Source organism: Primulina eburnea, chromosome 10 (genome assembly GCF_022965805.1).
Source record: "Primulina eburnea isolate SZY01 chromosome 10, ASM2296580v1, whole genome shotgun sequence".
Taxonomy (NCBI): domain Eukaryota; kingdom Viridiplantae; phylum Streptophyta; class Magnoliopsida; order Lamiales; family Gesneriaceae; genus Primulina; species Primulina eburnea.
Window position 1 is genome coordinate 15,530,517 of NC_133110.1, and position 72,089 is coordinate 15,602,605.

Sequence of the window (72,089 nt, forward strand, 5' to 3'; positions counted from 1 at the left end):
TCATGCGAATCACTCAATTAACACTTCAATACAAGTCTCACTAGCATGCACCCCCGTGTCCATTCATCACTAACCATCATTTGAACTTTATTAAATTCTTAAATGCAGACAAGGGTGTCGAAAAGAAGGAAAGTAAGCTCAAGTGGCTAAAAGTTGGGAGTACACCGATCATTTTCATTGTGCACTTGTCAAGACTTTTCGTCTGACTTTCCTCGTCTCCTTACATCTCCAACTTTTAGCCTAGGAATAGATTTTCATTCCTTTTATTTCGGCTCCCCCCTCACCTTACATCTCCTTTTTCTTTTTCGCTCAAAGTTCTTTTTGCAAGAAACTTTTTTATTTCAACATGTTGATGCACAATTTTCACACATGTACTCCCTAGGCTAAGAATACATGACTTTGGATTATAGCTGGTTAGGAGTAAGATATTTGAATTTAGTGCATTGAAAAGGAGGTATATGTAAAGTTCAAGGCAAATCAAATTCTCTATTCAAGGTCTCAATCAGTGACTTATTTCCACGGGTTTACATGCCAAATCAACTCATACATGATGTCTTTCAAGTTAACACACAAGACCATTAAATGTCACCATTCTTCCTACAAAATTTAGTCCCCACACATATGTGCTCAAAAAGTTCAAAATTTGTACCAAAATTCATGTTTTAACAATCAAGAGTATCATTCATGAAGTGACCCACGCAATATTTTTGTATATTATCAGTTCAACATCATCATTGGCGCATAAATTATGTCTTCTCACCATAAACGACACTAGACAACATAAATGCAACGAATAACTAAGCAACCATAACAATCTACCCCCCCTCATACTAGAGTTGTGCAATGCCCTCATTGCACAAAACGAAACAGACATTAAAAATAAAACAACTCATGAATGGAAATGCAAACATAGACATGCAAACACAAATATGCAAACCCAAATGCAGACTAAATAAACATGAAAGGTAATAAACATGCAAGACGGAAACAATGATAAGAAAGAAAAACAGAAAAGCGGTAAAGGGAAAAAAATTGCGAAGCAGGGGAAACAGTAAACTCCCCTGATCAAGGCTCATCCTCGTCATGTTCCGGCGGTTGCACTCCGGCGGCACCCCCGTGCTGGTAATAATCATACTGGAACTGGAATGGGGGAGGAGGTAGCGGAGACGGCGGCACGGTCGATGGGTCAACGCCCCCTTGCACAAGCAGCGATCGCATCATGGAGTCAATGTGAGACAGATGGTCGGTGACATACGAGTTGAACTGCCCTTGATGCGTTTGGAAGGCGAGATTCTCGGCCATCATATCGGTGTGAGTTCGCCGGCGGGGTGGTGGTGGACGGCGGCGTGGAGCGGCGGCGCTAGAGACACCTAAATTTTCCTCCTTAGTGGGGAAGTCAATATGTCGCTTCGCATACTTTCGCTTATCGTCTTCGATGGTAATCGGCTTCATGGGTTGAATCCACTCCTCGTCGTCCCGGAATAGAACTCCCGCCCGGGCACACAACTCGGAGATAATTGTCGGGAAGAATAGGCCGACGTGACTGTTGCGAGCACACAACATGATTTGAGAGTAGATAAGTGTGCCCACATTCACGTCGTAGCCGTGAGTTAACGCAAAAAGGAGAACCGCTCGTTCCTTTTGGACCTCGCTCTTATGCGAGACCGGCATCATCCGTCGGGCTACAAATAAGTACCACATGGCAGCGTCAACGGTCAAGAATTTCTCGTCGAAACAGCTCGGCGGTCCGCCCACTGGTTTCCACATCGCACCCGCACCCGGATGGCATAGTGCGGTGATAATCAAGTCATAGTTCGGGTCAGCAGCTAAAGCCTCAAAACGAGAGTTGTCGACCTCCGTCGTTTCCAACAGTGCATTGATAGTTGCCGAGTCACACGGGACGTGTACACCTCGAACAAACACCGTCCCATTTCTCCCCTCCACAGCATTCGCGTAAAATTCACGCACCACCGAAACTACCGCCGCCTTAGGATGATTGGAAAAAGTTTCCCATCGGCGCCGTTCCAATTCTATCCGAGGTCCTAGGTGCCTATCGGCAGTTTCTTTTCTAAATCTCCTCTCTACTATCGGATTTCTATTCATCTTGGCATGCTCATACCTGGCCCGAGCTTCTTCACTAACAAAGCGATGCCTATCAAAAGTCGAAGAAGAGGAAGAAGTGGAAGTACCTCTTTGTTTCTTCTTTGGAGCCATAGTAGTGGATGAGAGAGATTTTGGGGAAATCGGAGAAGATGACGCTTGAATTCCGAAGGATGAGCTTGCCCACGATGCTTGAGTCTTGATGGTAGGAGAGATTGCCTGCAAGAAGATGAGAGGAGAGTGAGAGGGGGTTAGGGATTGAGAGGAGTAATTTGGGAAATTTCGTGCAGAATGGGAAGGGGAAAGGGGAATTCGCGCTTATTAAAGCGGTCGCGCTCGAGCGGTAAAAAGTTACCGCTCGAGCGCCAACCGTCTGGAATCCAAAGTGAGTTGCGCGCTCGAGCGGTACAAAAATACCGCCCGAGCGCCAACTTTCTGTCCCGAATCACACAATTTTTTTTTTTTTTTTGAATAAAAACATGAAATAACACTAAAGTCAAATTGAATGCAAGATGAAGGGAAAGAAAAAATAGTTCTCAATTTATAGTCGAGAGCTTGACTGTCGGTCCGTCTCAGTTCGGATGATCTCGGAACCGTGTGATTCCAAGTTGTGGCTCAACTGTGCCACCCATGTAGTGCTTGAGGCGCTGGGCATTGACCGTGAATGTCCCGTCCTTCCCATCTTTCAATTCGACAGCTCCCGATGGATGAACTTTCGAGATCACGAATGGACCGGACCATCGCGACTTCAATTTACCGGGAAACAAGCGCAACCGGGAGTTGTAGAGCAGAACACTTTCACCCTCCTTAAACTCTCTCTCGATGATTCTCTTGTCATGCGCCTTTTTGGTTTTTTCCTTGTAAGACAGTGCAAGATCGTAAGCCAAATTCCGGAACTCCTCCAATTGGTCCAACTGAAGCAAACGTTGTTCACCTGCATCAGTAAAATTAAAGTTTAGCGCTTTTGTGGCCCAGTATGCTCGATTCTCTAACTCAACAGGTAGATGACATGCTTTACCAAACAAAAGCCTATACGGTGTAGTGCCTATAGGTGTTTTGAAAGCAATCCTATACGCCCAAAGAGCATCATCTAATCTCACCGACCAATCTTTCCTACTGACACCTACTACTTTCTCCAAAATTCGCTTAATCTCACGATTCGACACTTCCACTTGACCACTCGTCTGTGGGTGATAAGGGGTAGAGATTTTATGTGTGACACCATATTTGCTCAAAAGTTTTTCAAAGAGTTTGTTGCAAAAATGAGTACCACCATCACTAATGATTGCTCGTGGTGTTCCAAAGCGGTTAAAAATGTTTTTCTTCAAAAATTTTAGAACCACTTGAGCATCATTAGTGGCGTATGCTTCCGCCTCTACCCACTTAGACACATAATCCACCGCCACCAAAATGTATTTTTTCGTGAAAGAACTGGGAAACGGTCCCATGAAATCTATCCCCCATACATCAAAAACCTCACACTCAATGATATTATTTAAAGGCATTTCGTGACGGTTAGAGATGTTACCTGACCGTTGGCATTTATCACAATGTAGCACATAAGAACGAGCATCTTTAAAGAGGGTTGGCCAATAAAAGCCACATTCGAGTACCTTAGATGCCGTCCTCGTTGGTCCAAAGTGACCACCTACCTCACGATCATGGCAATGGTTGAGAATCTTATAAAACTCTTCCTCCGCAACACACCGTCTTATCATGGAATCTGCACAAATCTTAAACAAGAACGGTTCCTCCCAAAAATAGTATTTCACGTCAGAAAAGAATTTCTTTCGTTGGTGAAAAGATAGGTTTGGTGGAGGTGTGCCTGTGACAAGATAGTTAGCGAAATTTGCATACCATGGACAATTTCTCACCTCAAATAGTTGCTCATCCGGGAACCAATCATTGATAGCATGCTCAACAGAATCATTACAAATACACTCTAATCTAGACAAATGATCTGCTACCACATTCTCAACACCCTTCTTGTCCTTGATCTCTAAATCAAACTCTTGCAACAATAATATCCACCGAAGTAAGCGTGGCTTTGCATCTTTTTTAGCAAGTAAATATTTGAGGGCCGAATGATCAGTGAAAACAATTATTTTGGACAAAACAAGGTATGAATGAAATTTTTCAAGTGCAAACACTACGGCTAGTAATTCCTTCTTAGTTGTTGCGTAATTTAATTGAGCCTCATCTAAGGTCTTACTTGCATAGTAGATTGTATGAAATACCTTGTTTTGTCGCTGGCCAAGCACGGCCCCCACTGCAGTGTCGCTGGCGTTGCACATTATCTCGAAAGGTAGATCCCAATCCGGTGCCACCAAGACAGGAGCCGTCACCAAGCGCTCCTTCAGATTCTCATATGCCTGTAAACAGTCAGAAGTGAAATCAAATGGCACATCTTTCATAAGTAAAGAAGAGAGAGGTTTTGCAATTTTTGAAAAATCTTTTATGAAACGCCGATAAAAACCGGCGTGGCCTAGAAAACTTCTAACTCCCTTTATGGACGCCGGAGGTGGTAACTTCTTGATGACTTCCACTTTCGCCTTGTCCACCTCTATCCCGTGCTCCGAAATCTTGTGCCCTAGGACAATGCCCTCTTGTACCATGAAATGGCACTTTTCCCAATTGAGCACCAAGTTGGTTTCCTCGCATCTCATCAACACCACCTGCAAGTTCTGCAAACAGTCATCAAAAGACGGTCCGAAAATAGAGAAATCATCCATAAATATTTCAAGAAAAGTTTCTATCATATCATGGAATATAGCGGTCATGCAACGTTGAAAGGTGGCGGGTGCATTACACAAACCAAAGGGCATTCTTCTAAAAGCAAAAGTGCCATAAGGACAAGTGAAAGTGGTTTTCTCTTGGTCCTCGGGCGCAATCATGATTTGGTTATACCCAGAATACCCATCTAGAAAACAATAAAACTCATGACCCGCTAACCTCTCAAGCATTTGATCAATAAAAGGGAGGGGAAAGTGGTCTTTTCGGGTGGCATCATTCAATTTCCTATAGTCAATGCATACACACCATCCCGTGACAGTCCTGGTGGGTATTAGTTCATTCTTATCATTTGTAATCACAGTAATACCACCCTTCTTTGGCACACATTGAACAGGACTTACCCATGCACTATCAGATATAGGATAGATAATACCTGCATCGAGAAGCTTAATCGTCTCAGCTTTCACTACCTCTTGCATCTTAGGATTCAATCTTCGCTGAGGTTGCACAAGAGGTGAGTACTTGTCTTCCATCAATATCTTGTGCATGCAGACTGAGGGATTGATCCCTTTGATATCCGCCACCTTCCATGCAAATGCGCCCTTGTGCGCTTTTAGAACCTCCACTAGTTTGGCTTCCATCACATCTGTCAAAGCGGCAGAAATAATGACAGGTAATGTGGTATTCTCACCTAAGTAAACGTACTTGAGGTGTGGAGGCAACGACTTTAGCTCAAGTGTGGGTGGCTCCTCGATGCTTGACCTTTGAGGGGTCAAATCTCTTCGTTCTCCTAGATCCTCCAGTCGCATCCTCATCGGCTTTTTCCATGGATGGTTGGCATTCAAGTGTGCCACGATTTCAGCTTTCTCTTCATCCAATTCCTCTTTTCCCATTTCAGTGGTGATAGTGGCCTCCACCGGGTCCCTAAAAGTATCCTGCACATAATGAGACACAAGAGAGTCCAAAGCATCAATTCTAAAACAACTATCAGAATGCAGTGTGTGCTTAAGTGCATGAAAAACATCGAAAGTAATCTCATCCTCGCCCACTCTCAGTTTCAACTTCCCATCTTGCACATCAATCAGTGCCTTGCCAGTTGCAAGGAACGGTCTACCCAAAATCAGAGGCATCTCCGCATCCTCCTCCATATCAAGCACCACGAAGTCCGCAGGGAAAATGAATTTGTCCACTTTCACTAGCACATCCTCAATCACTCCGCGGGGGTACTTGACAGACCTGTCAGCCAGTTGTAAAGACATCCTCGTCGGCTTAGGCTCTCCTAATCCGAGTTTCCTGAAAACAGATAAGGGCATCAGATTAATACTTGCACCAAGATCACACAACGCTTTACGAAAAACAACATCACCAATCATGCAAGGGATAGAAAAACTCCCTGGGTCTTTTAGTTTCGGTGGGATTTTGTTTTGCACCAAAGCAGAGCAACTCTCAGTCAAGTTCACTGTCATGTGATCCTCCAATTTTCGCTTGTTAGCTAAGATGTCCTTTAAGAATTTGGCATAACTAGGCATTTGCATTAAAGCATCGGCAAAGGGAATATTGATATGCAATTTTTTAAACACCTCAAGAAATTTACCGAATTGTGCATCTAGTTTTGCCTTTTTCAATGCTGCTGGGAAAGGCGGGGGGATAACAATCTTAGGATGTGCCGTGGGTGCTGGTGTAGAGTTAGATGACTTACCTTTTGACGCCTCAGCATGCTCATCCGATACTTGACTTTTCTCTTTCTCTCTAGGCTCCAAAATCTTTCCACTCTTCAACTCAATGGCCTTCACTTGCTCTTTTGGATTAGTTTCGGTGTTGCTTGGCAAGGTGCCCGGCTCTCGATTTGCTATCATCTTGGCCAATTGCCCAATCTGAGTTTCGAGCCCCTTAATCGACGCATCTTGATTTTGAAGTCTAGTTTCAGTGGATGAAATAAACTTAGACATCATTTGCTCCAAGTTGGACTTTTCTTCTCTAGGAGGATCGGATCTGTACATTGGTTGTTTGCCATATTGTTGTCCTCCTTGCGGTCTAGTTTGACTGTTTTGACCGTCCCATGAGAAGTTAAGATGTTGCCTCCACCCAGGATTGTATGTGTTCGAATAAGGGTCATGCCTTGGGCGGTTTTGGACTCCCACTTGATGTACCGGTGCTCCTTCGGGCACATAGAATAGATTGTCATCTTGACAGTCTTTCACATAGTGCTCACCCCCACATTTCTCACAGAATACCTCTTGCAAACGCATAGCCGTGCCACCCATGTTCAAGCCATCCAGTTTCCTGTTTAACACATCAAGTTGTGCAGTAATAGCAGATAAATCAGTTACCTGGTGAATCCCTGCACTTCTCCGCTGATTGTTCCTGTCAGATTGAGGGTGATAACTGCTAGCAGCCATCTCCTCCAGTAGCTCATACCCTTCCTCAGCAGTTTTTCTCAATAGATTTCCACAAGCAGCAGCATCTATCATAGTACGATTAGGAGTAAGCAAGCCATAATAGAAGGTTTGAACGACTAACCCAAGTGGCAACTCGTGATGTGGGCATCTTCGTAATAGGTCTTTGAAACGCTCCCATGCCTCATATAGTGACTCTTGATCGAACTGAGCAAATTTTGTGATGTCTGCCCGCAGCTTCATGGTCTTCGATGGAGGAAAGTATTTGATGAGAAACGCCTTCGCCATGTCCTCCCATGTAGCTATCGAACCTACAGGTAAACAATTCAACCAAGCTTTAGCTTTATCACGCAAAGAGAAAGGAAATAAACGCAGTCTAACAGCATCATCAGAAACTCCATTAAATTTAAAAGTATCGCAAATCTCAAGAAAATCCGCGATGTGTGTGTTTGGATCGTCCACAGCAGTTCCTCCAAATTGGACGGTGTTCTGAATCATCTGGATAATGGCTGGTTTTATTTCGAATTGGTTTGCCCGCACAATCGGCCTCACAATGCTGGGGCGTGCACCATCCAAAGAAGGCTGGGCATACTCTAACATGGGTATGCGGCGTGGCATCTCAATTCGTCTCTCGTTTTGGCGCTCCGCCTCCTGCTCTGGCTCGTGCCTCTCCATCAGTTCCTTAAGTCTTTGCTGTTGTCTTCGCCTGCGGAAAGTCCTTTCAATTTCAGGGTCACACTCAGGCTCCAAGTCAAGTGACTTTGGCATGCACCGGAAGAGATATCTGAATTAAAATATAGAGTGTTAGTTCGGTAAAAATAAAATACACTAAAGAAAATAACTAAAAATATAATTGTAGATTAACAGTCCCCGGCAACGGCGCCAAAAACTTGATCGAGCAAAACTTGCACAGTAAAATCCCCAATGAAAATATGATTTTGTATGCTCAAAATAAATCGCAAGTGCACGATGTCAAGTAATAGTATAGTGTATATGAATACGAGTATCGTTCCACTGGAGACTGTATTTAACAATTATTATTTTAGTTATTAAAACTTTAGCGACGAAATTTGATTGTTTGTTTATAACTACTAAAATGCAAGAAAATTAAATAAACAAGTTCAGCGATTAAATGATAAAATATGAATGCTAAACCAATGGATTAAATTTCAAATGATAAAAGAATTTGTTGGGACTTCTGGTTCACCTACCCTTTATTAATTAATTAATTCGTTCGATTGTGTTCTACGCTTCCGACAGGATTTCCTATTCAATTGAACACACTCTCTCGAGCTATGCCAAACTAATTCACTCAAAGAAGTAATTAAATGTCTTTAATCATTTATCAAGAATGAACCACATTTCGATTGATGAAATCCCCTAGTTTTCGACCCTAAGGACTATGACTATCGGCACGTATCCAATTTCATATGTCTATGCAAATTGTAGATCCGCAGATTATACTACTCGATCCTATCACTAGTTATTCTCTCGAACTCACTCGTGATATAAAATTGTCGTAAGAGTTAGCTACGCTCAAACGACACAATAAAAATCGTAATACAATCAAGAGCAACGCACAACTCAAAATATAAATTAATCAACTAAAAGTTTGGGGTAGGATCCCCTTCAATCCCAACAAATATGAAAGTTAGCTACTAGAATTCATAATTAAAATAAGCAAAACAATGTTTAAACAAAGAAAAATAAACTAGAAATACTAGGCGTGACGAAATCTGCGAAGAACGATGCCCGGAAACTGTCGAATCTTCAATCCAAGTGCAAAAGCTCTCCCCCAAAAATCCTTTTTTGCTCTCCAAATCTGTCTGCTTAATCTTCAAAAGTCGACCAACCCCTTTCCATAGCAACCCCCATCCAAAATAAGGTAGGAAATCGCGTCCAAAATTTTCCAAAAATAGGCGGCGCTCGGGCGGTAGAAAAGTACCGCTCGAGCGCCACACTCTCTATCTTGGCCCTTTGTCTTCTTCACGCCCGGGCGGTATAAAAGTACCGCTCGGGCGCCAACTTTCTGTAACGATGGCTTCCGAAGACACCTTCTCGCGCTCGGGCGGTGATTTGTTCTGTCTTGTTTCCTCGGCTGGTCTTCTGTGGCGCCCGGGCGGTAAATTTCTACCGCTCGGGCGCCAAGTATTCTGTCCAACTTCTTGGATTCCACATTTTTCTCCGCTTTCCGACCATTTTTCCTGCAGATTCACCACACACGAGTGAGACATGATAAAATGCCAATGATTACTCTAAAATGAACAAAATGTAGATGAAATGCATGCATGCACAATGCAAACACAACTAAAACTAATGCAATAAACACGTAAAAACACCACCTATCATGGGTCCACAACGTAGACTTGGAATTTATATGGGATATGACTCACCTTCTATCATTAGATATTTGGAGCCATTAACAGGCGACTTGTTTACCGCAAGATTTGCAGACTGTCATTTTGATGAAAGTGATTTTCCAACACTGGGAAGAGCAAAATTGTATCCAGAAGAACAACGAAAAATTTGTTGGAATGAGAAAACATTATATCACATTATGATCCCCGAAACAATCAATGTGATCAAGAAGTTGGAAGGATCATTCACTTGCAAAGAATTGCTAATGAATTGCCCGATGCTTTTGTTAATACAAAAAATGTATCAAAGTCACACATACAAGTGGAGAATACTCCAGTGAAGATCGATGTCCCTACAGGACCATCTAATACTTCACCCCCAAATGAATCTAAAATACGCCAGAAACGTGGTCGACCGATTGGTTCGAAGGATACAGTACCTAGGAAAAGAAAGGTGTCACGCCCCGAGTCCGAAGCATCGGTGACATCCGGCATTGTTTAACAATTAAATTGAAAACAATAAAGCCTCGTATCAAATCAAACCAGTCTTTTTTCATAAATGAAATATTGTCTTACAATGACAAAGGAATAAAATACATCAGAGTTTCTAATAGCGGAAACGAAAGAAAAGTAAAATGTTGAATTCTGATCTTGATCTCTGATTCACCAACCCCAGAAGGCATCTTGCTCTTCCTCATTCAGTTGTTCCTCGTTCTTATCTGAAATTTGTAAGGGGTGAGTGTTTTGGGAAAACACTCAGCAAGTGGGGGTCGATCGATTCCAAAGATACATATAGAACTTAGTTTTCTTAAAACATTCTCTTTCAAAGCTTAATATTCTTAACTTGACACAACGGAAACGAATCGAATAAGAGACAGAACTTATCAAATGATTCAGAACATAAACAGAAGCTATACAGATCATTTCTATTCGGAACAGAACAATCAGAACAGACAGAACATAACACTGTTACTCATCTCATATTCATGGTCAAATTGTCCCCAATATGTTAGTCCTCTAAGGGGTGAGGCCAGAACATGGTTTTATACCCACCAATGGGGGCCAGACAGAACATGGTTTTATACCCACCAATGGGGGCCAGACAGAATTACAATTCTCGTCCCATTTCAAATTGACTCGTAACAGTGAAAACAGAATTCAGAAGTCATAGACAGAACTTTATAGATATTCAGATTTCAAAGTTGTTCATACTGACACAGCGGAACCAAGAAATTCGAAGTACAAAAAGAATAATCGATCGAAATTTTAAAGTTTATCCACACTGATTTTTGAAAATGACACACTAGCATGCATGTCACATTATTTCATATCAAGTTTAAAAATAGAATTGAAGTACATATTCAAAAGCCCACTTACTTGTAGATTTTTGAGTGAAGCTTCCTTCTCAAAATTTCGGCAGCACTTCGGCGTGTCTTTGGCGAATGTAGTCTTCGATCGGGCAGCACTGTGACGCAGAATTGCAACTTCTGATTGCACGAACAGGATTTCCTTCGCTTCTCTTTATTTCGGCCGTGACTTATGTGGGATGGGGGAGGACCGAAAATTTTTGAAGAGTGGATGGGGAAGTGGCCGAATATTTTTGGCTTGGTGATTGCAAGGTTTTGCATGGCATGGTGTCTTCTATTTATAGGCCAAAGAATGACCCTTCATCTAGCATAGTGGCCGATCCCTTGGAGATCAAGAAAGGCACTAATTGCTTTGATAATCCCCATGAGTCACCTTGATAATCTCAATGGTTATTTCTTACACCATGAATTTGTCCTTCCCTTAGCTCAAGCCCTTAGCTCCCTTTTTGGTTTACTCAAAAGCCATCTCTTGCATCTTTAATTTGTCCAAAGCTTTTAGCTCTCATTTTAGCTCCCTTTATAGTCTTGTTAGGACAAGCTTGGTTGAGCTTCCTCGAGCTGGAAGTTTGCGTCCTTGAGCTGGGGTTTTACTCCTCCCGCGAAAACTCTTCAATGGATACGGTTACTTGTAGATTGGCCTCTTGTTGAGCTAATCCCCAAGCTTAGAATCTACTTTCTCAAGCTAAGTTTGATGAGATTTAAATTATTATTCAAGTAGTTTAATTGAATCAAAAATTACTGAATCATTTTTATATCACTTACTTGATTTACTTCGGTCGAAATTTTCGGGTTCTCACATCCCTCCCGTCTTATTGAAAGTTTCGTCCTCGAAACTTGCATTAACTTGTTCATTCAAATAGTTGAGGGTATTGTGACCGCATCTTTTCTTCGAGTTCCCAAGTTGCCTCTCTTTCAGTATGGTTTGACCACTGTATCTTGACATAGGGGATGGTCCGGTGTCTCAACACTTGGTCTTTAGTGTCCACTATTCGGATAGGGACTTCTTCATATTTGAGTTCTTCGTTCAGATTACCTTCGATCATTAGAGGCGTAACTTTAAGTACATGGTTCGGGTCCGGGACATATTTTCGTAGTTGTGAGATGTGGAAAACGTTATGTATTCTGGACATCTCAGGCGGTAACGCCAATTGATAAGCCAATGTTCCCACTTTATCCAGTATTTCGAACGGTCCCACATATCTTGGGTTCAACTTGCCGGATTTGCTGAACCGAACCACTCCTTTCATGGGAGAAACTTTGACGTACGCTTTTCCTCCGATTTCTAGTTCCAAAGGCCTTCTTTTCAAATCAGCCCAACTCTTTTGTCTATCCTGAGCTGCCTTGAGTCTCTCTTTGATTATGGCTACTTTATCGACAGTTATTTGAATGAGCTCTGGCCCGGTGATAGCTTTTTCTCCGACTTCATCCCAGTATAAGGGCGATCTACATTTTCGACCATACAGTGCCTCGTACGGAGCCATTTCGATGCTACTGTGGTAACTATTATTGTAGGCAAACTCTATCAACGGTAACTGCTCACTCCAATTTCCATGAAAATCCAATGCACATGCCCTCAACATGTCTTCAAGGGTCTGAATTGTCCTCTCAGTTTGACCGTCGGTCTGAGGATGATAGGCCGTGCTGAGCGTAACTTTGGTTCCCATGGCCTTTTGAAAACTTTTCCAAAATCTTGAAACGAATCTTGGATCTCTATCAGACAATATACTTGCCGGTACCCCATGCAGTCTTACTATATTATCCATATACAGGGTAGCTAACTTATCCAAGTTATAATTCATCCGTACTGGCAAGAAATGGGCAGACTTGGTTAACCTGTCAATGATCACCCAGATTCCGTCATGACCCTGCCTTGATTTTGGTAACCCGACTACAAAGTCCATGGAGATATTATCCCACTTCCACTCGGGTATTTCTAATGGCTGCAGAAGCCCTCCAGGTCGCTGATGTTCCGCCTTGACTTGTTGACAGACTAAACACTTTGCAACAAAGACCGCTACGTCTTTCTTCATTCCATTCCACCAGTAGTTATTTTTCAAATCTCCGTACATCTTGGTGCTTCCTGGATGTACTGAAAATCTTGATTTATGTGCCTCGGCCATCACCTCTTCTCGAATTCCATCGATGTTTGGCACGTACAATCGCCCTTTCATCCAAAGAATACCATCTTTATCAATTTGAAATTCTGGAATCTTTCCTTCCTGAATTTGTTCCTTTATCTTGAAAATATTGGTGTCTTGCTTTTGTTTTAGTTTGATGGTCTCTTGGAGACTTGGTTGCACTGATAATGACGATAAACTCACTTTTCCGGGGTTCTTCCGACTCAATGCATCTGCCACTTTATTTGCTTTTCCCGGATGATAACTGATTACCAAATCGTAATCTTTGAGAAGTTCCATCCACCTTCTTTGCCTCATGTTTAATTCCTTCTGAGTGAAAATGTACTTAAGGCTCTGGTGATCAGTAAAAACTTCGCATTTTACTCCATAGAGATAGTGCCTCCAGATTTTAAGCGCGAATACGACTGCGGCTAGTTCCAAATCATGAGTGGGGTAATTCTGTTCGTAGGGTTTCAATTGTCGTGAGGCATACGCAATTACCTGACCCTCTTGCATAAGCACACACCCTAACCCTCCCTTTGAAGCATCACTGTATATGGTAAAATTCTTACCATCCTCGGGAAGAATTAGTACTGGTGTGGATGAGAGTTTTGTCTTCAGGGTTTCAAAACTCTTTTCACAAGCTTCATTCCAATTGAATTTCGAATTTTTCTGAGTAAGTTTAGTGAGTGGGATGGCTATTGACGAAAATCCTTCTACAAATTTTCTATAATAGCCTGCTAATCCCAGAAAACTCCTTATCTCTGTCACTGTTTTAGGTTGAGGCCAATCTTTAATTGCCTCTACTTTCTTAGGGTCTACTGACACCCCTTGTTCTGAGATTATATGACCTAGGAACGCCACACTTTTCAGCCAGAATTCACACTTCTTGAATTTGGCATAGAGTTCTTTCTCTCGTAATGTTTGCAAAGTAAGACGCAGATGCTCACTATGTTCCTCCTCACTTGGTGAGTACACCAAGATGTCATCTATGAACACTACCACGAACTTATCGAGATACGGTTTGAATACTCGGTTCATAAGATCCATGAATGCTGCAGGAGCATTGGTTAGACCAAACGGCATTACCGTGAATTCGTAGTGCCCATACCTTGTCCTAAAAGCAGTCTTAGGGATATCTTCTGCTTTGACTTTTAACTGATGGTAACCTGATCTGAGATCAAGTTTTGAGAAAACTTTAGCTCCTTTTAGCTGATCGAAAAGATCATCTATTCTCGGGAGTGGGTACTTATTCTTTACGGTGATCTTGTTTAGCTCCCGGTAGTCGATACATAGTCTCATGCTTCCGTCCTTTTTCTTTACAAAAAGCACTGGGGCTCCCCAAGGAGATGCACTAGGACGAATCTGCTTCTTGTCCAGCAATTCTTGGAGTTGCTCCTTTAATTCCTTCAATTCAGCTGGAGCCATGCGGTATGGTGCCTTAGAGATTGGTGCAGCACCAGGGACCAAGTTGATTTCAAATTCTACTTCTCTATCGGGTATCTCTCCTGGTAAGTCTTCGGGAAAAACGTCTGGAAATTCTTGAACAATTGGAATATCTTCCAACTTTGGAACTTCTTCCTCTTTGGCTTCAGTAATTACTGCCAGATAAATTTCTTCGCCTCCCTTCATGGCCTTCCAGGCTTGCGAGGCAGATAGCAGAGATTTTCTTTCTTTGGATTTCCCTTGATATACGACCTCCCTCTTTGCTGGAGTTTGAAGTCTAATTTCTTTCTTCTGACAGTCTACTATGGCATGGTTTTTAGCTAACCAGTCCATTCCAAGAATGATGTCAAACTCCACCATATTGAGTTGAATCAATTCTACTTCAAAAATTTGTTTGCCGATACAAATTTTACAGTTTCGATGTACTTTGTGAGTTTCGATTATTTTACTAGCCGGTGTTGCTACTCTTAACGGTTCACTAAGAATATCATGCTCAAGTTTAAGCTTCTTAGCATATCTTCTAGACACAAACGAATGGGTGGCACCACAATCAAACAAAGCATACGCAGGCATTTTATTGAGTAAGATGGTACCTGCCACAACTTCGTTGCTATTATCGGCTTCCTCCTTGGGTTATGGCATAAACCCGATGCATTTGTCTTGTTTTCATGTTGTTTGTTGGGCCCTGACCCTTTGTCCTTGTTGTCTGGACAGTCTTTAATTCTATGGCCCACCTTCCCGCACTTGAAACAAGCGCCTGTCTTCCGATAACATTCTCCAACATGTTTTTGTCGACATGTATCACACCATTTTCCTACGGTGTTACCAGTCCTGGCAGAATTTCCCTTGAATGATCCTTCTGAATAATTTGGTTTCTTGAACTTGAGATTATTCTGTGTGGGTTGATTGTTCATCGGTCTCTTGTTCTTGTTCTCTTCTTCACGTCGCTTGATATCGGTTTCTGCACTCATTGCTGCGCCCATCAAGTCTGCAAAGCTGCTTGGTTTGTACACTGCCAGTGCCGACTGAATTCGACTGTTGAGCCCCTTCTTGAAGCGGTGCATTTTTAACGTCTCATCTGACATAATTGTCGGAACGTAAGTTCCCAAATCGTTGAATTTTGACGTGTACTCCATTACCGTCATATCTGGTGACTGTCTGAAATTCTCAAACTCATTCAACTTTTGTAGACGAAACTCGGCCGGATAGTATTGTTTCAGGAATTCCCTCTTGAAAATTGGCCATGTGATATCTTCTACCTCTGCTAAAGGTAGCGACACAGTTTCCCACCATTTCCTAGCTCGTTCCTCCAAAAATGGGGTTACAACTTCTACTTTTAACTCTTCCGGTATTTCTAGCAAATGTAGTTGTGTCTCCACGTTCTTGAGCCAGTTGTGACTGACTTCAGGGTCTGGGTTCCCATCAAAAGTTGGGACTCGATTCCTCCTCAAAGATTCGTAGTGATACTTGATTCCACGAGGTTGAGGTTCTTGAGGTGGTTGGATGGCATTGGCCAGTGGATTCACAAATCCTTGTAATGTTGCAGCGACGATAGTTGCTATTGCCATCATATCCTCTTGACTAAGGTTCACTCGGGGTGGTGGCGGTGGTGGTGGATTATCGTTTTGGTTGGCGTCTCGAGCGTTACGGTTGTTTCGGGGTGGTCTGCCTGCCATCTCCTATAAACACGTATTTTCTTTATTAATTTGTTTGCCACACAATTTAATCAAAGAAATAATTTCATTAATATTGAAAAGGATTTGCATACAATCAACTAAATCAAATATTCCTCGATACAATCAAAATTTATTCTAAAGTTCTTTTCTCCCTATTCATCTACTATTTCACCGTCTCCTACTGCCTCGTTAATTTCTTCTTCTTCCATTGGGTTTTCTTCCATTTGCTCCATAAGTTCTTCCATGTTGACCATCTCATTTTGTAGATGCTCGATGTAATTCTGCAGTTGCGTGTTGTGGTGATCAAGGTTGTTCACTTGGTCTTGCAGTTCTTGGATTGTTGATTGGCTTACTTTCTCATCGATTTCTTGTTCTCCAATCTTTTCCTCAAGACGATGTTGAATACTGAGAAGGCCATCACTTCGGATTTGGAGCGTAAGAATCCTATCTTGCGCCTTCTTCAGTTCTTGTTTGGTGATCTCATGCTGTCGTTCCGACTCTAGATGATAAGCAGCGTATCGTCTGACATCATCGCGTAATTTCTTTTCCTCAACTCTGGCTTCCCGAAGGTCTTCCCCTATACATATATTATTTCCATCCAATTGGTAGTTATCTTTCTCGAGCTTATCATTTTTTTCTTTTAGTGACTTAATTTCTGACTCCTTTTCTCGAAGTTGACTCTGAAGTTCATTTATAACGTTTTGGAGGTCCATGTTGTTCCTATAAAGATAAAAAAACATTTTATAGATAAGATACTTATCAAATTTTCTTAATCATGCAATAATATAAGTTGATAGCAAGTTTCAAAATAAATTGGTACACATAATATTTTTCTCGGTTACAATTTATTCAGATACTTTAATATAATGCTAATCTAGTCGAATAACTCTCCGCTGTCGCTGTCGCTGTCGTCCACAATTACTTCCATAGGTGCCACTTCCTCCTCTGCCATGTTTTCTATCACAAGATGTAAATAGTTGTTCTGATCCTGCAGTCCGTCCATAGTGGCGTGGATCCTTGAGATGTAGCGCTCTTGCTTTGCAATAAACTGGTCCTGACGCTGACGAGCCTGAGCAGCGTGATCCTTCTCTATCTCTATCCTCTCGAGTAGATCCATGTTGAGTGCCACCAAGCGCGCAAAACGAGTTGCATTAGTCGGTGTCTGCATCATTTGGCTCTCCGCCACGTCCAAGTGATGTGTGAGTCGCTGCACGTCCGACTCCAGCATAATCCTGTTCTCAGTAAGCTCTTGCTTTTCCAATTTCTCCTTGGCGAGTTGCACCTTCAACGTTGCAATTTCCCTTTTTTGATTGTCTATGGTGAGCTTACGCAAGCGTAGGGCAGCCTGGGCACGAGTACGGGGAGCATCCATTTCCTAGAATAAATGGAGGTAAAATATCAGATTCTCATCAAAGATAGAAAGGCACAAATACTAAAGTTTTCGTGGAAATTTGGACGCTGAATATTTTCGGAACAATTGAAGGGATAGATTTTTGGAAATTGTTCGAAAATTTTAGGGAACAGATGAAGGGATTGGGATGCACTAGGCTTTTGCCAAAATTTGACTTTGTCAAATTTTGTCTGTCAAAATCCCAGCGGGATTATGAACCTGGTAGCTCTGATACCACTTAAATGTCACGCCCCGAGTCCGAAGCATCGGTGACATCCGGCATTGTTTAACAATTAAATTGAAAACAATAAAGCCTCGTATCAAATCAAACCAGTCTTTTTCATAAATGAAATATTGTCTTACAATGACAAAGGAATAAAATACATCAGAGTTTCTAATAGCGGAAACGAAAGAAAAGTAAAATGTTGAATTCTGATCTTGATCTCTGATTCACCAACCCCAGAAGGCATCTTGCTCTTCCTCATTCAGTTGTTCCTCGTTCTTATCTGAAATTTGTAAGGGGTGAGTGTTTTGGGAAAACACTCAGCAAGTGGGGGTCGATCGATTCCAAAGATACATATAGAACTTAGTTTTCTTAAAACATTCTCTTTCAAAGCTTAATATTCTTAACTTGACACAACGGAAACGAATCGAATAAGAGACAGAACTTATCAAATGATTCAGAACATAAACAGAAGCTATACAGATCATTTCTATTCGGAACAGAACAATCAGAACAGACAGAACATAACACTGTTACTCATCTCATATTCATGGTCAAATTGTCCCCAATATGTTAGTCCTCTAAGGGGTGAGGCCAGAACATGGTTTTATACCCACCAATGGGGGCCAGACAGAACATGGTTTTATACCCACCAATGGGGGCCAGACAGAATTACAATTCTCGTCCCATTTCAAATTGACTCGTAACAGTGAAAACAGAATTCAGAAGTCATAGACAGAACTTTATAGATATTCAGATTTCAAAGTTGTTCATACTGACACAGCGGAACCAAGAAATTCGAAGTACAAAAAGAATAATCGATCGAAATTTTAAAGTTTATCCACACTGATTTTTGAAAATGACACACTAGCATGCATGTCACATTATTTCATATCAAGTTTAAAAATAGAATTGAAGTACATATTCAAAAGCCCACTTACTTGTAGATTTTTGAGTGAAGCTTCCTTCTCAAAATTTCGGCAGCACTTCGGCGTGTCTTTGGCGAATGTAGTCTTCGATCGGGCAGCACTGTGACGCAGAATTGCAACTTCTGATTGCACGAACAGGATTTCCTTCGCTTCTCTTTATTTCGGCCGTGACTTATGTGGGATGGGGGAGGACCGAAAATTTTTGAAGAGTGGATGGGGAAGTGGCCGAATATTTTTGGCTTGGTGATTGCAAGGTTTTGCATGGCATGGTGTCTTCTATTTATAGGCCAAAGAATGACCCTTCATCTAGCATAGTGGCCGATCCCTTGGAGATCAAGAAAGGCACTAATTGCTTTGATAATCCCCATGAGTCACCTTGATAATCTCAATGGTTATTTCTTACACCATGAATTTGTCCTTCCCTTAGCTCAAGCCCTTAGCTCCCTTTTTGGTTTACTCAAAAGCCATCTCTTGCATCTTTAATTTGTCCAAAGCTTTTAGCTCTCATTTTAGCTCCCTTTATAGTCTTGTTAGGACAAGCTTGGTTGAGCTTCCTCGAGCTGGAAGTTTGCGTCCTTGAGCTGGGGTTTTACTCCTCCCGCGAAAACTCTTCAATGGATACGGTTACTTGTAGATTGGCCTCTTGTTGAGCTAATCCCCAAGCTTAGAATCTACTTTCTCAAGCTAAGTTTGATGAGATTTAAATTATTATTCAAGTAGTTTAATTGAATCAAAAATTACTGAATCATTTTTATATCACTTACTTGATTTACTTCGGTCGAAATTTTCGGGTTCTCACAAAAGGTCTCCAGAAGAAGCAACCTTACATGATACTACAAGAAAAATAAATGAAATAGATGTGGATAACGTGATTCAGGGAGAACCAAAATCACATGAAAATACCGAGAATTCAACAAATTATTTGATATCTCGTAAAATATGGGATCGGAGAAAAACAAACATTGACAATGTTTTCACTCTTAATGTGGCCCTTGATATCACGCAAGGTGTTAATGACCCCGAATCATAGTCTGTTAAAGATTGTCAACAAAGAAATGACTGGCCGAAATGGAAGGAAGCTATACAAGCTGAATTAGATTCTCTAGAAAAACGTAAAGTGTTTGGACCGGTAGTTCAAACACCTAAAAATGTAGTCCCTGTAGGATACAAATGGGTGTTTGTACGAAAAAAGAATGAAAATGATGAAATTGTAAGATACAAAGCCAGACTTGTAGCTCAAGGTTTTTCTGAAAGACCTGGAATCGACTATGAGGAAACACTCACCTGTGATGGATGCCACCACTTTTCGATTTTTGATTAGCTTTGCTGTATCAGAAAATTTGGACATGCGACTAATGGATGTGGTCACCGCATATTTATATGGTTCACTTGACAACGACATATACATGAAAATCCCTGAAGGATTTAAACCACCAGAAGCAAGTGATACAACCCCCAAGACCATGTTCTCAATAAAATTTCAAAAATCATTATATGGATTAAAACAATCCGGACGCATGTGGTACAATCGTCTTAGCAAATCTCTACTACAAGAAGGTTATACAAATGATGTTATTTGCCCATGTGTTTTTACAAAAAGAACGGATGAGGGTTTTGCAATCGTGGCAGTACATGTCGATGATTTAAATCTTATAGGAACTCCCGAAGAGCTCACCAAAACTGCCAATTATTTAAAAAGTGAATTTGAGATGAAAGACTTGGGAAAGACAGTTCTGTCTTGGATTGCACATTGAACATTTATCCGAAGGAATGCTTGTTCATCAATCTTCATACACAGAAAAGTTATTAAAACGCTTTTACATGGACAAAGCACACTCATTAGCATCACCAATGGTCGTCCGATCACTCGACACTAATAAAGATCCTTTTCGTCCACTTGAACATAGAGAAAAAATCATTGGTCCTGAAGTACCATATCTTAGTGCAATTGGTGCATCGTCATATCTTGCAAATTGCACTCGACCAGATATAGCATTTTCTGTTAATCTCCTAGCAAGATATAGTTCTTCTCCAACCCGAAGACATTGGAATGGTGTGAAACACATATTTCGTTACCTTCGTGGTACAACTAATATGTGATTGTTTTATTCGAAAAAATCAAATTTATCTTTAATAGGATATGCAGATGCAGACTATCTTTTAGATCCACATCAAGCCAAATCCCAAACAGGTTGTGTGTTTACACGAGGGGGCACTACTATTTCATGGAAGTCGACGAAGCAAACTTTAACAGCGACATCATCTAATCACTCTGAGATCATTGTAATGCATGAAGCAAGTTGAGAATGTATGTGGTTGAGGTCCGTAACCCAACATATTCAAAGATCATGTGGATTACCAACAATGAAAGATAGCCCGACGACTATATTTGAAGATAATACTGCTTGCATCGCACAACTAAAAAGAGGATATATCAAAGGTTATCGAACGAAACATATTTCGCCAAAGTTTTTCTACACACACGAACTTCAGAAGAAAGGTGATATTGATGTACAACAAATTCGTTCTAGTGACAATGTAGCTGATTTGTTCACAAAAGCGTTACCAACATCAACATTCAAGAAATTGGTGTACAAGATAGGGATGCATCAATTAACAGATCTTCGGTGATTGAAATCAGAGGGAGTATTAGTTGTTGTACTCTTTTTCCTTCGTTCAGGTTTTTCCCACTGAGTTTTACTGACAAGGTTTTAACAAGGTAACATTGGATTCTCTATCAATTATCTCAGGGGAAGTGTTATATATATATATATATATATATATATATATATATATATATATATATATATATATATGATATTTAGGTGATTGATTTGATTGTAATGTTCTTTTTATAGACTAATCTCTTTACAATATAAATAGAGGTGTTTAATTGTAATAAAATGGACTTGTTTTTCTCACGTTCTCTCTACTAAATTTATAACATTATTTGATTTGTTTATGGTATTTTTCATTACAGAAATAGATGCATATATATTATTTGTATATGTAAAATGCAAAATTGTCCTCCCATCAACATTTTAATCTCCGGCTATGTCCACGAAGCTTGAATTTATGATCAAACAGCTTCCTTTGTAGGTCTGTAGTTGCCGCTGCAAGTGAAGAAGAAATTCACCGGCCAATGGCGGAAGTCTCCGAAGCTCCCTCCACGGAAACCATGCGAGAAACCAGACCTGGACTCAAACGCTTGACTCTCACTCTCACGGTTCTCTTCTCTTTCATATCAGGTAATATTGAAGCTCACATTTTTCGCTGCATTTTCAGATTTTTAATATTCGTTGCGTGTTTTTATCCCAATTGCAGGTCTCCCTTTTTTGCTGAGGTCGATTGAAATCTACAGGTCGCCGCTGCCGTTCCGTGAAATCGATCATCTGTCTGCCGCTATCGATTCCAATCCTCTGCTGTTCCCTTGTCAATTTGAAGCTGTTTTTGTCAATTTCGGGCGTGGTTCATCCACGGCTGACGAGTTATCTCTTTCAATTGAGTCTCACATGCGCAAACTTAGTGATAACGCTTTCCCATCGTGCGGTGCTTGTGATCTCAATTCGTCTATTTCTGTAACCCTAGACTACGGCTCCGAGTGTGTCCGTACCAGAAATAGTGCGCGTTGGAAGTGTGGGTCGCTTAATGAGCTCAAGATTTATGAGCATTTGGGAAAATACGATGAACAGTTGTTCGATGAGGATTTGCAGGTGTTGTTGGATGATAGTAGTGGGAGTAATACAATTGGAAAAGTTTACACCGTTATTGTTGTGAGGATGGAGGAAAGTTTCGAAGCCAGGATGGCAGTTGGGAAGTACAGGCATGCTTGGATTGCAGGGAGTGTTTTGGAAGAGGAAGCTGTGAAGGAGGTAGCCGAGATTTTTGTGAAAGTATTTGCAAATGGTGGAAAAGAGGAAGGGTCGATTAGCGGGGAGTTTATGCCCGTGGGGGCAGATGGGAAGATCGTGCTTTCTTTCAATTTTCTGAATGCTGATCCGAGCAATTGGATTTATGACTGGTAAAAGAGTCTTCTTAATGCGATCTTTGGTAATTGTATCATTCAGATGCTGTTAAAAAATTTAATTGTCTCACTACAATTTCTCATTTTATGATGAATCAATTTATGGATATTGTTCATTAAAATTATTTTTTGGTGCTATTCTGATTATATTTGTCAAATTGATTTTATAAATTCATCCCTGCTCTGTATGTTCAACCTTTCTTCCAAAGACATTTGCTATGTGATGATGACTTATCTGGGGGGAAATATAACAAATATAGCAGTATTCTAAATGGCGGTCGAGGCGGCCGCCTCGGCCCTCGACCGCACCGCCTATGCATGAGGCGGGTGTTTTAGGCGGCCCAAGCTATACGGCGTTGGGGAGGCGGGTCGAGGCGGCGAGCAGGCTAGGCAGTCAATCAAAATTTTTAATTTGTAGTCAACAATTTTAAAAACCAGTCAAAGTCAAATAATTTTAAATATTAAAACCCTAACACACCTCATTTTATTTCACACCACCACACACAATCCGCCCGCCACCGCCTACTGCCACCAGCAGTCAGAAAAAAAATTAAAAAATTTTAAACTTAGTTTTTTGGTAAAAATAATTATATTACTTTGTTATCATAATAGTATTTATATGATGATGAATCTTTATTAATTTCACATTATCTAGATGATATTATATTTTGTGCTTAAACATTATTTAATTACACATTTTATATAAAAATGATTATATTGCATGATTATCTATAAAAAAATTACTTAAAAAAATTCAACCGCCTAGGCGTCGCCTGGGCACCGCCAAGGCGGCTGAGGCGGTAGGCGGTCACCGACCGCCCCGCCACCGCCTCCCGCCATTTACAACCTTGAAATATAGACGCGACAGTGTCATGGGAAGGCTCCATTAGTCTAGTTTTTGTACCGTTCTTCTTAAAAATTATCTTGTTTGTTAGGGATTTCCAAGATGCTGATGTGAATCTCTTGTCTCCTATAATTGAGGAGTTGAAGCCTCTGGCAGATGTTAAAGTGGAAAGTCAGGTCATACTCATGCTTTTTCTCTTTTTTCTTTTTCTTTCCTCATTGTGTCATTTCATTAATCTTTCAAAGTAAGCTTATGGAATTCCGTCAAACTTACACGTGTTTATATTGATATTCTTGAACAATACTCTTTGACTTAATCTATCATTCTTGGCAAACTTGCAGGTCTTATACCACACTCCGAAGTCTTCCTTTTCCTATTGGAATGAACAGTTGGGCGGCTATATTTTCAGTGCGAAAGATCTCCCGTTCTTTGTATGTTCACTCAAAAATTTCTTATGTGAAGATCATCCTGGGAATAAACTTTGTAAATGATTAATAAATGAACGTTAACCAGTGTGTGAATTGGATTTTCTTTAAGTGCTATTGGTTTGTGTGCCATCATTTCTGTGTTGTGAGTCATTCTTTATAGTATTGGTACGTAGGTAAACTCAAACGAGTGGCATTTGGATACATCAGTTGCAGCTGGTGGGCGTTCAAAAATCCTGCAGTTTGTGGTGTATAATCTTTATTTCATTTTCTTTCCTCATATCTCGTGTTCTGTTTTTTGTAGAAACTATTTTCCTGTCTTTTATTATACTCTGCATTTTCATTTTTGAAGTAGTTCAAATGTTCAATCTTCTGGCTATTTTTTTTTTAAAAAAATCAGCAGCCAGAAAATGTGGCTTTTAGAACTTCAGATTATTTCTCTTTAACAAATAAAGCAATTTTCAATGTTGTGCGCTAGCACAAAACTGATTGTAAGAGAAGTACATAAAATGCTCGCTTGATAGTACTTGTTTAATTTTGTATCCTATCTCAATCTAGTGGGTTTACATTGTGAATTATTAGCGTGTGATCTTCTTTAGAGTCTATTGAATAATTGCTATTTGCTTTTGGTTCTTACACCAGATATGTACCATCTGCATCGGAGTGTCCACTTCTGTTGCAGCTACCAGATGGAGAAATTTCCATGACAAATGGCTTTATATCGCCTGTGAGTTGCACTTTTACTTAACAGTTTATTTTTTATGTTTTGCCTGTCACAGAATCTCAGCTCTTAAACTGTCAACTTGTAGATGTGGGGAGGTGTTTTAGTTTGGAACCCTCCAGGTTGTTTGAATGATACCAATATAGCACCTCATGGCAGACATAAAATATCACCTGAGGTCAGTAGCCTTTATTTGTGAGAACTCGTGAATAAAATGAAGTTGTTTATCATTGTATATGAAGTTGTTTATCATTGTTTGATTTTCCTTTTCATGTTACTGAAAAAAATACTTAATTTTGGATAAGCTAGAATTTATATTTATGCGGACTACATGGCTGTGTTTCATACCATATTTACTTCAATTTTTGATTCAAATGTCAAGATGACTATAAGGTCTGAAATATAACTTGTGTACTTTCTGAAAGCAGGAATTGAGGAAAATTTTTGAAGTGTTTGTTGGGCAGTTGCGGCAACTCTTTGGTTTAAAATCCAATGGTTTTTTTGGTGATACATCAGGGGCATTACAAATTTTAGCCAGTGAAAGAGGTTTTACGGAATGGTGAGAAAACAAGTCTGGTGATGGATAAAATGGCAGTAGAAGTTGTTTGATTTTATGCTTGATATGCTTTGTTTATCTTTTGGTGCTAAAATTACATAGAAATGAAGAATCAATATTCTTGATTCAGATACCAGAAAGGCGTTATCTTCAGCTTTATGGTGTCTGTCAAAAGACTGCCAACGAAAAATGGATAGTTTCTTTCCGATTGAGATTCCTCGTAATAAATTTATGCTTGATATGATAAAAATTAACAGTTGGATTTTTTTCTAGGTTTTGTTTAATGGGTGACAAAGTTCTAAATTTTAGTAAAAAATTGTTACTTTCATGTGTAGCTTTTAAAATTGTTAGATTCATTGGGAGTCTATCTAGAGGTGAAACTTAGAGCTTCTTCAATTAAGCTTTTGAAAAGACCTTTTGTGCTCAAAGATCGAATCAAATACTTGTTTGATTCCATGAGCTGTTAGAATGTATTGGGAAAAATTAAAACTTAATCAAGTTATATGGAGGCCGTGAATGAGAGTAACTTAGAGCTTCTTCAATTAAGCTTATGAGCTAGAACTTGTTTGCTCAAAGGTCTTATCAAATACTTATTAGAACCCATAGACGGCTGAAACATATTGGAAAGAATGAAAATCGCATCCACTGTGTGGTAGCAAAAACAGGCTGTTCAAATACAATTTAATTGTATTTTAAACAACAGCTATTGCAATTTTTTTACTGGAAAAAGAATTTTAGGATTACAATTACTCCCCATGGAGCTTCTGATTCCCGCTTCTTCATTTTAGAATATCGCCCCTATCTCTTCTTTGTTTTCCTCATGCTGATCTCTTAAGATACTTGTTTATATATATATATATTCTTCACCGAAACAGCATCGCATATCTTGTTATTCCCTTTTACAATCCTCTGTCTTAGCCAGCTAGCCAGCTTACATTGATTCACTAGTGGAACAAAAAAAGGGCTACTGGGGATAGGAAGGACTGGTGAAATTTCACTATCATGACATAGGTGCCACACTATTTTGTTGGTAAACTAGAACTGTCAATGATCTTAACTGTAGCTTTCTACCATCGAAGAGACATGGTTTGTTGCTTTTCATACTTTGTATCAAAAGCTCTTTACTAAACCAAGGGATTCTACATTTAAGCTCCTATAAGCTCCACCAAATGCCTAAAGCATTTAACTATTTATCCTTTTTGCTGCACATGCTTTTTGCGTCAATGTCTGTTGGATCTTTGGTTGTCTTGTGCTGTCTGTTTGGACACTGATGGCTTGCGTAAATTATGTGATTCAGGGAATTGGATGTGCTGTCACGGCAACACACTTGTTTTAATCTTCTTCAATGCAGCACAACTCTTGGCTCACTTTCTCGATTGGTTTGTCATCTGCTTTTAACTATCAATTTTTAATTTAAGCATTTTGGTGTAACCGGGTTAAATGTGCAGGTACAGTCACTCCCGAGAATGATCATTAAGGATGAAATAGGAAAACAGGTGAGCGTATCTTAGCTTGTTAATGAGATAGGGCTCATATTAATTCATCTCAAGATTCATTAGTTAAACAACTGGATTTTTGGTTCCCTTCTGATGCTGATTGATTAATCTAGTATTATTCCAGTTTATATTTTGGTCGTGGTTGTATAATAATTGGAATTCCTCATTTTACTTGAGCAGGTGAAGTTTTCTCTTAAAGCTGCAAAGTTGACATTAAGCAATGTGTCCCATGGAGCCTGTGATGCTTCAGCCGGTATGAATTTATAGTTGGTGATGCGATGAAGAAACATTTTTTTCCGTTCGTCACACTTAACATACTAATACATACATCCATTCTTTTGTCTGTCAGTATCCTCGAGACAAGCAAAATCCTTTGCAGAAGATGCATTCTATCACCCGTCTATGATGTCTGTGAGCTACTATTCGTTTGAGCACTGCTTTGCTGTCTATTCGGTTCGTTCCACGACATTTAACTGTTTTTAGAACTTCTATGGTGTCCATATCTTGTTTGATGATATTGCATGCTTTATTTAAGCATTCTAGATTTACCAGAGCAAAACTTTAAAATTGAGAAAATATGGGTTACCACGTGATATATAAAAATGCTGTCTTTCGGTTTTAGCACACTCGTGATACTTGAAAATTGGAGGCATTGCTGTGAGAATTAACCCTGACAAGAGCTTGTAAATGGAGAAGCAAAACAGTTAAAATAGTTAGCTACCACAAACAACATTGACATGTGTGATTATATTTTCAGAGATTCCATTACACTGCTTGTTGTCATTTACACAAAACAATCCTCCTATCATGGTCCTTTATCTGGCATCAAGTTAGGGAGCATTAGAAATAGAGGCCTTGTTTGGATTAGGTTTGGTGTTTGGACAAAGTATTTCAAAAATGTTTTGTGTGATTAAAATACATGTTATGTCTGATTTTGGGAGAGAGGTTTAGCTGTGCATGGCTAATTGTGTCAGAAATTGTTTGAAGTTGAAAATAAAATTATCTTAAACTTTAAAAATTGTGTTTTGTTTCTTAAATCTTAATACGATAACATATTATTTCTGGGGACTGACGAATGGTTCAATGGATAGTAACGATCAAATTGGAAGACTTGAAAATAAGGATAACTGTTTTAGGGGAAATGGAAGGAAAATGAGTTAATAATTTTGGTTCTATTTTCGCCTTTGGGAGATGGCCAAGGGATGTGAAAAATAATCCACTGCAGAAAAGTAAGCATGTTTATTCTCTTGTTTAGAATTTCCTGTTTTGGGTTAATTGATATATGAAGGGACCAAAAACAAAAACACGTTGTTTAAGATTTTGTTTTTATGGATATGCACTGTAGAAGATGATCTCAAAAGTGAGAACCTGTCATCTGATAATTAATCTGTTCCTCTTTTTGACAGCCCTTCTTCTTACCAGTTTCACTGCATGTAATTCTTGCGGTCCTCAGAGAATGGAAAAGATACAAGCAAGAAAGCGATAGATATAAAGCATGGAAAGCCAAATTGAATTAGTTTCTTATTGGACAAAAATGAAATTCATAGGAGGTTTGAAGGATGTAAGGTCCTGGATGCTGAGGGTTTCTTTTACATTCTCATCAAACTTCACGAGGAATTTCAGTGTATGTCGTACGTTGGCTATTTCTTTGTACGAAAATTTTGATCACCTGAAAACCATCTATTAAGCGGTGAAATATTCGAAGCGTTAAGGATGGTGGATGAATGATCTCAGAGATGTTCTCTAGTTTACTCATGCTAAGTAACCTCAGAAGAAGCGAACAAAAAAATTCGGGTAAAATGTGAAAATTTGATAGAACTGATTTGATTTGGTTGGTTTTGTTCGGAATTTTGTTTCATTGTTATGAAAAGGTTTCAGTTTACCAAGGAACACTCGATTAGAAAAAATATATTGAAAATGGATCAAACTGATTGATTTGCTTAAAAAGTTTAGTTTAATTGGTGTGTATTTTGTTTGCCATCTGATCCAAACCCTGTCCATTTTCGCTTGGAGGAGGGAGGGCATGGTGGGAACAATTTTCTCACCTTGAATGACTATTTTGGGGAAGATGTAAATTTCAACCCCACAATACAATAATTTCAAACACGCAACTACTAGTCAATTAAACCAAGAACGAACTTTTCAGATATAAAAAAGAATCAAACCCAAGCTTTTCAAGACACTTGTAACTAGATAAACAAATTGAGTTGAACATGCCAACGCATACTTGGTTTAGAAATACCACATAGTTGAAGTGGAAATTAGCATTATGCTTTGTGTTCTTACAAGATCAACGTGATTGTTGATGAATGATGACACATAAATCAGACAACAATGAAACAACACATCTCGGTATCACTTAAAACACAACCTCGTCGACAAAGAGATGCTCCTTGATCTTTACTTAAATGATACAATATCACTGAGAAACGAATCGAGATTAGTTTTAGACGTCCCACCATCCGCAATTGCCCCACGAGTTGTATCTCGAAGCGCTCTTGCCCTTCTTGCCATCTCCTTCCTCTCGACACTTTCCAAATCCATGAAACTCTTTACGAGCCTAGCAATTTCTCTGCTTCTCAGAAGATCTCCGGATCCTACACCTCTCTTGGCATCCAAACCGATCTTCCAATCTTCAACTATGTGCTTACGGATTGTGGTCTGATCCATTATTATCGGAAAAGCAATAATCGGCACACCAGCAAAAATACACTCCATCGTAGAATTCCATCCACAATGCGTCCAGAATCCTCCAACAGAAGAGTGGCATAAAACCTTCAATTGTTCACACCAAGGCACTACTCTCCCTAAATGGCCACATTTTTCTTTTAGCCTCTCGGATTCGCCACGAGCCACCCACAAGAACTTAATACCACTTTCGCGCAACCCATCGGCAATTTCATCCATTTGGACACTTGAAACAGAAAGAAAGCTTCCCAATGATACATATAACACTGAACTTGAAGGTTGAGAGTTTAACCAATTGATGTAGTTATCGTGCTCGTCTTGGTTTGTTGAGAAATATGTGGCTTTCTCAAGATTGAAGTAAGGTATTGCTGGGCCAAACGTGTATATTGGGAATGCAAATTCTTGTTTCAAAACATCTATGACATTAAGTTCAAGATCTGAGATAGAAGTGAACAAGAGATATTGGGCCCTGCGTACATTGGGAAAAACACGGAGCGCTAGATCAAGGAGGCGTTGATCTTTCATGTGGATGATGGACGGAATATCTGCCAACCGAATTGAAGCAATGCCAGGGATGTAGTCTACTTGTTCTTCCCCTCTTTCTGCCTCACATTCAGTTAAGAGCAAATAGTTATCACATATAGAACACAAGATGCATTAACTAAGAAATATGGTAGGACAACATAATTGTAGGAATGCATAGTCCTTCAAGATCTGTAAAAAGTGATTCTTTTTATTAAATTTACCCAATTCCATGCTTGAAGAAGCCGGTAAATAGTTCGGAGTTGTACATTTTTTGGAACTTCTACACTACAATTTTACCATCTCTACGTCTATGAATCGATGTCACACGATGGAATCATAGTACGTATTGACGCTCTCATCTTAAATTATCCGACGAAGCCCAATGTATACTATTCATATTTGATATTTGAGCTAGTATTCCAAACATTAGTCTAGCCAACTCGACATCTATTTGAAGCTCTAAGAAGAACTGTTCTGAGCTGTAACTCAGCTTGTTCAATCAGAGTTTTGAACTTAAAATCGAATTTTATAGAACTAATACTAGATTATTGTTCGGGTTGGTGGGCTTGTTTGTTTCGGATATAGTTCCAATGGACAACGTTAAATCTCACAAGCAGTTGCAGCCTCTTTGAATAATCTTGAATCTTTTTTAAGCTTCGGTTTAGTTCATTCATTTGAATTTAAGTTAATCATTCCATATACATAAATGATAACACATCATTTAATTATCCGATTATGTTTACTAAAACCTCGCAACTAAACAATAAAATCAAATTACGACAACACACTCACCAGATAACTCAAAGGGGTGATGACCTTTCTGAACGAGGAGGTTAAAATGGTAAAAGATGGAGAACACTGAAGCCGGCATCGGCCAAAGCGAAGCCACAGGGATATTCCTCCGATTCCCTACCTCCACTGCCCAGTTCAAGAAAGTATCCGCAATGATGATATTGACCGTCGCTCCAAGCCGGTCAAGCAGCAGTTCAAACGGCTCCCCCATCTTAGTCTGAGTAGCCCCCACGAAACTAGGCATGTCGGCAGCGCGGTGAAGCTCGGACGGCAGGACATTTGGGATAGTGGCAAATTGGATGTTATCCGGCTTCTCTTCGGAGCCGATGAAGCCGAGCCACTCCTCCGTGACGACCAAAGTGATTAGGAGATGGGGTTTTCGGTTCGTGAGCAGTTTGCAGAGGTTCATCATGGGATTTACATGACCTCGACCCGGGTAGGGGACAGCCACGACGTGGCACGGCGTGGTTGAGTAGGTACCTGCCGACGGAGCCATGAGGTGAGAACCGAAGTTTCTGCTTCATTGCGAGTCGCATATATATTGCTTTTGAGACATAAAACAAATGATGGCAACCTGTAGTCAAAGTCATAGGTTGGTGAAATCGGTGGTAGACCGAATCAATATAAATTGGTACATAAACTTAATTATTAGATATGATATATGATTTAACTAAAAAAACAATTTTATCTTTAAACTTAAATTTATTTTAAATCCAATTACTATTATTATTAAATTTAATTTGATACGTATTTTTATTTTAAAAACCGTTTTATTGATTAGATTTTTTATAATTATATTCTTAGAACATAAGTAATATATATTTGTTAATAGAGGTGAGAAAAATACAGAAATACCGTATCGAAAAAATATCGAACTTACTGAAAAATCGGTATACTGAAATTTTCGGGAAATTTTCGGTATCGGTATTGGTACAAAATATTTTTTTTTCGGTATTTCGGTATATATCGAAAAACCAAAAAAAAAATTTATTATTTTTTTTTTTTAAAATTTAAGTTCGGTATACCGAAAAAATTATCGGTATACCCGACAAAATTTTCGGTGTCGGTACGGTACTGGTATGAACTTTTTTCATACTGAAAATTCGGTATATCGAATGTGCGGTATACCGAATTTTCGGTATCGGTATGAAAAAATTCCATACATATATGACTTTATTTTTTTAATTAGGTGGTTGTTACTTCTTTACCCTTTTCACATAAATCCAATAAGAGATATATGACTTTATTTTTTTAATTAAGTTATTCTTACTTCTTTACCTTTTCACATAAATCCAATAAAGATTTCATTTTGACAAAAATCTAATAAGAAAGGAATGCTTATGTTTCAAAATTGAAAAAAATTACAAATGTCAACCGATATGTTTTGAAAAGAAACGGACTAAAATCACAAATGATGTTTTGTTCTTTTGTTTACGACATACCAAACAAAACGTATAAAATGAATTTTCATTTTCAAGTTTTCATTTTAAATTGAGAAATAAAGAAAAAAAATTGGATGCAATGAAGTATTTGGTTGGCTTATTTAATAATGAGATGCCAAAAATACTAAATGTTAGGATCGGTTAGGGGGATCATCGTTGAGCTACAATAGCCCGGTTCTTGAAATATTGAACACCGATGAATTAAATCGAGTTTGGTTAAAACCAAGCGGAAGATACTCGAAATAATCCTTCGTAGAAACCAATTAAATATTTTGTAAAGCATTTAAAATATATGCAAGTTGAATGAGTAAAAGTATTTCAGTTGAAGCATTTTATCAAACACTTGATATGCAATATTTTGGTATTTGAAGAACACATAAAATGCTTCAACAATGCATCTTTAAAACTATGGAAATGATAAGTAAATGCAATAAACAAATAGACACAAATTTGTTTATGGATGTTCGGAGATTAACAACTCCTACGTCACCCCTTCTTCCCCTTGGGAAGGATCCACTAGAAGACTTTGATTTATACAACACCTTGTACAAACCCATTCAGCTAGGACTTACACCACTGCCTAAACTGAACTCCTAGCACTCAAGATTGTAGGCAGCACCTCACAATCAGCATATTGTTTAATGTCTCATATGCAAAGACTACATACACAAGTTTTACGTCTTTGTGCAAGACTCACTCAACTAAACTTTGAAGTTCAACTCTCTTGTATAAGTGTGAGTGATTGTGTGTGAGGAATTTATCCTTTACAGTGTACATCTCAAATGTATCCTCACACAAGGGCTTATGCTCTCAACTAGCTAATGTATTCATGCTAAGTGCCAATGCTTTGAATCCTCTTCAAAATCTCTTGTTTGATCCTCAAGATGTTGTATTTATAGGCTCTAACACTGATATATACGTTAGACACAAGAATATGACCGTTTGAAAAGTTTCTGTACTGTTTCCGAGATTGCAACGGTCAAATTCAGCTTGCTGGGCATTTTTCCGACTGGTCAACTCTGGTCAATTGGTCAACTCCGGTCAACTCAACTGGTCATTCAGTCGGACTGGTTCAGTTGGTCTGGTTCAGTTGGACTGGTTCAACTGGTTTTCAGCTGGTTTAGTTTCAGCTGGTGTGCTGAAATCAGCCTAGCTGATTTCAGTTTGTGCAGAACCAGTAGCTTCATCGTCATTTATCAGCATCATAAGCTTCGATTCAGACTTTGAGTTATAAGAGTGATTTGTAGATCTTTGTCTTAGCTTTCCAATGCATACTGAATCGCTTCGTTTCGATAACCGAGCTGAGAGATATGACCAAAATACGGCAGCTGCTCAAACACAACTGATCGCTGATTTCGTGTGATCAGTTCAGTAATTGAGCGATCAGTTAGACCATGATAACATCCGATTTTGCCCAACTGACGTGAAATACAACTTGTTCCAAATTGCGTTTTCTGATCAATCTAGTTGGCGGATTGTCATTTGGATCATCCAGTTGAGAGATATTTTCTAAACACCGAAACTTGCCAGAAATTCAGTTTGTGCACAATTCAGTTTCAGCTTGCTTCTTGTGTTTGCAACTTCACACTTGAGTAAATATGTTAGAAACACAATAACAAGTTTTGTTAACATCAAAATCAAGATTGCGAACATGAAATGTAGGGACCCGGACGCTAATCATCTTCTTAATCATCGTTGGGATTTAATTATCAGTTCTGATAAACAGGGTCTAAAAATTTTTCTTTTTAAAATGTAAATGCGGAAGGTAATGGAATCTAAATAATATACATCTCAGTATAAAATACATTTCAGTATAAAAGTACAATACTGTACAATCTAAGTCTAAGGTTCGGTTACTAATTTCAAGTAATAAACCAAATCTACAGTAAGTCCGGAATCACCACGCTAACTCTTCTTCTCTCCTCATCCTCTTGACCCCGATCCAGCCCCACCTGTTGTCATGCACACATACAAAACAAGACAACAGCCGGATAACTCCGGTGAGAATAAATCCCAGTATAAAACATGGTAAACATGTATATCCACAATATAATTCATGAAACATGCGGTCATGAATGAAATCAAAACAATAGAGTTCATAATCTATGAAATCAAATCAAATAAGCATGTAACTCAAGTCAGATAAACATGCATATAAACAATCTAAATAATGAAACATGTTATCATAAATGAAAGCAATAACAATGGGCTCCATAATCTATGAATCACATTCATCTATGTGGGGACCCGGACGCTAATCATCTTTGGGATTTAATTATCAATTAAGATAAAACAGGGTCTAAAAAAAAATTTTCGTTTTAAGATATAACTGCGGAAGGTAATGGAATCTAAATACTATACATGTCTGTATAAAATACATTTCAGTATTAAAGTACAACAAGCTAATTTAAGGTTCAACTACTAAAGTCCAGTAATAAAACCAAGTCTACTGTAAGTCTGGAATCACCACGCTACACTCGTCTTCTCTCCTCATCATCTTGACCCCGAACTAGCCCCTCCTGTTGTCATGCACACATACAAAACAAGACAACAGCCGGATAACTCCGGTGAGAATAAATCCCAGTATAAAACATGGTAAGCATGTATATAAACAAACTAATCCATAAAACATGCGATCATGTATAAACACAATATATTTCATAATCTATGAAATTAAGCATGCAACTCAAATCAGATAAACATGCATATAAACAATCTAAATCATAAAACATGCTAGCACAACTGGAAGCAATAACGATGGGTCCCATGATCTAGGAGCCACATCCATATAAGCATGAAGTCCTAATCAATCATGTCTAGACTTGACTCGATCTATAACTCTAGGGATCCCGGGGTGAATAAGACGTCACTGGCTGTCACCTACCCAACCACTCGGGGCGACTGTACGTCTTATTCCTAGACTTCGGTCCGAGCTGTATCGACGGCTGGCAATAGGAGTAATGACTACTCCTAAGTTGAGATACACCGAACGTCTAGAAGTCTGACAATGACTGTCAAGACTTTCCTATCTTAAATGCAATGAATAGAAATCTGTAAACAAAGCATAATCATATTCATAGCTGAATATGACAATAATCTCATACATATGAATACAAGTCTATAATCAAAGCATAAACATAATAAACTATAGACAACAGTCTAGTATGTGATTTTGTTGGGAAACTCAAATGAGATTTCATTTGAGTTGGGACTTCCCGAATATCACATGCATTATACTTTTGTCGTCCCCGTCTGATGAAGACGAAGTCTCGAAGTCGAATTTGTCCATATCTGATCTGAAATGACAATAATCAATATACTGTATCAATGTATAATTCAAAATCTGTCTGGTCAATTCATATCAACCATATCACAAGATAACAGAAACCAATACTGAATCTGATCAATCTGTACCAACTGATGTTTAGACGGCATAGCATAACACTACAGTCTTGTAATCCCGTCAGTCTTAACATCACAATTACACTACCAGAATTCCTAATAAATCTCAGTACAATCTATAACTTCAGTATCTGTACCTTGTAAAATGAATAACAGCATAATTCTGATAGCAATCTCAATCAAATCAATTCTAAAATTCATAACAATGCCATAACCAGTCTATTTCTAAATCTGACTTCGATTCTACAATAACTATGGCAGCAGAAACACCATATCTGAATCATATTCCATTCTGACAACCTCATAAAATCAAATCTTGTCTAAACGTAATGAAACTTACGTCCTTGTGTAGCTCGTAGCGAGAGGAGTTCAGAACTGAAGTCAGATTCCAATTTAGATAAACGATTTGCTCGTAAATCAATTTCTAAAGAACAAGAACAAAGCCTTTCCCTAAACCCTCGATTTTCTCCTTCCAATTCTGAAGAATTGCATGCCAATATATATATATATATATATATATATATATATATATATATATACATACCTACCTTCCGTGCATGCAAAGCAAATGGCACAACCTTTGTGCAACACGTCTCGCGCATATGCGCGGTCACTACTCGCGCATATGCGCGAGACCTACTGTCTCAGCGAAAGTACTACTCGCGCATATGCGCCATTAATTCCGCGCATATGCGCCACCCCTTCTGGCCCTCCCGCGCATATGCGCCACTCTACTCGCGCATATGCGCCACTGGTTCTGGCCTTGCCGCGCATGTGCGCGCATTATCTCGCGCATGTGCGCGCAAGCCTCGGCCAGCTCCGCGCATGTGCGCCAATCCATACAGCGCATGTGCGCGGGGCTCTTTCTTGGCACACACATTTACACCTTTCTCATGTGTTCTAGTCCGATCCGTTCCGTCTATAATCATCTTGATTAATTCAATAAATCATTCCGGATTAATCTCCGATTACAGTAATCATATCCAAATAATTTCAGATTACGGTAATTAAATTCTTGGGCATTACATTTCTCCCCCTCTTAGATCTGAGTTCGTCCTCGAACTCACCCATCATCAAGCCAAATCTATCAGAAGAACTGTTTGACAGAGTTTCACATCCAAACTCATTTCACTAGCCGAATCAATCACATATTACTGGCTATACAACACTCATATACGCCAATTGCAATCCATAACAAAACAATACCACCTGTAGTTGCTATTTCATCTGTTTATTCCAATCAAAGACCTATTCCATCTTCGGTTTCAAATACCAATCGTCATCATCCGACATTGGTTTCCTACATCTATCCATTCTGAATTATCTTGATAGCTAGTGTGACACCCTGACCCGATACAATTAAAATACAGCGGAATTTAAAATTTTCTTTCAAACATGGAAGGAGTTTCAAAATACATTTTATAAAAGTGTTTACAAAATAACAACATGATCATTCCAATGACATAACAAAATACAAAATATCATTAGTGTGATCATGTTACAAAATGGTACAAAATAATCATCCTTCCAATCTTCGTATGCATATGACCCCCATCCACAGTCAACGTCCCGGTCCGTCGCTCTTATCTGCATCACATGAAAATAACTGAAATGAGAATAAATCTCAGCAAGTGGAACTCTTACATAGCAATGATACATAGTATACTCTGTAAAACATGGCTTTTAAATCATAAATACCATCGACTCTGAAACATGAATACTGTAGTAATAACTGTAGCAATAGCAATGGCAATAGATAGCAAAACGATGGTATTTCTCTTTTCTATGGTTGGATTGATATCAATAGTATCTGTAACTGTGGTTGCCAATATCCCATCGATATAAATCGATAACTGTGAGGGGATAAAAGCCTATGGTCGATGATCATCTAATTGCATGCAATGCCATGGCTATGATAAATCAATCCAATAAAACATTTGAATTCTCAATAGCATTTAAGGCCGTCGTTTCGCAATCTCATAATATTTCTTGTATTCCCTTTATAACAATGGTGAGACATCACTGCCTCCAATAGATAATCAATGAAATCAATACATAACAATGGATCAATGGAAGGGAATAACACTTTGAAATCTTTAAAACACAATACATATAATATCATGTGAGCAAAAAGGATGAAATTCCACTTACTACCAATAGAACACCTCAAATAAGCTCTTGGTACACCACCTACAACAATAATCCATAAATAACACCAATATCAACTCTAGATCCACAAGTACAAGCCAAATAATCCATTAAACAACTCAAACATCAAATCCAAAATAACCCTTAACTCAAAACCTCGTTAGAATCGCACCAAAAACTTACCTAAGCTTCCTTATACCACGGAGAACGATGATCTCAAGTCGGAAATCCAAATAACTCCAAGAATCGAAGGTAGGAAGCTAAAGAAATGGATGAAAACCCTTGGTATTTGAGAGAAAATCTCGAAAAGTAGATAGGATAAGGTATGGAATGAAGTCAACTCAATCAAAAAGGTACTAAATAACTCGCCCATACTTACACCGCGGGTGCGCCAACACAAGCACCGCGGGTGCGCCATGCTCACGGCATACCAAAATAATTCTCATGCACGATCACCGCGGGTGCGGTGCTACAATTACCGCGGGTGCGGTGCACACCGCGGGTGCGGTCCTTGCACTGCCGCGGGTGCGGTCATGCCACGGCCCTCCAAAACCAAAATCATGAATAGTACACCACGGGGGCACTCATCTAAGAGCGCGGGTGCACTCTACTCACGGCAATGAACAGTACAAACTCAACTAAAATCGATCCGAAACGCTGAAACGAACAATCAACACCAACTAATACCTCAAATAAATAATAACCAATAATACTATAGCCCAAAACACAACTATAAACGACTAATCATAAACCCAATTAACACAATAAAGCTTAAACCGTACCGTACACCGGGCTCGGCTATTACAATCTCCCCTCCTTAGAGGAATTTCGTCCTCGAAATTGACGTCACGGCACGAACAACTCAGGATACCTCTCTCTCATCTCAGTCTCTGGTTCCCACGTAGCCTCCTCAATCAAATGGTTCCTCCAAAGGACTTTAACGATGCCGATCTCTTTGTTCCTCAATACTCTGACAGTGCGATCCAAAATCTGGACCGGAATCTCTTGGTAAGTCAAATTCGGCGTCAAGTCCAATGGCTCGTGGCGAAGAACATGGGAAGGATCTGCAACATACTTCCTGAGCATCGATACGTGAAACACATTATGGACTCTGTCAAGATCGGGCGGTAGGGCTAATCTGTAGGCTCGGTCACCAACTCTGTCCAATATCTCGAATGGACCAATGAATCTAGGGCTCAACTTGCCCTTCTTGCCAAATCGCATCACACCCTTGAGAGGTGCTATCTTCAGAAAAACATGATCGCCAACCTCGAACTTCAAAGGTCTGCGACGAACATCTGCATAACTCTTCTGCCTCGACTGAGCAGTCTTCATCCTCTCTCTGATAACTGCAACAACATCGGCAGTCTGCTGGACCAACTCGGGACCCAACATCTTCCTCTCTCCAACCTCATCCCAAAACAAAGGGGATCTGCACTTCCTGCCATAAAGTGCCTCATACGGTGCCATGCCAATCGTCGCCTGGTAGCTATTGTTGTATGTGAACTCCACAAGTGGCAGCTTAGAATCCCAACTACCAGAATAGTCAATAGTACAAGCTCTGAGCATATCCTCCAGAATCTGAATGACTCTCTCTGACTGACCGTCGCTCTGAGGATGATAAGCTGTACTGAAAGCTAATCGAGAACCCAAAGCTCTGTGAAGACTCTTCCAAAACTCGGAGGTAAATCTAGGGTCACGATCAGACACAATCGACACGGGCACACCATGAAGTCTAACAATCTCGGCAATGTAGTCCTCGGCATACTGAGACATCGAATACGTCGTCTTGACTGGGAGAAAATGAGCCGACTTGGTCAATCTATCAACAATGACCCAAATGGAATTGAAACCCTTCTGCGTCCTGGGTAAACCAGTCACGAAATCCATAGTGATATGCTCCCACTTCCACTGAGGAATCGGCAAAGATAGCAATGTCCCAGCAGGTCTCTGATGCTCAATCTTAACCTGCTGACAAGTAAGGCACTGAGAAATGAACAAAGCAATATCTCTCTTCATACCTGGCCACCAGTAAAGTCGACGAAGATCCTGATACATCTTCGTACTGCCTGGATGAATCGAATAAGGTGCGGTATGAGCCTCTGTCAAGACGTCTCTACGAATATCGTCGCCAGAAGGAACACAAATACGGCCTCTGAAAGTTACCAAACCATCACCATTCAGACTAAACTCTGAATTCCCTCTAGCCTCAGCTCTAGCTCTCATCTCTGTCAACTGAACATCAGTCGACTGCTCTCTACGGATCCTGTCCGTCAAAGTAGATCGAATGACCAACGCTGAAAAGCGAGCAATGGTACCTGGAATCACTAGATCAATCTCCTCTCTCTGCAAATCCATCAACAATGGTCTCTGAATCAAAGAACTCAAAGAAGCACTCGATTTGCGGCTCAAAGCATCAGCCACCACATTCGCCTTCCCTGGGTGATAGCTGATGGTCACATCATAATCCTTGACAAGCTCTAACCACCTCCTCTGTTGCATATTGAGCTCTTTCTGCGAGAACAGATACTTCAAACTCTTGTGGTCTGTGAAGATCTCACACTTTTCGCCATACAGATAATGTCTCCAAATCTTCAGGGCGAAAACCACAGCTGCGAGCTCCAAATCATGCGTCGGATAATTCTTCTCATAATCCTTCAACTGGCGAGACGCATAGGCAATGACCTTACCTCGCTGCATCAACACTGCACCAAGGCCTCTCTTCGACGCATCGGTATAGACAACAAAGTCCTCTGAACCACTGGGCAAAGAAAGAACAGGAGCTGTCGTCAATCTGTCCTTCAACTCCTGAAATGCACTCTGGCAATCGATAGTCCACTCGAACTTCACAGTCTTCCTCGTCAGATTGGACAATGGCAGGGCAATCTTGGAGAAACCTGAAATGAAACGACGATAGTAACCCGCCAAACCGAGGAAACTGCGTACCTCTGAAACAGTGGTAGGAATAGGCCAACTCTGAATCGCCTCTATCTTCAATGGATCAACAGCAATGCCATCTCTCGAAACAACATGGCCTAGAAAAGAAATCTGATCCAGCCAAAACTCACACTTCTTCAGCTTGGCAAACAACCTCTTCTCTCGCAACAACTGAAGAACAACTCTGAGATGCTCGGCATGAAGCTCTCTGGTCTTGGAATAGATCAAGATATCGTCAATGAAGACAATGACGAAGCTATCCAGATAAGGCTTGAACACACGGTTCATCAGGTCCATGAAGACTGAAGGGGCATTGGTCAACCCAAAAGACATGACAAGAAACTCATAGTGACCATACCTGGTCCGGAAAGCTGTCTTAGGGATATCAGACTCCCTAACCTTCAACTGATAGTAGCCAGACCGAAGATCAATCTTCGAGAACACAGTGGCACCATGGAGCTGATCAAACAAATCATCTATCCGAGGCAACGGATACTTGTTCTTGACAGTCACTTTGTTGAGCTCCCTGTAGTCGATACACAGCCGCAAGGAACCATCCTTCTTCTTGACAAACAGAACCGGAGCTCCCCAAGGCGAAGAACTCGGACGAATAAAGCCTTTGTCTAAAAGATCCTGCAACTGAGTCTTCAACTCCTTCATCTCAGTAGGGGCCATCCTGTACGGAGCCTTAGAGATAGGAACCGTACCTGGAGCTAAATCGATCACAAACTCAACATCCCTATCCGGCGGCAAACCCGGAACATCATCCTCAAACACATCAGCAAACTCCCTCACCACATCAATATCATCTACATTCAACTTAATCAATCTATCAACATCCACAATAGAAGCAAGAATTCCATCGCAACCTCTACACAACAATCTCTCAGCTTCAAGACAAGAAATAAAAGGAAGGACCAGCGAAGTACCTGCACTGGTGAGCGCTCCTCCCTGGCCATCATCTGCAAAAGTCACCTTCTTAGCAACACAATCGATAACTGCACGGTAAGTCGAAAGCCAATCCATGCCAAGAATAACGTCGAAAGCAACCATAGGGATAACAATCAAATCAGCGAAGACAACTCGCTCCTCAATACGAACAGGGCACGCAAAGACAATCGATGTCGGGCACAACACGTCCCCCGAAGGCAAAACAACATTAAGATGAAGGGGAAGAATAGAAGGAACTATACCCAAAGATCTCAAAAATAATTCAGACATAAAAGAATGAGTAGCACCAGTATCAATCAAAGTAGTAGCTACTCTGCCTGAAATCAAAATAGTACTAAGGATCAATGAAGATTCACGATTAATACCTTCCTTCGTCATGGAAAAGATACGACCCTGCACCTTCCCTTGGCTATCTCCCCTCGGGCAATTCCTGGCAACGTGGCCTGCCGCGCCACAACGAAAACAAGTATGAGTGCCCAATCTGCACTCTCCTCGATGATGCTTACCACACTTTGGACACTGCGGCTTCTCAGGATCAAATGGAACTGGAACTGGCGGAGGTCTAGGACTCGACTCCATCTTGCCCTTGCCCTTGTCACGATCCCTGCCCCTCTGATTAGAACCCTGGCCTCTCTGAGCAATGGCCTGGTGTCTCTCTTGCCTCTCCCGGGCAATGTCCTTCTCATCCTGCTCGGCCAACAAAGCTTTGGATACAATCTCCTTGAAAGTAACAGCTTTGGACATGTTGATATCACGACGAATCTCCGCTCTAAGACCTCGAATGAAATGAGCGCCCTTGTCCTTGTCGTTCGAAGCAATATACGGAGCAAATAGGCAACCTTCCTCAAACTTCAGAATATACTGGCCAACATCCAAGCTCCCCTGTCTAAGTTCCAAGAACTCCGTAACCTTCCTCGCTCGAAGTGCGTCGGGGAAATACTTGTCGTAGAACAAGTCAGTGAACTCTGACCACTTCAGTGTCGCAACATCAACTCCAACTTTCGTAGCATTCCACCAAATGCGGGCAGCCTTAACCAACATGAACACTGCACAGCTAATCCTGTCTTTATCCTCGTACTGGAGATGATCGAAGATAGCTTCAAGCGCCTTGACCCACTCGACAGCAACTAGAGGATCGGTGCTACCTGCGAATTCCGGTGGATCCATTCTCTTGAAAGTAGAAAAGACGGCATCAGTGCCAACAGCCTGAGCAACTTGACCTCTCACTTGGCCTCGACCCTGACCTGCTCCTTGCAATCGGAGCAACTGCTGAATCTGATCGCTATGCACCTTAGCCTGCTCCTTAAGCAACTTGCCGAACTCGTCGACAACTCTCGAGGAAGAACTATCCTCACCCTCTGCCGCCTTACGCTTAGGAGGCATACTCTACAATTGCTCACAAGACACAATCAATATATATAACAATGGATAGATGCAAGAAAACATACCCGGACAGTTGAAAGTAGACGAAGTCATATGCATTGGTCCGAAGAACACCGCTCTGATACCACTAAATGTGACACCCTGACCCGATACAATTAAAATACAGCGGAATTTAAAATTTTCTTTCAAACATGGAAGGAGTTTCAAAATACATTTTATAAAAGTGTTTACAAAATAACAACATGATCATTCCAATGACATAACAAAATACAAAATATCATTAGTGTGATCATGTTACAAAATGGTACAAAATAATCATCCTTCCAATCTTCGTATGCATATGACCCCCATCCACAGTCAACGTCCCGGTCCGTCGCTCTTATCTGCATCACATGAAAATAACTGAAATGAGAATAAATCTCAGCAAGTGGAACTCTTACATAGCAATGATACATAGTATACTCTGTAAAACATGGCTTTTAAATCATAAATACCATCGACTCTGAAACATGAATACTGTAGTAATAACTGTAGCAATAGCAATGGCAATAGATAGCAAAACGATGGTATTTCTCTTTTCTATGGTTGGATTGATATCAATAGTATCTGTAACTGTGGTTGCCAATATCCCATCGATATAAATCGATAACTGTGAGGGGATAAAAGCCTATGGTCGATGATCATCTAATTGCATGCAATGCCATGGCTATGATAAATCAATCCAATAAAACATTTGAATTCTCAATAGCATTTAAGGCCGTCGTTTCGCAATCTCATAATATTTCTTGTATTCCCTTTATAACAATGGTGAGACATCACTGCCTCCAATAGATAATCAATGAAATCAATACATAACAATGGATCAATGGAAGGGAATAACACTTTGAAATCTTTAAAACACAATACATATAATATCATGTGAGCAAAAAGGATGAAATTCCACTTACTACCAATAGAACACCTCAAATAAGCTCTTGGTACACCACCTACAACAATAATCCATAAATAACACCAATATCAACTCTAGATCCACAAGTACAAGCCAAATAATCCATTAAACAACTCAAACATCAAATCCAAAATAACCCTTAACTCAAAACCTCGTTAGAATCGCACCAAAAACTTACCTAAGCTTCCTTATACCACGGAGAACGATGATCTCAAATCGGAAATCCAAATAACTCCAAGAATCGAAGGTAGGAAGCTAAAGAAATGGATGAAAACCCTTGGTATTTGAGAGAAAATCTCGAAAAGTAGATAGGATAAGGTATGGAATGAAGTCAACTCAATCAAAAAGGTACTAAATAACTCGCCCATACTTACACCGCGGGTGCGCCAACACAAGCACCGCGGGTGCGCCATGCTCACGGCATACCAAAATAATTCTCATGCACGATCACCGCGGGTGCGGTGCTACAATTACCGCGGGTGCGGTGCACACCGCGGGTGCGGTCCTTGCACTGCCGCGGGTGCGGTCATGCCACGGCCCTCCAAAACCAAAATCATGAATAGTACACCGCGGGGGCACTCATCTAAGAGCGCGGGTGCACTCTACTCACGGCAATGAACAGTACAAACTCAACTAAAATCGATCCGAAACGCTGAAACGAACAATCAACACCAACTAATACCTCAAATAAATAATAACCAATAATACTATAGCCCAAAACACAACTATAAACGACTAATCATAAACCCAATTAACACAATAAAGCTTAAACCGTACCGTACACCGGGCTCGGCTATTACAGCTAGTGCTAACATTCAGAACTAGAGTTCTACTAATATCTTCCACTATCTGAACTAGACACTCCGACTACCTGTCACTTTGTGAACAATCTGTCAGAGAGAGCTGATGATATAATCTATCACAAGTACACACTTAATCGTAATCATAGTCTGATATACTCTACTCGAAATCATCATTCTAGTCAATCTGACTATTTCTTTGACAGGGATCTCTGTCATCTAGTTCTGTTTGTACATCATCTTTACGATATAGATTGAACAATCTATCAATCACGATCATACCATATCCCAGTCTGAAGAAAATGGCGGTAATTTCATCACAAAAGTAATAGAAATGTACTCCCATTTCTATTCAGGAATATACTAAGTCGGTAATCATCTTCTGATTCCTAGCTTTCTGGCTTCTTTTATTAGCGATCCAGACATATCAGTACCATTTTTACCAACCTTTCGGTACAAATTCTGTTAGAACTGATCAATTCTATCTATACCAACACTATTTGTTCGAGTATCATACATTCTGAAATATCTGAATGAAAACTGAATCCCCTGCGGTGCATTTCTGACACTACTTGTGACTTCAGATTCGAACTATCCGGTATAAACAATCAGTTAATAATATAAAATAATGAAGAAATACCTACCTGGCATTCGGCTCTGACTACCCATATCAAAAGCTATAAATAATTCTGAAACATTCTGACATCACACAATAGAAGTAGTCTGTCTGATACAAACACAAAGTCACATATCTGTTACTGTAAACGATACTCTGCTCTGATTTCAACTGTTTACAATAAACTGTATTACACTGATTCCAATAACGGTAATATCACATCGAATTCTGAATAGAAAGAACTTATACAGATCTAGTGAGTTTAAGAAACTCATAACATAATAAATTCTGGCTGGCTGACCAAATCTTCATACTGCCCAGATCAACTGCTATATCTCACCTGCAATTAGAATATACTCCCAACCAATATAAAATGTCTCAAATACTGATTTAGAACAATAACAATACTCAGCAGATATACAGCAATACGAGAATAAGATAATCAGAAGAAGATAATCTGCCCAAACCAGCTAATAAAGTTCTGACATCTTTGATATTCTGCTAATTTTGATATTTCTGATACTGCATAGTCTGAATAAAAACCTGTATCAATAACTGTATACCGGATTCCTACCTGACCCATTGCTGTATACCATAATCACAGTTCTCGGAATATTTAACCCAGTCTTCAAATATTCAATATAAACAATCAGATGCTGTGGATATATCCCGGAATCATAGATATAACAAGCATAATTCTTCAAAATACCCCTGAACACATAATCTGTCAATCTAGAAACAGAACTAAAATGTCTTCAAGAGAAATACACAATCAACTGGATTCTTTAGCCCATACTTTAATCTGTCAATTCTTTCAATTCTCTCTGATAGAGAACCCATCTGACATCTTATCTAAGCAAACACCAGTTAACTATTATCTTACTATCAAATTTTAGACTCGATTTCAGTGGATCTACTGGATACATAAGGATGCCATCTGTTCCTTTCTGTAATAATCGAGTCCTAAACCCTACAATTTTCTAAGGACTTCTGGATCGAAAATCCTCATTTATCACCTAGATCTGGTCTTAATCTTACTATTTCTGGAACACATGCTACAATATTTCGGTACTTGTTCAGCATATTCATGTCAATAATACAATCCAAATCAGATAGTTACAAGTACATCATAATCTAATCCAGTCCCATCCTCATCTAACTGTAGTATATAATATGTCACAGAAATTTCTGATATCAACATTTTCCTCAACAGCCAAGGAATCAATACTACAGTATACACAGACCCAACAGATACAGCATATCTTCATGCTATCCAATCCCAGATACTCATAAAAATTTGCCCTTGTACATATGAATACCTATGCATATAATCATACAAGAAATAGTACCTGTTGTGAATTCTGAGTCTGCTCTTCAGTCATTATCACCAATGACCCTGCTCTTTAAGATCTTCGAGAACCCTTCTGGGGACAAACCTTAGCAAAGTGTCCCGTTTGCTTACACACATTACATTTATCAAGCACTCCTTTACATTGTTCTGTGGAATGTCGCCCTCCACACGTCCTACAATACACTCCGGTATAGCTTGGACTAGGACTGCTGGAACTAGAGGAATCACTTCCTAACTTCTTGAACTGTTTCTTTTGAATCTTCAATGGTTCTTTCTTCCTATCACTGCTGCTTCCAATCTCAACTCTAGAAGGCAGTTGCTGTGGATTTGATGTTGGAAGATCATATAAGACTCCCTGTTGTCCTGTCAGAACCGTTTCTGCTCTTTTGGCCTTGTTCAAGGTATCAGCAAAACTACTCGATGGCTTCACATTCACCAATGTACGTATTTCTGGATTTAATCCCTGAATGAACTGACTAGATATAGCATGATCATTTCTAGCTATAAAAGGGGCAAACCGTAACAAGGTGAAGAACTGTGCCAAATACTCATCGATACTCATCTGTCCTTGTCTTAGGTTCGTGAACTCTGCACTTCTGTCCTCTCTATATGATACGGGAAAGAATCTTTGGTAAAACTCAACCTTGAAGATCTTCCATGTAATCACTGAACGACTCTGCTCTAAAGCTCCTTTGGTGAGTAACCACCATCTTCTTGCAGTCTCATGCAATTGGTTCTCAATAAGCCTAATTCTACACTCATCTGTGAAATTTAGGAATTCAAATAACATTTCTGTCTCCTCAAGCCACTTCTCACAATCTGCTGACGTCTCATTTCCCTTCAAAACCGGCGGCTGAAACGACTGGAACCTCTGTACCTGTGTTTCCATCTGAATTTCTGACACATCTATCTGAAGTTCTGACCTACCTGTCGGATCATATGAAGTACTGCCTCTTTCTGGAATTTTTCTGGGCGGTACATCTGATTACCAAACACATTAGTAATCTAGTACTACAATGCTGTGCCAATCTTTTCTGATCATGATCATCTTACTGCTGATCATGAATCCGATCTGATTCATACTCAAGAATACATAATACCAATTCAAATCATATAATCAGGTAAACATGTATCTTTAAGCAGTAACACATAGTCTCATGCTAGCACACAATGTCAGTCAACATTAAAATCAATCTCATGCTAGCACACACATGCAAGGAAAGAAAATTCATCTACCCCGCTCATTCTCTTCTATCTTACTCTAAGTCAGTCTAAAAGATCTATCAATTCTGACTATCTCAATCTAAAGATCTATCTCTAAAGGATCTTCGCTCTGATACCACCTGTTGTGGGGACCCGGACGCTAATCATCTTTGGGATTTAATTATCAATTAAGATAAAACAGGGTCTAAAAAAAAATTTCGTTTTAAGATATAACTGCGGAAGGTAATGGAATCTAAATACTATACATGTCTGTATAAAATACATTTCAGTATTAAAGTACAACAAGCTAATTTAAGGTTCAACTACTAAAGTCCAGTAATAAAACCAAGTCTACTGTAAGTCCGAAATCACCACGCTACACTCGTCTTCTCTCCTCATCATCTTGACCCCGAACTAGCCCCTCCTGTTGTCATGCACACATACAAAACAAGACAACAGCCGGATAACTCCGGTGAGAATAAATCCCAGTATAAAACATGGTAAGCATGTATATAAACAAACTAATCCATAAAACATGCGATCATGTATAAACACAATATATTTCATAATCTATGAAATTAAGCATGCAACTCAAATCAGATAAACATGCATATAAACAATCTAAATCATAAAACATGCTAGCACAACTGGAAGCAATAACGATGGGTCCCATGATCTAGGAGCCACATCCATATAAGCATGAAGTCCTAATCAATCATGTCTAGACTTGACTCGATCTATAACTCTAGGGATCCCGGGGTGAATAAGACGTCACTGGCTGTCCCCTACCCAACCACTCGGGGCGACTGTACGTCTTATTCCTAGACTTCGGTCCGAGCTGTATCGTCGGCTGGCAATAGGAGTAATGACTACTCCTAAGTTGAGATACACCGAACGTCTAGAAGTCTGACAATGACTGTCAAGACTTTCCTATCTTAAATGCAATGAATAGAAATCTGTAAACAAAGCATAATCATATTCATAGCTGAATATGACAATAATCTCATACATATGAATACAAGTCTATAATCAAAGCATAAACATAATAAACTATAGACAACAGTCTAGTATGTGATTTTGTTGGGAAACTCAAATGAGATTTCATTTGAGTTGGGACTTCCCGAATATCACATGCATTATACCTTTGTCGTCCCCGTCTGATGAAGACGAAGTCTCGAAGTCGAATTTGTCCATATCTGATCTGAAATGACAATAATCAATACACTGTATCAATGTATAATTCAAAACCTGTCTGGTCAATTCATATCAACCATATCACAAGATAACAGAAACCAATACTGAATCTGATCAATCTGTACCAACTGATGTTTAGACGGCATAGCATAACACTACAGTCTTGTAATCCCGTCAGTCTTAACATCACAATTACACTACCAGAATTCCTAATAAATCTCAGTACAATCTATAACTTCAGTATCTGTACCTTGTAAAATGAATAACAGCATAATTCTGATAGCAATCTCAATCAAATCAATTCTAAAATTCATAACAATGCCATAACCAGTTTATTTCTAAATCTGACTTCGATTCTACAATAACTATGGCAGCAGAAACACCATATCTGAATCATATTCCATTCTGACAACCTCATAAAATCAAATCTTGTCTAAACGTAATGAAACTTACGTCCTTGTGTAGCTCGTAGCGAGAGGAGTTCAGAACTGAAGTCAGATTCCAATTTAGATAAACGATTTGCTCGTAAATCAATTTCTAAAGAACAAGAACAAAGCTTTTCCCTAAACCCTCGATTTTCTCCTTCCAATTCTGAAGAATTGCATGCCAATATATATATATATATATATATACATACCTACCTTCCGTGCATGCAAAGCAAATGGCACAACCTTTGTGCAACACGTCTCGCGCATATGCGCGGTCACTACTCGCGCATATGCGCGAGACCTACTGTCTCGGCGAAAGTACTACTCGCGCATATGCGCCATTAATTCCGCGCATATGCACCACCCCTTCTGGCCCTCCCGCGCATATGCGCCACTCTACTCGCGCATATGCGCCACTGGTTCTGGCCTTGCCGCGCATGTGCGCGCATTATCTCGCGCATGTGCGCGCAAGCCTCGGCCAGCTCCGCGCATGTGCGCCTATCCATACAGCGCATGTGCGCGGGGCTCTTTCTTGGCACACACATTTACACCTTTCTCATGTGTTCTAGTCCGATCCGTTCCGTCTATAATCATCTTGATTAATTCAATAAATCATTCCGGATTAATCTCCGATTACAGTAATCATATCCAAATCATTTCAGATTACGGTAATTAAATTCTTGGGCATTACAATCTACGCATGCAGTTCTAATCAAATCATGTCATGAATCGACTCCATGCTGACTCTAGGGATCCCGGTGTGAATAAGACGTCACTGGCTGTCACCTACCCTCCCACTCGGGGTGACTGTACATCTTATTCCTAGACTTCGGTCTGAGCTGTATCGACGGCTGCAATAGGAGTCAGAGCTGCTCCTAAGCTGAGATACACCGAACATCTAGAGGTATGACTGTCTGTCAAGACTCTCCTATATGAAATGCAATGCCTATAAATCTATAAACAGAGCAGTAGCATATCAGCATATAAACAAAGCATATTCATATCAGAATATAACAATAATCTAGTATGTGATTTTATTGGGAAACTCAAATAGGATCTTATTTGAGTTGTGTCTTCCCGAATATCACATGAATTATACCTTTGTCTTCCCTGTCGGACGAAGACGATGAGCTGTATTCAAATTTGTCCATATCCAATCTGAAAAGGCAATATCGAATACATAGTATCAATGAATAACTCAATATACAATCTGTTCTGAGCAATACTCAATTCAGTATACAATCTAATCAATTTCTGAACAAGATACAATCTGAGTCATATCAATAATATCACAATCTAATCGAAATCGTATCTGAATCTGATCAATCTAAATCAACTGATGTTTCGACGGCATAACAATACAATCTGAATAACCCCGTCAATCTGAACATCACAAATATAATTCTAGAACTCATAATCTGTGTCAATACAATTCATAATCTGAATACTAACATAATTCTGATATAGAATCTCAGTCAATATCTTTCAAAAATCATAACAATTACATAAACAGTCTGTTCTTTAATCTGACTTCAATTCTACAATGTCTACGGTAGTAGAAATGCTATATCTGAATCACATGCAATTCTAGCAACATCATATTCTCAAAACATCTCAAAACGTAACAAAACTTACGTCCTTGTGTAGCTCTTGGTGAGAGGAGCTCAAAACCGAAATCAGATTTAAATTCTGATAGACGGATCCTTCGTAAATCAAATTCTAAACTTAAGAAATAAGATTCTCTCCCCAAGCTATCGATTCTTTCTGAATAATGAATGAGGAACAAGTGTTATATGTATATATATATCTTGCATGAAAACCAAAACGTGGCTTCATTCTTTGTTCTGCACGTCGCACCGCGGGTGCGGTCCTTGCTGCACCGCGGGTGCGGTCATGCATGTTTATCACATCATATTTCTCGAAAGTATGGACCGCGGGTGCGCTCTGTTTTCTGCCGCGGGTGCGGTGTCCTCACCGCAGGTGCGGTCTAGCTAATACCGCGGGTGCGGTGTGGCTACTGGAAAACTGCCCAACTTTCTGTCCATGCACCGCGGGTGCGATCATGTCTGGCACCGCGGGTGCGGTCTTGCAACTTTCAAAATTCTAATTTTTCGATCCTTGCAACACCTTATAATCTTATCTTATCAATTCTATAATTCTTGGGCATTACATTTCTCCCCCTCTTAGATCTGAGTTCGTCCCCGAACTCACAAACAATCAATTCAGATATATCCGAAGAGATGTATAACAGAGTTTAATTCAAACCCTCATCTCAATGAATCCATTCCGAAATCTCTTTCTTATATCAACCTCTGATTTCAACTCTGGAATAAGACTTCATGAAGTATATTATCATAATACCTCTTAAACTAACTCTGACAGAATCAATCTTGCCATGTTGGTTATACAACATCCGTATAAACCAATCCCAGTTCATAACAAACCAATGCCGGTAGTTGTTACCCAGTCTGTTTATCCCAATCAAGGACATATGCAATCTTTAGCTTCAAATACCAATCGTCATCATCTGACGTCGTTTTCTTAAGTCCGTCTATTCTGAATTATCTTAATAGCTATTGTCATACAGTAATTTATACAGTGACAATAAGTCATAACAACTAGTGCTAACATCCCGCACTCAAACTGCATAGTGCTAACATTCAGCACTAAAGCTGTACCAAAGTCTTCCAATATCTGGATAACCCATTCTGACTGCCTGTCAATCTGTGAAACAATCTAATAGAGAGTTCATGATATATTCTGTCACGAATACAAACTCAAGCAAAATCACAATCTGACATAATCTACTGTGGCATTCTGATCTTTCTGACCACTTCTCTGACACCGATCTGTGTCACTTGGTCATGTTTGTGCGTTATCTGGTACAAACTGATAGATATAGATTGAACAATCTGTCAATCATAATCATATCATCTCATAATCTGGAAAGTATTGTAGTAATCTTATTACGAAATTCATCGAATTATACTCCCCATTTCTAGTCAAAACTATACAATTTCTGTAAGAAATCTTCTGATCTTTATCTTTTTGTCTTTTCTGTTAGCGATTCAGACATATCTGTACAATTTCTGCCAACATTTCAATACAAATTCTGTCACCACTGATCTAATCTGTCTATATCAACTCTATCTGTTCGAATACAATCCATTCTCAATTATCAAACTGAAAACTGAGTCCACTACGGTGCATTTCCGACCCTATCTGTGATTTCAGATCCGAACTACTGACATAAACAAATCAGTTAATAACATAAAGTAAGAAAAAATACCTACCTGGTATTCGGCTCTGACTATCGATATCAATTCTGTTATTCAATTCTGAAACATTCTGATACCACAAGTTAGTCAATTTCATACAAAACACAAAATCATATATTTGTTACTCTGATCGATGCTCCATTCTGATTATCAATCAAGCTCTGAACATTCTGATCGCATTTCTGAATAGCTGTACCTCTCGAAAACAACTCTGATACAATTGAACTGTATATATTCTCAACGGTTCACAACAATCTGTGTCATGTACGGATTCAAAACAACAGTAATATCAAATCAGATACAAAATATCAGTAATCTATACAGATATAGTGAGTTCAGTGAACTCATAAAACAACTAGTTCTAGTAAATATCTTCATGTCATTCTGATCAACTGCTATATCTCATCTGCAAATCAAATATGCTTCCCCAAAACAATATAAGATGTCTCAAATATTGATTTAAAACAATAACAATATTCAACAGATATAAAGCAACAGTCGAATAAAATAATCTGCCAAATCAGACAAAATACATTTGTGACAATTCTGACATTTCTGATATTTCTGATATCGGTATTTCTCGGTCACTGATCGTAATCTCAACTGTATCCAAATCAATCTGTATACTAACTTCAGATATCGCACACTCTGAATACAATCTGTTTCAAGCAGGATTTTTATCTGAATAATTTCTGTAAACAATCATCACAGTTCTCAGAATATTCAATATAATATTCAGATATTCGATTTAGTCAATCAAATGCTGCAATTATATCAAAATCTCATAGATACAATGAGCATAAAATCATCAGAACATCTTTGAAGATACTGAAATACGCCAAAGAGCAATACTAAATCATATGTAACTCCTGGTCGATACTCTTCTACTGATCTTTCAATTCTTTCTGTATCATTCTGTACATTCAATATCATTCTGTACTGAATCTAACATACAAGCAATACCTGATCTACATTCAATTTCTGAAATCTATCCTTTTTGAGATCACATAAATCTGAAATCTTATCTGGCAAACATCGGCCAACTCATATATTACTGGCAAATCTGCCAATGCTAGGATCGATTTCAGTGGATCTACTGAATACATAAGGATGCAATCTGCTCCTTTCTGTACTAATCGAGTCATATACAATACAGATATCAAAGGAATTCTAAATCTAGAATCCTTATCGTGGTATCTCCACTGATCAGTCATCTCTAGTCTGACTCTTACCATTTCTGGAAAAATTCTACAATATGTCTGTACTTGTTCAGCATATACATATCAGTAATGCGTTCCAATCAGAAAACACAAGTACCTCATAATTTATCTCTATTTCATTCTCATCTTACTGTAGTCTACAATATGTACAGAAATATCTGATATCAACATTTTCTTAACAAGCAAGGACATCAATACTACAGTACATACAAACCCAACAGATACAGCATATCTCCATGCAACTCAGTCAAAGATATTCTTAACAAATGCATTAGTATATATCAATACATATGCAATAGAATCATAAAGAATAGTACCTGTTGTGAATTCTGGATCTGTGTTTTCAATTGAACTATGTTCCCTACAATCTTCGGGAATGCTTCTGGGGACAGACTTTAGCAAAGTGTCCCGGCTGTCCACAAATATTGCATCTACCAGTCACTCCCTGGCATTGCTCGGTGGAATGTCTCCCTCCGCAACTCCTGCAATACACTCCAGTATGGCTCGGACTAGAACCACTCCCTAACTTCTTGAATGGCTTCTTCCGAGCTTTCAGCAAATCTTGCTTCCCACTCGTACTGCCGCGATCAATTCTGAGAGGGGATTGATGTGTCTGGGGTTGCTTCACACACATCCTCCCTAGCTGTCTAATCAGACTCGCCTCAGCTCTCTTTGCTCTACTCAGGATGTCAGCAAAATGGTAAGGTCGCTGCAGATTCATAAATGCAACTACCTCCGAATTCAACCCTCTGATGAACTGATTTACTATAACTTCATCATTTCCAGCTATCTGAGGAGCAAAATGCAGTAGAGTAGAGAATTTGGCGGTATATTCATCAATATTCAACTGACTTTGGCTCAAATTCTCAAACTCTGCTTTTTTGTCCTCTCGGTATGAGGTTGAGAAAAACCTTCGATAGAATTCAATTCTGAATATTTCCCACGAAATCACTGTACCTCTCTGTTCCCACATTCTTCTACTGGTAATCCACCAACTCCTGGCGGCTTCTCGTAACTGATAAGGTACCATTTTAACTCTCTGTTCATCTATACAATCAAGTAAATCGAACATTATTTCTATGTCATCAAACCAGTTCTGACAATCTTCTGATGTCTCGGAACCACTCAAAATCGGCGGCTGTAATAACTGAAATTCTTTCATCTTTCCTTCTAGCTGAGTTTCTGATGCATCTATCTGTTCAGACGAAGTACTACCCCGTTCTGGGATTCTCCGAGGCGGTATATCTGAATATCAAACAGGTAAGTACACAATCTGTCTCAGCCCTCCTCTGATCATATACCTCTGATCCAGACTCGGTTCTGATTCAGGCTTAACAATTACATGTTGCAATCATCTCAGATACAAACAACATGTAATAGGGAAAGCAATAAATCATGCTAGCACACATCATGCCAGTCAACATTGACATAAATCTCATGGTAGCAATCACATGCAAGGAAGACAATTCAATCTACCCCGCTCATCCTCTTCTATCTCAATCTAAAGGATCTATCATTTCTGACTATCTCAATCTAAAGGATCTATTGCTCTGATACCACCTGTTGTGGGGACCCGGACGCTAATCATCTTCTTAATCATCGTTGGGATTTAATTATCAGTTCTGATAAACAGGGTCTAAAAATTTTTCTTTTTAAAATGTAAATGCGGAAGGTAATGGAATCTAAATAATATACATCTCAGTATAAAATACATTTCAGTATAAAAGTACAATACTGTACAATCTAAGTCTAAGGTTCGGTTACTAAGTTCAAGTAATAAACCAAATCTACAGTAAGTCCGGAATCACCACGCTAACTCTTCTTCTCTCCTCATCCTCTTGACCCCGATCCAGCCCCACCTGTTGTCATGCACACATACAAAACAAGACAACAACCGGATAACTCCGGTGAGAATAAATCCCAATATAAAACATGGTAAACATGTATATCCACAATATAATTCATGAAACATGCGTTCATGAATGAAATCAAAACAATAGAGTTCATAATCTATGAAATCAAATCAAATAAGCATGTAACTCAAGTCAGATAAACATGCATATAAACAATCTAAATAATGAAACATGCTATCATAAATGAAAGCAATAACAATGGGCTCCATAATCTATGAATCCCATTCATCTACGCATGCAGTTCTAATCAAATCATGTCATGAATCGACTCCATGCTGACTCTAGGGATCCCGGTGTGAATAAGACGTCACTGGCTGTCACCTACCCTCCCACTCAGGGTGACTGTACGTCTTATTCCTAGACTTTGGTCTGAGCTGTATCGACGGCTGCAATAGGAGTCAGAGCTGCTCCTAAGCTGAGATACACCGAACATCTAGAGGTATGACTGTCTGTCAAGACTCTCCTATATGAAATGCAATGCATATAAATCTATAAACAGAGCAGTAGCATATCAGCATATAAACAAAGCATATTCATATCAGAATATAACAATAATCTAGTATGTGATTTTATTGGGAAACTCAAATAGGATCTTATTTGAGTCGTGTCTTCCCGAATATCACATGAATTATACCTTTGTCTTCCCTGTCTGACGAAGACGATGACCTGTATTCAAATTTGTCCATATACAATCTGAAAAGACAATATCGAATACATAGTATCAATGAATAACTCAATATACAATCTGTTCTGAGCAATACTCAATTCAGTATACAATCTAATCAATTTCTGAACAAGATACAATCTGAGTCATATCAATAATATCACAATCTAATCGAAATCGTATCTGAATCTGATCAATCTAAATCAACTGATGTTTCGACGGCATAACAATACAATCTGAATAATCCCGTCAATCTGAACATCACAAATATAATTCTAGAACCCATAATCTGTGTCAATACAATTCATAATCTGAATACTAACATAATTCTGATATAGAATCTCAGTCAATATCTTTCAAAAATCATAACAATTACATAAACAGTCTGTTCTTTAATCTGACTTCAATTCTACAATGTCTACGGTAGTAGAAATGCTATATCTGAATCACATGCAATTCTAGCAACATCATATTCTCAAAACATCTCAAAACGTAACAAAACTTACGTCCTTGTGTAGCTCTTGGTGAGAGGAGCTCAAAACCGAAATCAGATTTAAATTCTGATAGACGGATCCTTCGTAAATCAAATTCTAAACTTAAGAAATAAGATTCTCTCCCCAAGCTATCGATTCTTTCTGAATAATGAATGAGGAACAAGTGTTATATGTATATATATATCTTGCATGAAAACCAAAACGTGGCTTCATTCTTTGTTCTGCACGTCGCACCGCGGGTGCGGTCCTTGCTGCACCGCGGGTGCGGTCATGCATGTTTATCACATCATATTTCTCGAAAGCATGGACAGCGGGTGCGCTCTGTTTTCTGCCGCGGGTGCGGTGTCCTCACCGCAGGTGCGGTCTAGCTAATACCGCGGGTGCGGTATGGCTACTGGAAAACTGCCCAACTTTCTGTCCATGCACCGCGGGTGCGATCATGTCTGGCACCGCCGGTGCGGTCTTGCAACTTTCAAAATTCTAATTTTTCGATCCTTGCAACACCTTATAATCTTATCTTATCAATTCTATAATTCTTGGGCATTACATGAAATGTTCCAACACTAAAGAAATTAGAAAAATAATAAATAGAAATGGACTGTATATTATTTTAGTTTTGCTATTTGTGCAAAGTTACTTAAAGTTTAATCCTATAGAACTGTGAGAAAATTGAAAACAATAACAAATGCTAACAAATGTATTTTTTCTCATTAGCTCAAATGTCCAAAGAACAACATATCTTTGAAATAGACGAAAAACAAGAACTCATATGTTCACTTCCGCCATTACTTACCATAAAGACGCCATCAAAGTGTTCATCTCTATAAAGTTCACCATTAGCATAATCACCGAGATCATCACAAATATTACCACCACTATCATTATCTGGACGTATACTGAATTCATAATCAACAAAATCATCACGACAATTGTTATCGATGTGTATATGAAATTCGGAACCACCAGAATCATCATAACCATGTGAACCAAATTCATTATCAACATTATTGTCCCAAATTCTCAATTTTCACGTGAAGTAAAGGCCTATGATGTGTATCATCAAGTAATAGATAGGTCAACAGACATTTTTCACTTCTTAAATATATCGGACCAAGAATATGATCACAAATATGTGTTGAGTAACTGAATTTTGATTCAAGCTCATTTTTGTTCAAGCCACAATTCACGTATACTTGATCTTTTAGCATTGACATGGTTACTTCAGCGTCATCAAAATTTATAGCTCCATATCCATCATTCAACCCCGAGCACCATTCAGATTCTTCTCGATCATTATTTTTCCATTTTCCATCATATTGGAACAAAACAATGGCCTGCGTCATTTTCTTGTAGAAAAAAAGAAAGAAGTATATTATTAAGTAAAAAAAATGCATCACTCAAAATTTAAAAATATTGAAAATCAAAAAATATCTCTAAAATTGAGCCAAAAGGAATAACTTAATTAAAAAAATAAAGTCATATTAGATTAAGAGATATATTCTTTATTTTATTCATATATCTCTTATTCTTTATTTTATTCAAATTGAAATCAAAGAATAACTTATTTTATTCATATTTCTTTTTGACTTTATCTCTTAAAGAATATATTTTCGCCAAAAAAAAAATAAATCTAATAAGAGATATATTTTTTATTTTATTTTTTGATAATTCTGAAGAAAATATCAAACACACATCTTTTTCTAAAAAAACATTAATACAAAATTTATCTCATTCTTTGGTGATTTCGACGAAATATATAAAAACAACGGAAATATATGTGAAAAATAAATAAATGTGAAAGCAATTCACATTCTTATACTTTTTTTCGTTTTTTCACATACTTTGCAGACAAATGAACAAAAATAACATAAATGATCAAAAAATAAATAATAAAAATTATACATACAATCATTACCTGGGATAAGCAAATGATATTATATTGTTTTATTTTTGTTATGAAAAATATGTATAAGAAAGTATAAAAAAGAAAATAATCTAGAATATGAGAAAAGAGATAATGTTAGAAAATAGGGGGGAAGGCGCCTAAAAAAAATATGCATATGAGAGAAAATCAATATTTTAGATTAGAGTTAATGAGTAATTAGGTTAGAATAATTATGTTTGAGTATATAAGGGTAATTTTGACCAAATTCATATTGAACTTTAAATGAAGGTTAGTTTACAAATTAAAATGGTTAAGAAGGTCAAAAATCTAAAAAGTTATATGTAGAAGTTATATTTCAAATTATCCCATATAAATTGGTACATAAACTTAATTATTATATATGATATATGATTTAACTAAAAAAACAATTTTATCTTTAAACTTAAATTTATTTTAAGTCCAATTACTATTATTATTAAATTTAATTTGATACGTATTTTTATTTTAAAAACTGTTTTATTGATCAGATTTTTTAACATTAAATGTTAAAACACATAGTTATAATTATACTCCTAGAACATAAGTAATATATATTTGTTACTAGGGGTGGGAAAAAATACCGAAATATTGAAATACGGTATCGAAAAAATATCGAACTTACCGAAAAAATCGGTATACCGAAAATTTCGGGAAATTTTCGGTATCGGTATTGGTACAGAATTTTTTTTTTCGGTATTTCGGTATATATCGAAATACCAAATATATTTTTTTTATTATTTAAGTTCGGTATACCGAAAAAATTGTCGGTATACCCGACAAAATTTTCGGTGTCGGTACGGTACTGGTATGAACTTTTTTCATACTGAAAATTTGGTATACCGAATGTGCGGTAGTAGTTCGGTACTATATACCGTACCGTACCCACCCCTATTTGTTACCATATATATTATATATCAGTAACTACTTTAAATCCAATGTGTAAAAAGATAGATAAAAAATCAAATGAAACTATTCTTATAGAAACAAATTTCAATATATCTAATATTACAACTCGTAGATCTATTAAATGAGATGAAATTGATTTTTCAGATAACTGGATTATTGAACAAGATGTTCTTAGAAATCGTATAATAAATAGAGATTTAAAATAAGTTATACTAACTAATGAAAGATCTGGTCAAATACAGTTCAACAATGAACAAAGAAGATTATTACTATCTTCTGTTTATATTAGATCAAGATCTAGTCGTTCTTTTATTTCACATTTAGATTATATAGTGGATATTCCACAAACTTCTAGAGCTTCTGCTTCTCAAATAAGGGAAGACATAGAATCTTCTATAAAAGATACAACAGAAGATTTAATCATTAATCAAAATAATATAGTTCATCGAAGTAATTTTTAAAAAGTTAAGGATACTGATATAGTTTCATAAATGAATTTTACTATTTAATGGATAATAAATCAAAAATTGATTTTACGAAATGATATCGTGATAGAGCAATGATCAATCGTGAATTTTATAATTCCAAATGGGAACCTTTCAGATATTGGTATTTTAAAAGTTTCTCTGAAAAATTTTTATTATATTATTACAGAATTTTATAAGTACTGTGAAGACCAATACCAAATCTGGAATGACATTTTGGAGAGGCACAATATCAACTTACAACTCAAAGCAAGACATGGTATGATCAATCTCAATCTAATTATGTTTCGACGGCATAACGACGCAATTTCGAGATACCCGACAACTCAAACAACAATAGATGAATATCAACCACTCATAGCAATCAACAAATACAAACTACAATTCCAAAATCTGCACAACTCCATTCTAACATAGGCTGGAAAAATGATAACAATTGCATACACTGTCCGTCTTCGATACGGCTTCAATTATATGCTTATCATAATCTCAAGAATATATAAAATCAATCAAATTATGATTTCTCCAACACCTAAAATTCGAACCATGCAGGAAAGTAATAATACTTACATCCCTTCGAAGCTCTTGACGAGAGAAGCAGAGAAATATGCTCGGATCGAAAATCGGATGACCCAATCTTGCACAATCAAAATTCTAAGATATGAAGAAGCTTGAGGATTTCTAAGCATGGAGGTCTCGATTCTTGCTGCTCAAATTTTGATGTGGATGGAGGGTAGTTTACACGTTAATATGCATGGCAAGACATGTGTCACATTTTTTGTTCAGTACTTCTTGCGCATATGTGCGTCCAATGTACGCGCATATGCGCCAGACTTCTTGTCTCGGCGCTTAGAATTACACCTGCTCGAGCATGCCTTGTCTCGCGCATATGCGCGAGACTTTCTCTCTCGGCGTTTGGCTGCTCGCGCATATGGTGCTTCGTCTCCACGCATGTGCGCGAGGTCTTCTGGCCTCCACACGTATCCTATGCTTTCCCATGTCTTCCTCGGAGCTTGTCCTTCCATGATCACATCAATTTGTCAATTAAATAATCTCGGATTACAATGATAAAATCTCGGGCCTTACAGTAGGCTTGCAACTGAAAACTTGTTCAAGGAGCAATTTAGCCGTGCATCTTTGCAGATGATTCTCATTCCCCTGCAGACTGATTAAAACCCCAAGGCAAAGAATCTAGAGAAGTGGCTACAATGTTAGTTGCAGAGCCAATCCTCTCAACTCTTTACTAAAGAGCGACATATAAATATTTTCAAATAATTTTGAAACTTGTATGAAATACTTTTAAACAGATTTTAACACTATTTTAAAGTAGGAAATTTTAAAACACAGTTTTGTTCAAATGTTCTGCTTAGAATAACCAGCTCTGATACCAACTGAAAGATTGAGTGTGCTAGTGACTTCGAAGGCATTTCGAACACTATATTCTCCAATGAGATGCAATAGCTCGTGCTCTAAGAATATTAACACAGATGAATTAAATCGAGTTCGGTTAAAACCAAACGGAAGAAACTCAAAGTATTCCTTTGTTCAGAAAACTGTTATATTAAAAAACAGTTTAACTTATGTAAACTGAATAACCGAAAAAGGGTAGATTAGTTTTTGCATTCTTCAGTTCAATTATGGTGTCAACTGAACTGACGAATACTCCAACTGATCAAAACAATTTGAAAGCAATAGTTAATAAGTTAAATACACAAGATATGTTTATGGATGTTCGGAGACTTCAACTGCTCCTACGTCACCCCTTCTATCTCCACGGACACTAGAAGACTTTGATTTATACAACTACTTGTACAAACCCACTGAGCTAGGACTTACATTACTGCCTAAACTGAACTCCTAGCTACGACTTAAGGCAACACCTTCCAGCCAACACTTCTTTAACGTCTATGTGTCAAAGACTACATACACAAGTTTAACGTCTTTGTGCAAGACTGTATATGGGTGGTTGAGAGAATTTGTGTGTGAGAACTGAACAAGGATGTTCTCACACACTGAGGGAAAATGGCTTCTAATCTAAGTAGATAACACGTTAAAGTATCCCTCTGGGCTGATTGCTTCTGAAAGCTGATGTGCAATGTGTGTGCCCTTTCTTTTCTCTCTTATATGCGTTTTAGCTTCTCTTCTCTATTTCTTATATTTGAGTCTTCACTGATCTTCTCTTTATATAGGCGGAAAATGTAGTAGCCCGAATTCCAAATTGGGTAATTAACGGATTAATGGTGATTAAGAAGGTTTAATGTGAAATTTTGACCGTGGTCATGATCGGACGGACCGAAGATGGTTCGGTAGCACCGAAGAGTTCGGACGATCCGAAGTGGGTTCGGTGGATCCGATCATGAGGTGTCAAGAGTTGATCGACACGTCAGTTTACATGCAAGTTCGGATGATCCGAAGTGTAGGTTCGGTGGATCCGATCATGAGGTGTCAAGAGCCGATGGACACGTAGGAGTTCGGACGTTCCGAAGTGGGTTCGGTGGATCCGAACATAGCCTATAAATAGTGCTCGGATTTCCTCATTTGGCATTGCAAATTCTTGAGTTGTGTCTCATATTTGAGAAGTTTGGAAGGTTTCTAGGGTTAGTTGTCGGTCGAGCGATAGCCAAGAGCTGCCAGGATTGGTAGCGTAGCGACGCCTGAGTTACGAGGCAATCGACATCAAAGGGCTGTCGACGGACGAAGGTAAACCCTAAACCTTTGGTAGTACTGGTTTTGCTAGTCGAGCATGGTAGTATTGTTCATTGGGTATGCTTTTGATGCATAGGCTTGTTCTAGACCTGATTAGCGGTGTTGCGTAAGGCTAGGCTTGCTGTGATAGAGGTACGAAAGTACTATCCGAGATATCCTGGTCGAGTATACATCCTTATATGTGTTGCATGATTATGTGGTGCATTGATATATGTCGTATGATGCATGCTATTATGTCACGTTTTATGATGCATGTTGCATTTCATGTTGAGCCGTATCTCCTTCGAGATAGCCTTTACTGTTGAGCTGTATCTCTTTCGAGATAAGCTATATCTTGTGGGGCCGCTCAGCCCTGTCTTGTCTTGTGGTCGCATGGACACCGAGAGTACACAGTGGCCGACGGGTCCGGAGGGCTTCGGTGATCCGGGACATTTTAGGTCCACGTCTGTTCTTGTAGTGGATGCAGTGACCCAGAGGAGTACCGCGCGGCACTATCCACTTGGCGCCTCTAGACTGAGCATTTTGAGATCCTTTGTTACTCCTGTTTCTTGACTACCCTGGTATCATATCATAGCATGTGCATTTCATATAGGCTTGTATACTCATGCTTTTGTACTGGGCGTTCTTATCGCTCACGTCCTCGGTTTTGTTTATCTTGGACACCCCATTCCCACGGGGCAGGCCTCAGGATGGATGGCTCAGGAAGATCAGGAGGAGGACAGTGAGTAGCTGGTTGAGTTAGTTCTTCAGTACTGTTTTGTTTCGATATGGTTGTACCGAATATATTTTTAGTTGTCCTGGATTTTCGATTGGGTTGTATAACTACTGTCGTTGGCCATATTTCCGCTGTTATCTCTGATTATTATTAATTAAGTTAATTGCATGCTTAGTTCTTGATTAGTAGGTGATTCTGGAACGGGTCACTACATTTATGGTATCAGAGCATGCTTACGATTTTAGGATATAGATTCTGTTTTAGGATTTCCGTTGACCATTTTACCATTTTTTCCCCATTCTATCTTGTAGCGATGGCTGACCACTTTGGTGATGAGAGTAGTCAGGGAAGTGTAGGTCGTTGGGGTGACCAGGACGATCGTAGGCGTCATCGTGAACATCGTCATCGTCGGGATGGTCCTAGGCGTTTTGATTTGCACCGTTTCATTCAGATGGGGCCTAAGCCTTTAGTCGGCGGTGAGACTCCCGATGATGCTGAGGATTGGTTAGAGCGCATGGAGAGTTGTTTCCGTGCATTCCAGTGCACCGAGGAGCAGCAGATGGAGACCCTTGGTTTTCTTCTCGAAGGCCGTGCGCGCAAGTGGTGGCGATCGACTTCTGCGCCGATAGTCCAGTCTCAGGGTAGGGTGACTTGGGCCGATTTCCGTGCAGCTTTCATGCAGCTGTATTTTCCTCCAGCCCTTCGCCAGGCAAAGACGATTGAGCTCCTGAATCTTAAGCAGGAGAGTATGTCTGTTGATGAATATCAGCAGAAGTTCTTCGAGTTGTTACCCTTTGCCCCTCATATCAGTGGCAGTTCTGAGGCCAAGTATGACCATTTCCTTCAGGGTCTTAACCAGGAGATTTTTGATCGAGTCACTGTCTGTGATAATCCTACTTCGTATGATGGGTTAGTGAACCGGTGTCGCCAGGCAGAGATCAGTCTCCAGCGTGGTAGGGCTATTCTTTCTTCTAGACCTCCGAGTACTTTGAGCCCTCGATCTCAGTCTTTCAAGAAGTCAGGTTCTTCTTCTTCTGGATCTGGATCACGGTCTAGCGGTGTTTTCCGCTTTGGTAAGAAGAAGGTTTCTTGTGTGCATTGTGGGAAGAACCATCCATCGGAGCAATGCCGATCAGCCGCGGGAGCTTGTTTTCAGTGCGGAGAGATGGGTCATCTCAATAAAAATTGTCCTCAGTTGCGAGGTGTAGCAGGATCTGGTTCCGGATCTCAGACGACTGTTCAGCAGAGGAGGCAGGGTCAGGCAGTGGGTAGTTCAAATCTTCGACCTCGTGCCAAGGTCAGGTTTTTGCGCTGAACCAGGATCAGGCTGCAGATGAGACAGAGAGAGTCATAGCAGGTACTTTTTGTTTATGCGGTATTCCTGCTTTTGTTCTTATTGATACCGGAGCATCACATTCATTCATTTCTGCACGATTTGTTAAGCGTCATAAGTTACCGTATGTTTCTCTAGACGTCATTCTTTCTGTTTCTACTCCGATGGGTCATTCGGTGTTAGCGAAGCGTCTAGTGATGGGTTGTCCCTTAGATTTTGAGGGTAACGAATTGATTGCGAATCTTATGATCTTGGAGATGGAAGATTTTGATTGTATTCTAGGTATAGACCTATTGACTACCTACCGAGCTACCGTGGATTGTTACCACAAGCTTGTTCAGTTTCGTACGACTGAGAGCTCTAGTTGGTTTTTCTATGGTGAGGGAGCGCGACCTCCGATGCCAGTGGTATCTGCTCTGAAAGCCTGTCGTGCTTTAGAGGCGGGCGGGGAAGGCTACCTCATCTATGCGATTGATTCCTCCACAGGTAGTGTTGGTATAGATGATATTCCAGTGGTTTGTGAATTTCCTGATGTTTTTCCAGATGAGATTCCTGGTTTTCCTCCGGTTAGAGAGGTGGAATTTGGCATTGAGTTAATGCCAGGGACTGCACCGATTTCTCGTGCCCCCTATCGTCTTGCTCCGTCAGAGATGAGAGAATTGAAGCAGCAATTGCAGGATCTTCTTGATAAAGGTTATATTCGCCCGAGTGTTTCACCTTGGGGAGCTCCACTCTTGTTTGTCAAGAAGAAAGATGGATCTATGCGATTGTGCATTGATTATCGCCAGCTGAATCGTGTGACGATCAAAAACAAGTATCCATTACCTCGTATCGATGATTTGTTCGATCAGCTTCAGGGTACCTCTGTTTACTCCAAGATTGACTTGCGATCGGGTTATCATCAGTTGAGAGTTAGAGATGATGATATTTCCAAGACTGCATTTCGTACTCGATATGGGCATTACGAGTTTCTAGTTATGCCATTTGGATTGACGAATGCGCCAGCAGTGTTCATGGATCTGATGAATCGAGTCTTTCGGGATTTTCTAGATCAGTTTGTTGTGGTTTTCATCGACGATATCTTGATTTATTCTCACAGTGTGGAAGAGCATATCCAGCACTTGAGGATTGTGTTGCAGATTCTTCGCGAGAAGCAATTGTATGCTAAGCTGAGTAAGTGCGAGTTCTGGATTGATCGTGTAGTATTCCTTGGTCATGTGATTTCCAAGGAAGGAATTTCTGTGGATCCTAGCAAGATTGAGGCAGTGCTGAATTGGTCACGTCCTACGACGGTGGCTGAGATCCGTAGTTTTCTAGGTCTGGCAGGGTATTATCGTCGCTTCATCGTGAATTTCTCTCAGGTAGCTAGACCATTGACGCAACTTACTCGGAAGGATGTTCCATTTGAGTGGTCATCTGAGTGCGAAGATAGTTTCAGAGAGCTTCGTCGACTTCTGACTTCTGCACCTATTTTGGCGTTACCGTCAGGATCTGATGGTTTCAGTGTTTACACCGATGCCTCTTTTCAAGGCTTAGGGTGTGTGTTGACGCAGAATGGTCATGTGATCGCTTATGCTTCCAGACAGTTGAAACCTCACGAGGAAAAGTATCCTATTCATGATCTAGAATTAGCTGCTATTGTGTTCGCGCTGAAGATCTGGCGTCATTACTTGTATGGGGTTAAGTTTGAAATTTTTACTGATCATAAGAGTCTGAAGTATCTGTTCACTCAGGCTGAGTTGAACATGAGACAACGTCGTTGGATGGATCTACTTAAAGATTATGACTGCGAGATCAAATACCATCCAGGTTCTGCGAATCTCACAGCCGATGCTCTTAGTCGCAAGGTGAGAATCTCTGCACTTCAGACCAGTGCTATGATTAGTACTATCCAGGATTGTTGTTCATTGGGATTTAATTTCAAACATCGGAAAGGTATGGAGAGCATTCGTGTTGCTACCATTTTATCTGAGCCAGCTTTGTTCGCTCGGATTCGAGATGCACAGATGTCTGATCTCAAGACTCAGAGATTAGCCCGATTGATTGGTGGAGATAGCAATTTCCATTATCAGTCTAATGGTCTTCTGTGTTTGTCTAATCGGGTTGTGGTACCAGAGGATGATACTTTGAGGGAAGAGATCTTGGCTCAGGCTCATCGAAGCAAGTTGAGTGTCCATCCAGGAAGCAACAAGATGTATAAAGATTTGAGGACACGATTTTGGTGGAAAGGGATGAAGCGCAGCGTTTATCAGTTTGTTTCCAAGTGTCTTGTTTGTCAGCAGGTTAAGGCAGAGCACCGTCGACCGGGAGGATTATTGCTGAACTTACCTATTCCCGAATGGAAGTGGGAGCATATCGCGATGGACTTCATTACTCACTTACCATTGTCTTCGAGGAATAGTGATGCTATTTGGGTAGTGGTGGATCGACTCACCAAGTCTGCTCATTTTCTGCCATATAACCGTGATTTCACTTTCGATCGTATGGCTCGATTGTACATTCAAGAGATTGTACGTTTGCATGGGGTGCCAGTTAGTATTGTCAGTGACAGAGATCCTCGTTTTACCTCACGATTTTGGGGTAGTTTCCAGGCAGTATTGGGTACGTCCCTAAGTTTAAGTACAGCTTATCATCCAGAGACCGACGGTCAGACGGAGAGGACTATCCGTACACTTGAGGATATGATGCGAGCTTGTGTGATGGATTTCGGAACCGCTTGGCAGGATCATTTTCCTTTGATTGAGTTCGCGTACAACAACAGCTATCATCGTAGTATTGGTATGGCACCATTTGAGGCGTTGTATGGGCGACGTTGTCGTACTCCATTATTTTGGGATGAAGTTGGGGAACGACATGTTGAGGGACCGGAGTTAGTCCAGCAGGCTATTGATAAGGTTGCAATAATCAAGAAACGGATTAAGATCGCTCAGGATCGACAGGCTAGTTATGCTAACACCAAGCGGCGACCTCTTTATTTTCAGCCAGGTGAGAAAGTGTTTCTCCGAGTTTCGCCTTTTCGCAGGATTTTGAGATTTGGTCTCAAGGGTAAGCTGTCTCCAAGATTTATTGGTCCATTTGAAATATTGGAAAGCGTGGGAGATTTGGCTTACAGACTTGCTTTGCCGCCGTACCTATCAAGTATTCATGATGTGTTCCACGTATCTTTGTTGAGACGATACGTAGCAGATGAGTCTCACATTTTGCATCCCTCTGAAGTTCAACTAAATTCAGATTTGTCTTAAGTGGAACGACCGGTGCGGATCCTCGATCGCAAAGACAAGGTGTTGCGGAATAAGATCATTCCTCTTGTCTTAGTTCAGTGGCAGCGCAGAGGCACTGAAGAAGCCACTTGGGAGCTAGAGAGTCGTATGCGTTCGGAGCATCCAGAGCTCTTTTGAGTTATGCTTTGTATATGTTTGTGTTTTCAGTTGTATTCAACAACCATTGAGATGTAATAACGATGTTGTTATTTCGTTTTGTTCATCCTCTAAGCCTGATTTCGAGGACGAAATCTTTTAAGGGGGGGAGAATGTAGTAGCCCGAATTCCAAATTGGGTAATTAACGGATTAATGGTGATTAAGAAGGTTTAATGTGAAATTTTGACCGTGGTCATGATCGGACGGACCGAAGATGGTTCGGTAGCACCGAAGAGTTCGGACGATCCGAAGTGGGTTCGGTGGATCCGATCATGAGGTGTCAAGAGTTGATCGACACGTCAGTTTACATGCAAGTTCGGATGATCCGAAGTGTAGGTTCGGTGGATCCGATCATGAGGTGTCAAGAGCCGATGGACACGTAGGAGTTCGGACGTTCCGAAGTGGGTTCGGTGGATCCGAACATAGCCTATAAATAGTGCTCGGATTTCCTCATTTGGCATTGCAAATTCTTGAGTTGTGTCTCATATTTGAGAAGTTTGGAAGGTTTCTAGGGTTAGTTGTCGGTCGAGCGATAGCCAAGAGCTGCCAGGATTGGTAGCGTAGCGACGCCTGAGTTACGAGGCAATCGACATCAAAGGGCTGTCGACGGACGAAGGTAAACCCTAAACCTTTGGTAGTACTGGTTTTGCTAGTCGAGCATGGTAGTATTGTTCATTGGGTATGCTTTTGATGCATAGGCTTGTTCTAGACCTGATTAGCGGTGTTGCGTAAGGCTAGGCTTGCTGTGATAGAGGTACGAAAGTACTATCCGAGATATCCTGGTCGAGTATACATCCTTATATGTGTTGCATGATTATGTGGTGCATTGATATATGTCGTATGATGCATGCTATTATGTCACGTTTTATGATGCATGTTGCATTTCATGTTGAGCCGTATCTCCTTCGAGATAGCCTTTATTGTTGAGCTGTATCTCTTTCGAGATAAGCTATATCTTGTGGGGCCGCTCAGCCCTGTCTTGTCTTGTGGACGCATGGACACCGAGAGTACACAGTGGCCGACGGGTCCGGAGGGCTTCGGTGATCCGGGACATTTTAGGTCCACGTCTGTTCTTGTAGTGGATGCAGTGACCCAGAGGAGTACCGCGCGGCACTATCCACTTGGAGCCTCTAGACTGAGCATTTTGAGATCCTTTGTTACTCCTGTTTCTTGACTACCCTGGTATCATATCATAGCATGTGCATTTCATATAGGCTTGTATACTCATGCTTTTGTACTGGGCGTTCTTATCGCTCACGTCCTCGGTTTTGTTTATCTTGGACACCCCATTCCCACGGGGCAGGCCTCAGGATGGATGGCTCAGGAAGATCAGGAGGAGGACAGTGAGTAGCTGGTTGAGTTAGTTCTTCAGTACTGTTTTGTTTCGATTTGGTTGTACCGAATATATTTTTAGTTGTCCTGGATTTTCGATTGGGTTGTATAACTACTGTCGTTGGCCATATTTCCGCTGTTATCTCTGATTATTATTAATTAAGTTAATTGCATGCTTAGTTCTTGATTAGTAGGTGATTCTGGAACGGGTCACTACAGAAAAACTGAACGTAGAGCTTATTTATTGTATCCGTTGCATCTTTAATTCTTTTCTTGGACTTTGTGTCTCGATTTTTCGACTGCCTTTCTGAAACGTTTTGTCTTTAATGCTCTGATGCAACGTCCATTATTGTTCTTTGATTGGACAATGGCTTTGTACCTTCATGCATAGCTGGAATCCACTTAAAGTGTTTGTCTTCATCTGTAACTAAAAGATTCTGACTGAAACTTCGAACTGGTCAGCTGAACTGATCTTCCATTGGGCTGGTGAAATCGGTTGACTCGTTAGTTGAACTGATTTCACTCTCGTTCAGTTGAACTGATCAGCTGGGTTTTTTCATTAGTTGAACACTCTTTCGGCTGGCCAGGCTTCTGAGGTTATCCTGTTGAACTACCTATCAACTGGACAATCAGTCGGACTGCTCAATTTATGTAGTCAGTTAGACTGATTTAGTTTGTGCGATCAGTTAGGTCTTCATCTTGCGATGTAAAAAATTCGTGAGTGATCCTAGCTACTGCACACTAAGTTAGATTATTAGTAAAAGAAATTAACAAGTTTTGTTATCTTCAAAATCAAGATTGCGAACTTGAAAAGCTCCAACACCTAGTCAAACCAAATATTATTATGATAGACTTACGCCCGTGGATGTTCTTTTTGAAGAACAAGAATATATTTTCTCTAACAATTATAATAGTAAAAGTATTTATGAATGTAATATTGATGGTTTTAGTGATAAAAAATTTATTATAATGCTTGCTGAATGCTTATGTATAGTACTATATGTAAAACCTTAGGCAATGATGATAAAAGTATTGTTAAAATGATTACAGCAGGTTTTACTGGTCAACTTAAAGGTTTGTGAGATAATTATTTAAATTAATCCCATAAAGATGATATTCTAAACTCAATTAAAACTGAGAATAATATTTACATAGAGAACACAATTTATTCTCTTATAATGAAAACGATTGCACATTTTACGGGTAGATTTACTGGTAATGGTGAACAAATTCATATTTTATTATGTAATGTAAAACTCTTATTGATTTGAGATGGTATAAACAAACTTTTTTTATCTCGTATTTATGAGATATCAGAATGTAATAATAGTATTTGGAAAGCTAAATTTATAGATGGTTTACTTTTTTTGCTGAAACAATTAGAAAAGTATTAAGAAAAGATGACATATTGAAACGTCCCTACTTCTAAATTCATTTAATTTACACTAGTTTTTTTTCTCATGCATAATTAATTCATCGTAAATAAACTAGTATAAATAATCAATAAAAAAAACTCTATATCATCCATAATCATTCATGCAGAATGAGTAAAATAAACAATAAAATCTAAAATTTAACTGTAACGTTCCGAAAATTTGAAGGTCCACATGAACCACATGCATGCAAGTTATCAAATTTCTCATTTATTTTAATTAAATTGTTTTAATTGCATAAATTGATTATGGTAGGCATGTTTACATGTTTAAAATATAGTTTTATTTTAGAAAGCATAAAACTGTATTTTAAAGGTAATCGAGACGCGATCAAGGAATGAAGACCGATTGCTGAAAAAGGGAAAATATTTTTATTAAATAATTATTTTTGATTATTTAAAATATGGTTTATGTTATATGTTATTTTCGTAAAGAAAGTGTTTTGAGGTGTTTTTATATGCCGAGTCATATTTCTAGACGGTATTTGATTTTCGACGAAAATATGAACTTTTCAAGAACTCGACTAATAATTTCACAAACTTTCATAATTAAAATATTTTAAATAATGACTAATGGGCTTAATGGACCTAATATACTAGGTTAATTGGCTCAAGCTTGCACCATGTGTTTAATTAAAATAAAAATATAACAAACCCTCCC

At 39.3% G+C, this 72,089-nt stretch overlaps 2 protein-coding genes and 1 non-coding gene across 3 annotated transcripts; 2 read left to right on the forward strand and 1 right to left on the reverse strand.

Annotated features, from left to right (window-relative positions):
- The first annotated feature begins 7,362 nt into the window (after window positions 1–7,362).
- LOC140804084 (small nucleolar RNA R71) lies at window positions 7,363–7,468 on the forward strand. The gene has a single exon (XR_012112043.1). It is a non-coding gene; the product is annotated as a small nucleolar RNA R71 (small nucleolar RNA).
- A 14,289-nt stretch (window positions 7,469–21,757) lies between these two features.
- Window positions 21,758–28,625, forward strand: LOC140803146 (uncharacterized). Its single transcript, XM_073158851.1, has 13 exons — window positions 21,758–21,982; window positions 22,059–22,755; window positions 23,694–23,778; window positions 23,944–24,033; window positions 24,204–24,277; window positions 24,670–24,754; window positions 24,837–24,926; window positions 25,177–25,307; window positions 26,602–26,683; window positions 26,753–26,800; window positions 26,981–27,053; window positions 27,150–27,253; window positions 28,207–28,625. The coding sequence occupies exons 1-13, from the start codon at window positions 21,877–21,879 to the stop codon at window positions 28,315–28,317; spliced, it is 1,776 nt and encodes a 591-aa protein (XP_073014952.1). The 5' UTR covers window positions 21,758–21,876; the 3' UTR covers window positions 28,318–28,625.
- Window positions 28,626–28,994: 369 nt separating this feature from the next.
- LOC140803147 (UDP-glycosyltransferase 87A1-like) lies at window positions 28,995–31,352 on the reverse strand. The gene is made up of 2 exons (XM_073158852.1): window positions 30,806–31,352; window positions 28,995–30,090 (listed from the first exon to the last, which is right to left on the reverse strand). The coding sequence occupies exons 1-2, from the start codon at window positions 31,299–31,301 to the stop codon at window positions 29,201–29,203; spliced, it is 1,386 nt and encodes a 461-aa protein (XP_073014953.1). The 5' UTR covers window positions 31,302–31,352; the 3' UTR covers window positions 28,995–29,200.
- Between the last annotated feature and the right edge of the window lie 40,737 nt (window positions 31,353–72,089).

Coding starts and splice junctions, on each gene's coding strand:
- LOC140803147 (XM_073158852.1), bottom strand. CDS start 31,301: ATGGCTCCGTCGGCAGGTACCTACTCAACCACGCCGTGCCACGTCGTG. Junction 30,091..30,805: donor TCACCCCTTTGAGTTATCTG/GTGAGTGTGTTG, acceptor AATGTGAGGCAG/AAAGAGGGGAAGAACAAGTA.
- LOC140803146 (XM_073158851.1), top strand. CDS start 21,877: ATGGCGGAAGTCTCCGAAGCTCCCTCCACGGAAACCATGCGAGAAACC. Junction 22,756..23,693: donor AGCAATTGGATTTATGACTG/GTAAAAGAGTCT, acceptor CTTGTTTGTTAG/GGATTTCCAAGATGCTGATG. Junction 26,684..26,752: donor TTGGCTCACTTTCTCGATTG/GTTTGTCATCTG, acceptor TTAAATGTGCAG/GTACAGTCACTCCCGAGAAT.